We start from the raw sequence: 68,739 nt of genomic DNA on the forward strand, positions 1-68,739 counted from the left end.
AAGCTTGATATTGTTGAGTTGAGTTCGAAGGAGGTCTCTTCTTGCCAATTTTGCTTCCGATGTCCCTTCGTGAAGCTCCACTAGCTTTTCCCATAATTCCTTGGCGCTTGAGTAGCTTCCAACCCTTGTTATTTCTTGTTGGGGAAGAACATTATGTAGATGATGGATTGCCTTGGCATTTGCTAGATGCTCTTCTTTTTGCCTTTTGGTCCATCTTGTTATGTCGATTGTCTCATTGTGTTCATCCTTGGGCTCTTCAAAACCACTCCTCATGATTAGCATAATGTCAAAATCGGTATTAAAGAATACCTCCATTCTCCTCTTCCACCAAGAGAAGTCTCCTTCGAATTTGGGTGGATGAATGTTTGAGCCGGCCATTTGATGATGTTGTTCTTCTTGGCGATTAGTCCGAAGATTTCCTGTTGGAGGATCGGTGGCCGGCTTGAAGGGGGGGTTGGATAGCTAGGCCACCCCCAAATCGATTTCTTCTCTACAATACGTTAGTTTGCGCAAGCGGAAATATAGAAACTAAAACAATGAAACACAAACGAGAATACAAACGCTAACACGCTCGATGTAACGTGGTTCGGAGATTGCTTGCTCCTACTCCACGACGTGTCCTTGAGGTGGACGAGCCCTTGATCCTTTGGTGGATCAGTCCCCGGCAATCTCCGGCTAAAGCTTCTCCTTCTCGGTGGAGCAAACCTCTCACAAAGTTCTCTTCCTCTTTACAAGATGAAACTTAGGGCTAGAAGGAAGAGAGTTGGCTTGGAAGCTTTGGGCAAGATTCAGAAGGTTTACAATGAGTATCAGTAACCCCTTCAATGCCCCAAAGCTCCCCTTAAATAAGAGGAAAGAGTTGATCATCAATCAACTCAAACCCTGACACCAGTCGACTGGTCCATGCACCAGTCGACTGGTGCTAGCCGTTAGGCAACACCAACGGCTCTCTTTAGAGCCCGTTTTCTGCCAACGGTCATGTACCAGTCGACTGGTCTTAGGACCAGTCGACTGGTCCCCTTAGTCGAAAAGCACAGAATGCTTCTGTGCATTCATGAATTGGATCAGTCGACTGGTCCCATGACCAGTCGACTGGTCCCAGTACATTCACTCCTCTCATCCTTTCCGGAGTCGCCTTTGAAGTCCTCTTCCTCGGCCTTCGTCCCTCAGATGCACCCGAGCCCGCGGCTCCTCTCCGTGCCATCCTTCACGCTGCCTTGAAGTCCACTTCCTTCGGCTCCACTCCATTGCTCCTCGTCCGTGCGGTCCCTCGGATGTCTTCCACACCATCCTTCACCGACTCAACGATCCGAGCCCTTGGATGAGCTTCCCGAACTTGGTCACACCAAGTCCTTATGTGTTCCACCAAGTCCTGCATGACTCAAACATATATCAAATACATATGAAAGCCTAACTTAAACTCTTTGACACACACATCAAAACCTAGGTCGATTGCACCAACACTTTATACCTGCGAAGAAGAAACAGCGAAGAAACTAGCTGTTGCGTTGCAACGGCTAGAACCCTGATCGGTTTGTGGACCGATCAGGCCCTGCGCTGATCGGTCCCCAGACCGATCAGTCAGTGCACAGAAACATTCTGTGCGTACTCTGATCGGTCTGTGGACCGATCAGGCCACAGCTGGATCGGTCCACAGATCAATCCCAACTCTTGGCTTTGAAGCTCTTCCTTCCGCGACATCGTCTCCTGATCGGTCGCCACGACCGATCAGGGAAGCTCCTGATCGGTCCACAGACCGATCAGGCGTCTTTCTCGCGGCTACTGATCACCTTCTGATCGGTCTGCAGACCGATCAGATACCGATCAGTAGCACACTGATCGGTTACTGATCGGTCACCAGACCGATCAGATAACTAGTGACTTGGTTTTTGCCCAAACCAAGTCCCAAGCCTTCCAAACCAACATTCGGTCAACCTCGACCTGTTGGTACTTCATTCCTAGCATCTGGTCACTCCCTTGACCTGCTAGAATTCCCCGCCAAGTGTCCGGTCAATCCCTTTGACCTACTTGGACTTTCCTCAACACCAGATGTCCGATCATCCCTGATCCATCTGGATTTTCCCTTGCCTGGCTTCACTCACCCGGACTTTCACCTGGCTTCACTCACCAGGACTTTCCAACTGCCTAACATCCCACCAGGACTCTCCCGCCTGCTTCACTCACTGGACTTTCCAACCGCCTAACATCCCGTTAGGACTTTCCGCCTGGCTTCACTCACCGGGACTTTCACACCGCCTAACATCCCAGTTAGGACTTTCCCACTGCCTGGCTTCACTCACGGGACTTTCCACCTGCCTAACATCCCAGTTAGGACTTTCCCTCGTGTCAAGCTCCCTGCTTGGACTTCTCCGTGCCAAGTCTCCATACTTGGACTTTTCCAGTGCCAAGTCTCCATACTTGGACTTTTCCCATGCCAAGTCTCCACACTTGGACTTTTCGCGTGCCAAGCTCCCTGCTTGGACTTTTCCAGTGCCAAGTTCCCTGCTTGGACTTTTTCCGTTGCCAAGTCTCTATACTTGGACTCTTTCCCGAATCAGGTCAACCAGGTCAACCTAGACCTACGGTTGCACCAATAATCTCCCAAACATCTATTCTTGTCCCATATCAAGAATACAACTCTTCCACGAGTGTCAAACATCAAAATACAACTCAACTAGGTCAACCTTGACCTAAGGTTGCACCAACAATCTCCCCCTTTTTGATGTTTGACAAAACCATAATCAAGTTAATGTTCTTCCTTGAACATTATCTAGAACATTCTCCCATTCTCCAACACTCTCCCCCTTTTTGACACACATCAAAAAGAGAGAATCAAGGTCAAGAGTTTCCTCCTAATGAAAGTCCCATACCTTTCATTGAAACTCTTAATTTCCCCCTTGATACTAAACTCAACAATCAACTTAGTGACAATCCTATGTCACTAATCCTCAAAAGTCTTAAGGAGTAAAAACTCCCCCTAAGAGTCAACTCCCCTTGGCAATTAGGTAAAAACTCCCCCTAAAGATCAACTCCCCCTAAAGATCAACTCCCCCTTGACCATTGCACCAACAATGTCTTGGAGAGTTTCAAACCTTTAGAAACCCGAAACTCAACTCCCAAAAACTGAAATTTCAGACACCTGCTGAAAATCAGAAACTGGCACGCACTGATCGGTCCTAAGACTGATCAAAAACCCCCTGGATCGGTCCCCAGACCGATCCATGCTTCATTGATCGCACTGGATCGTCACTGATCGGTCACCAGACCGATCAGGCCTTCACCAGATCGCACCAAGCTCTCTGGATCTTACTGGATCGGTCTGCAGACCGATCAGGACTTCCCTGGATCGGTCCCCAGACCGATCCAGACTCTGACAGGAGATTTCTGAAATTTCCTTCCCGAAATTCAGAAACTCCTAGAAAATTCCAGAAAATTCGAAAAATTGTGAAATTTTGAGGATACATTCCTCATAACATATACTATCATGGAAAAATAGTTTTCTATGAAAATAACTTCCATTTTTCAATCTTGATACAAAGTTCAAAAACTTTGAAATAGTTCAAGTTTAACTCAACTTTGTATCACAATGTTCAATGATGAATGCAATCACTAAGATGGCTTCATCAAGGTTTTCCAAATCAATTTCAAAATGATTTTAAACCTTTTAATTTAGGACCATAATCTTAGGGCTAAATGTACATGACTTGTACACAAGCTTTCCCTATGATCCTCCATTTCTTGAATTAGGCTCATCTAGGTACAAGAACTATGCACCTTGATCCTAATTCATGATCCTAATATCTCACACACATCTAAAGTGTATCAAACACATCCATGGCAATTTTGATGTGAGATATGGGTTTAGGTATCTTAGACTAAGGTCTCATGCATTTTCTAAACACAAATTTGATCTCAATATCAAAATATGTTTTTCATCCTTAAATCAATTCAATTGATTATTAATGCAAGAGATGATGACATGGCATAAAATGGTATCATAAATGAAAACATGTGCCAATGTCATGATGTCATGGCATAAAGTTTGAAACTTAAATAAACATGACATAAAAACTAGCCTAAGCATTATCATGACATTTCAAATGATAATAAAACTAAACATGATGTCATGACATGTGAGGGCAAACAATCATGGCAAGATTTAGCATAAATAAATATACCTAGATTACCTATCTAAGTATCCTTAACCACTTGGCTAACTTCAAATTTAATCCTAGATTGCCCCAAAATGCCAAAATCCTAATTTTGACACTTCTTGAACTCTAGATTAATTCATGCCACTTAAAGATCAAATTTATCCTCAAAACTTGGCATGTTTCATTTTTCCTCGAGAGTTCTCTAGATTTTCCCAAATTGTGCCAATTGAGATTAAAAATAAAATTTCCAATCTTTAGGCACATTTAACTCTTCAAAGGAGTAAATGATAATTCCATTTCATTTTCAAAAGTTCTCAAAACCTTGAAAATGCTCCTTGAGTGTCAATTTCCTCAAAGTTGGGTTAACTACCCTTCTAATCGGAGTTGACACTCTCTAACCCATTTATGGGGTAGAGAAGATGCTCCTAGGAACCCAATACTTATTAGAGCTCATTGGGTTCACTAAATATTCACTAGGGATAACTTCCCTAGCAACCCTCCTAATGACCCTCTTAGGCTTTAAAGCCTTGGTCATTTGGGTCTCATCAAGGTCAACTATAGGGGTGACTCCCCTTGTGAGCTTGGTAATGGTCTTCCTAGCCCTAGGTTTTGTTCCATAATCGAATGAAACATTATGATAAGTGGGCTTGACCAATTGGGACTTAGGTTTGTGACCCAAACCTTTCTTGTCCTTGGACTTGGGTTTTTGACCCTTAGACCCTAGAGTCAAATCCTTAAGAGCCTTTTCTAGAGAGTCAAGTCTTGACCTCAAGACTTGATTTTCTTTCTCTAATACCTCAAGTTTTGATTTATCATTTTTCTTTGAGGTATTCCTAGGCATGTGTCTAGATGATTTGGGATTTCTATCTAGATTTTCCTTAGCCTTAGATGAGTTAATTCTAGGGTTAGCATTTCTAGAATTGTTCTTATCTAGGCTAACATGCTTGGCTCCTAAGCACATGTATCGATTTCTAGTGTTAACATGCTTATCATTATTGACAATGGCAATAAGACTACTAGCATGCATCCTACTAGAATTGCAAGAATGAGCTTTAAATGTTACCTTAGGGTTTGCCTTAGCTCCCCCTTTACATGTGTTTGGCCTCTTGTCCTTGTGAGGTTGCCTCCCCCTTGGACATTGACTCCTATAGTGTCCCCGTTGCTTGCATTGGAAGCACACCACGTACTTCTTGCTCTTGCATGTCGGGACTCCGGCTTCCTTGACCTTTGGTGCCGGTGGAGTCTTTCTAACCCTCTTTGGACACTTACTCTTGTAATGCCCAAACTTCCTACACTCAAAACACATTATGTGTAATTTGCTTGAAATCACAGTGTTTGAGTTACCTAGGGTTGTGGATGTAGATGAGCTTTCTTCTTCATCCCTTCCGGAGGTAGATGCCTCTTCTTGCTCCGATCTTGAACAAGAGCTCTCCTCCTCTTCTTCCTTGGATGTTGAGTAGCCCTCAACTCCCAATTCGCTTCCTCCATGATGTGAGCTACTTGGCTCACTAGGCTCCTCTTCATGGAATTTTGCCAAATTGTTCCACAATTCCTTGGCGTTGTTGTACCTATCTATCTTGCACAAAACATTATTAGGTAAAGCAAATTCAATAATTTTTGTTACCTCGTCATTGATTTCGGATTGTCGGATTTGCTCTTTCGTCCACTCCTTCTTCTTGATAGGTTTTCCTTCCTCATCCATCGGAGGGGAAAACCCTTCTTGTACACAAAACCAATTTAACATATTAGTCCTAATAAAATACATCATCCTTACCTTCCAATATGTGAAGTTGTCGTGAGACTCGTAGAAGGGTTGAATCGTGACATCTTCTCCATAGAGATCCATCTCTAGCCCGTGCTCCCCCGGGTGTTGATCCGTCGAAGAGCGGCCTCGCTCTGATACCACTTGTTGGGATCCTTCGTACGGAGGCTAGAGAGGGGGGTGTGAATAGCCGACCCCAAATCGTCGCGTTTCTACAAAGTAGGGTTAGCGCAGCGGAAAATAACACGTAGAAACGAAGGAAAAGAAGACAAACCTCAAACAAACCGATGTAACGAGGTTCGGAGATAAACTCCTACTCCTCGGCGTGTCCGTAAGGTGGACGAAGCCTATCAATCCGTCGGTGGATGAGTCCCCGGAGAACCGGCTAATAAATGCTCCTTGTGGGTGGAGAAACCTCGCCACAATACTTGTAACAACAAGAAAGGAGTACAAGGAAAACAAGAAGCAAATACAAATAGCAATATGAATGCAACACTCGCTTGCCTTCTCTGTCGATCGGAGGCGATGAAGCAGCAACTTCACAACCCAAACGTAGCAGCTGATCGACGACTGGAAGCTCATGCGAAGCTTGCGAAGAAGAGCTCAACAAAGCTCAAGCACAGCAACACTTAGAATGAAGAAGAGAAGAGAAAGAAGCGAGAGTACGAAGATGCCCTCGTCTCCTTTATACCGAAGAAGAAACAACGAAGAAACTAGCGTTGCGCTGCGCAGTTAGAACCCGATCGGCCTGCTGGACCGATCAGTTCGCGCGATCGGTCCCTGACCCGGACACGATCGTCGGTCACGTAAACATCATGCGTACTACGATCGATGCGTGGACCGATCAAAGACAATGAATCGGTCCACGACCGATCCCAACTCTTGGCTTTGAAGCTCTTCCTTCCGCGATCGCCGTCTCTCGATCGGTCGCCCGGCCGTCGGGAGCTCTGATCGGTCCACGACCGATCGGGCGTCTCGCGGCATCGTCACCTTCCGATCGGTCCGCGGACTCGATCGAATACCGATCGAGCACACTATCGGATTCGATCGGTCACGGCCGATCGAGATAATCCAGTGACTTGGTTTTGCCCAAACCAAGTCCCAAGCCTTCCAAACCAACATTTGGTCAACCTCGACCTGTTGGTACTTCATTCTAGCATCTGGTCACTCCTTGACTGCTAGAATTCCCCGCCAAGTGTCCGATCAATCCCTTTGACCTACTTGGACTTTCCTCAACACGGATGTCCGATCATCCCGATCCATCTGGATTTTCCTGCTCGCTTCACTCACGGACTTTCACGGCTTCACTCACCAGATTTCCACCTGCCTAACATCCCGTTAGGACTTTCCCTGCCCGGCTTCACTCACGGGACTTTCCAACCGCCTAACATCCCAGTTAGGACTTTCCCACTGCTCGGCTTCACTCACGGGACTTTCACCGCCTAGCATCCTAGTTAGGACTTTCCCACCGCCTGGCTTCACTCACGGGACTTTCCACGCCTAACATCCAGTTAGGACTTTCCTTCGTGTCAAGCTCCCTGCTCTTTTCTCTGCCAAGTCTCCATACTTGGACTTTTCCAGTGCCAAGTCTCCATACTTGGACTTTTCCCGTGCCAAGTCTCCACACTTGGACTTTTCGCGTGCCAAGCTCCCTGCTTGGACTTTTCCAGTGCCAAGTTCCCTGCTTGGACTTTTTCCGTTGCCAAGTCTCTATACTTGGACTCTTTCCCGAATCAGGTCAACCAGGTCAACCTAGACCTACGGTTGCACCAATAATCTCCCAAACATCTATTCTTGTCCCATATCAAGAATACAACTCTTCCACGAGTGTCAAACATCAAAATACAACTCAACTAGGTCAACCTTGACCTAAGGTTGCACCAACAGGTTCTAGGGTTCGGATAACTTGAGTGTTCGGCTTCTTCTTGCGCCCACAGATCCTCCTCGACGATGGTGATCGCACACGGTTGAGGACCCGCCGGAAAGTCCCTTCGCCGGCGCCGAAGACAAAGCTAGGGCTTCGTTTTCGCCCAAGCACAGAACGGCGCCGCTCTGTCGCGTGAGAAACAGAGAAGAAGAGGAGAAAGTTAGGTCACGGGAGAAAATAAAACTCCCTTTATAACTAGGATATTCGATTACTAACTATACCTTATATATAATTCGTTCTTTCCTTAATTAACAACAATCGCTGGCACAGTTGGTTCGCTGCGTTTTGCTTAAGGCGCAGCTCACGGGTTCGAGTCTCGGCTGCAATCATTTTTCTTTCTATTTATTCCCTAATCATTAACTACTGCTTAACTAGAATATCTCTCATTCTTTAATAAGAAATGCCCGCTGGAACAATTGGTTGGCTGTGTTTAACCGAAACCTCTGGTCGCGGTTTCAAAACCTCAATCGAGCGTTTAATTTTCTTTTTATTTTAACTGTTCTTAAATACTGCTTAAATGTATTTCATCCCATATATGTTTACATAAAGGGCGCAGATCAGTTGGCTAGCTGGATTCGGTTAAGGTTCAGTTCAAGTCCGAGGTCCACAGTTCGAATCTCACCTTCAACGTTTTTTTTTTAAAACTTCTTTCTTTTTGTAACCCTACTAAACGACCTCCAAAAATTACGTAAAAATACTCTAAAAATTTCTAAAAATCTCTAGAATATTTTAAAAGTATTTCCAAATATTTTTATGAACTTTTAGAACTTGAAATAGGGAAAATTGGGTCGTTGCAAGAGGATTGGTCGCTCAACGCTTTTAGCTTCTTGACTTCCTCCTCCAAAAATGCGAGTCTTTGGCACATGACCAGACTCTCTACCCAATACTACGAATAACCAAGAAAGTATAAGCGTCAACCAGGGATAAATTGAGAAAATACAATAAGACACAACACTTATCCCAGTGGACATCTGGGTGCAGATATCCGCAAGCACCCCCGGAGGCATCATCGTTGCATGAGCTCGAGCGTCATCCCATATCTAGGCGAGCGACCCCTGGATAATTATTTGGTGCTCGAGGGCTCAAGATTCAACGCTAGCCGACTCATGCCATTCTTCAGTCGGTAGATGGAGAACCACCGTTATATGGTGCTGGCCGCTCGGGGCTGACTAGGCCGAGGTCGCTCGCCCGAACGGCCGAGACGAGGATGCCGGACGGATGCCGAATTTTTTAACCTTCAATGGTGGTGGCATGAAGGCCACTGGTGGCGCAGAGAGTCCCTTGTGGCAGGCCGGATGATGATGACGTCCGATCAGACGACGTGGGGGCGATAGTCTCTTGAACAAAAGCGGGGATTAAAGTTTCAACCTGTTCGGTGGACCGCACCGCACCACCGAGGATGCGGAGCGTGATGAGGGCTCCACCCGGCACCTCTTATGCCTAATCAGCGTCTCTTCTGAGGAGGCCAAGCCCGACACCCCCTCGACCTGAACAACCGGAAGTCGTTCGGAGGGAGGGTGTGATCCACCAGCAGCTTCACTACTTGGCGTCCGGCTGGCTGCCCCTCTGCTCACCAAGACTGGAGCCGCTTCGCTCTCGTCTTGTGGGTCTTCTTGAGAGCCGATCGGCTGCAGACCGCGACTCTCTAACTCCTCTATAATCGTTGTGTTGATCGTGACATCCGCAAGCTTAGCCTTGCCAGCCAGACACGCACGTAGCATGACTTCAGCTGCAAAAGAGGAAGAAAAATCAGTTAAAATCAAAGGAAGGAGTGAAGGAGTTGCATACCTAGGCTGGACGGAAGCCGGGTGTGGATTGGACTCAGGCCAAAAATGTAGAGGACACCCTCCAACAGCAATTTGTGAATGTCATACTTCTGACCGGCCAACACTAAAGCTGCGTTGAGGTAGTCCGATCAACTCTTGTACTGTTTCAAGGGAGGTTGACTCGCCACTTCGAGCTGCTAGTGGGTCAGGAAGTCTGGACGCTCGGGAAGGCGTACAAAAAAGAAGTATTCCCTCCAATGCTTGTTGGAGGTCGACATTTTGTCAAAGAAAACTAAGACCACTCGGGCTTGGAAAAGAAAAGTCCCCGGCTTGGACAATTTCAGGTAATAAAAATAGTGAAAAATCCGGGAAGTGAGAGGAATGTCATGCAGGCAGAATAGAACAACTACCCTGCACAACAGTCGAAAGGAGTTCGACACTAATTGATGAAGGAAGATGCGAAAGTATTTACAAATGATGGGAAAGAAGGGATGAATAGGAAACCACAGACTAGCGGTAAACTGATCCCTAAAAAATGTAAGACAGTCGGGCGACAGAGAGTTTGGCCGATCAGAAGGAGAAGGAAGAACAATTTTGTATCCAGAAGGAAAATCAAAGGCGGCGGTCAGACTCTCAACATCACCAGCGTCAAACTTGGACTTAGTAGAGGTATACCAAAGCCCAGGGACGCCGACAGGCAATTGTGTGGAACTCGCCATCGCAAAAAACACAAAGGCAATGAAAGGATGCGAGCAGAAGGAAGACTACTGGAAGAATATCGCCGGAATACAGAAAGAAATGTCGAAAAACTTGAAGACGGGTGTGATTAGAAGGAAGCGTACTAGAAGGTCCCCGGAGGAGCAGGAAATGAGGAATGTCGTTGGAGCACAGACGGAGTTATCGCCGAAGAGCTCGAAGACGGAGATGCGAAGGAGGAGGAGGCGACGCACACGGGTTTATAAGTCTCGGGGTCGGACAACCTGAGCTGTCCGATCTAGGTCGCGGAAACCCAGGTAGAAATCGGGTCGTTGAATTTGAAACGGCAAACGTCATATCGCCACCGGATATCCGCCTATCACGGTAAGCGTGCAGCGGCAGCAGGCAAGACATGTGGCGCCTCGCCACAGGCCAACATTTAATGAGGGCAATTAAAAGGCATTGGGGCGCGCTCAGCCATAATGTGCAGAGATTTGTACGATTTCCTAGAAAGATGGGTGACATAAGCCCGAATTGCGTTCGCCCAAGATAGTGCAAGAAAAGGTTTCCAAGTATAAATGTTTGTTGTGCCGATCGACTTAAGGGAGCAGACGTATGTCCGAACGACAATCTTCAACAAGCCAACTGGCAAAGAGCGGTCACATAGCCGACCATTGCACCACGTTGGTCAGATCAGAAACCATGGAGTGTCAAAGCCAATCAGGGGGAAAGCTACACAGATAATTTTTTCCAGTCAATCGGACTTGCAACCTCCTTCGACTAGACTTGAGGGGGAGGCATGTGATGCGGTGATAAGGAGGAGCCCCACCCCGCGGAGGATAGTTGTCATGATAGAAGTCAAAGTCAAGGCGGATAATGCTCAAATATCACCAGTCGGTCGGGTGATCATGCCCGACCGGGGGCAGAAGGTTCCGGGACGATCCCGGGTGGAGAAGGTTCCGATTCGATTCCACCTTTGACATAGGGAGGTGTCAAATGACTGACGCTCAATGGAGTATTAGGCACCAGATAGAGGAGGAGATGATGCGCAAAAGACGGGTCGATCGGCTACCCCGATCGGCCAGGAAGCATGACTCGATATTGGTAGAGCAGAACTTGGGCCGAGCGGACCTGACACAAGAACAAGCGAGTTTCGGTCAAACGGACGAGACACAAGAATAGTGGAGTTACGACCGAGCGGACGAGACACAGGAGTAGTGAAGCTCCGGCCGAGCGGCCAACCCGCTCGGCCTAACAGCATACTCCCGCTGTTATCCATCGACATCCTTTTGGGAGTTAGTGTCGCTGACACCAAGCATGGACAACCAGAAGATCGTACGACGGAAGCTTCCACTGTCACTTCAGAGATATGCTCGGCCTGTTAAGGTACTGTGTCAGGGACACTTTACTGACAAGTCTTTTCAGGAAAAACTTTGGGAAGCGTGCTCGCCTTGGGGAGTGTGCACACGTACTACAGGAGCTCTATATAAAAGGGGGGTCTAAGCATCGGCGGAGGTATACAATAGACATTGTTCTTGCTACTGTTCATTCTTGTTGTTGCTCCGCCTAGATCATTGTCGGTGACTGACTTGAGCGTCGGAGGGCCAATGCTAGGGATCCCTTCCCTGGCTCGGCATTGACGTAATCTATGTTGTAGGTCGGAGCGGAGTCTACAGGCGATCAGCGGGTGCACCATATCCCCAGCTTTCCATCTCATCAACTTTTGGATATGATCATTTGTGATAAGGGGAGTATTGAAAGTTATCATGAATATAAATGAGAGTCAATTGGATATTGAGTTGGGTTAAAGTTAAGAAGGGTCAACGAGGCCATCCTCTTTTCGATTGAGCCAATCTATCAAAATTGACCGGTCAGTCTCCCAAGATCGACCTGCCAGGGTTGGCCCACTAGTCATCCTGGCCAAGCCAACCCATTAGTGCAAACTCCTTAGTCTTCCAAGGTTGATATGCCAAAGCCAAGTAGCCAACCAACCAATCTTCTAAGGTCGTCTCGCCAGGGCTAACCCGCCAGTCTTCCCAGCCAAACTGACCCACTAGAGCCGACCGGTCAGTTTTCCAAGGCCAATCTGCCAAAGCTGACAAACTAATCTTCCAAGGCCAATCGGCCAAAGCCGAAAGACCAGTCTTCGAAGGCTAACCTGCCAGTCAGTCCAGTCAAACCGACCCCCCGGTTAGTCCAACCAATCCGACTTGCCACCCACCGGGTGGTTCTATACTGACTTTAGGAGGTGAGCTCCTCAACCGGATATCTAGTTTATGTCTGATCGGCTCTGTCATTCCGACGCTCCGACTCATCTCCACTCCAACCTGATGCCTCTCCCAGGCTCAAATACCCAGACATTATAGCATGTTGGCCTCTTGTGGTTTGTTAGAACACATGAGTGTCCAAACACGTAAAGTAGTATGCATGACATAACGTGATCTCTTCAAGATCTCCACAATATAAGATACGAGTGGCATGACCCCCTGATACCTTTGACATTATACATTCTTTAATGTGAATATGACATTTTGTTAGAAGTACATCATCCCCTTTGACAGACATGAATGTGACACATCACTCCTTCGTACTATAAAGAATCTCACCCCTACAAACCTAGGATATTGAATATTCATTGCTACATATACTCATATTTTATTTATAACCACCCGTTCGGCACTAGCATTAACAGCTCAATTGGCGGAACCGATCGGCATATTTCAATCGGCAACGACTTCACATGCAAAATATCCAAACAATAGCAGAAGTTGATCAATTGCATAGTGATAAAAAATTCCAAAGTACATTCACAATAGCCATCAAACTCCAAGGTACCAAATCCGATCGGCTAAAGCAATTTGGCAACATTAATTGATTCAGCAGCCAAATGAAAAACTTCTCCAATTGGAAAATGTCGATCAGCAACCACACAAATCTTTCATTGGCAATTAGAAGCTTCTCATCCAATTATGGGACCATGCAACTAATTTCAAATGGCAGCCCTCGACTTCACTCGGAACATGTCGTTCGGCAGCCCTCTTGATAATTCTTTAGTTGGAAAGAATTCAATCGGCTTCACTCATCATTCCACTTTATCAATGAAAATTTCAATCAAATTCTAGATTGACAAAAGCCGTGGGCAAGTTCCAAGGCAATTCGAATGAGAAAGTCCAATTTGCTTCATTCGGCAATTCAAAATTTCCATTCAGTTGCAAATGACTCAGTCTCATTGGCTTCCAGTGAAACAATTCCCAATTAGTTTCGGGTGGCAAAATTCATTTGGCAATCTCAATTAAGCGGATCGGCAAGATCCAACCGCATGTAAATGGATAAATTCTGATTGATATACAAAAATTCCAAAAAAAGTTCACAAGGCCAAAGTCCAACCATGGCTCGGCCCCACCGATGGAAAAATTAATGATTGCTTGTACGGTGTAACTATGAATGGTCACCCGCTCGACACAAATTATCGTCACATATTTAGCTATTTTTACTCTGACTCTACAATCCGGAGCAATTCAATCTAGCGATAGATTTAATTTAGTTAGTTGGACTCACACCTCCTTTAATTAAATTTGAAAAAGAAACTTGTGATACGAGAACTATTGAAAGCTACCACAAATGCAAATTAAAGTTAATCGGATGTTGAGTTAGGTTAAAGTCAAAGAGGGTCAATGGGACCATCTCTTTTTGACGAAGTTGAATCTACCAGAGCCGACCGACCAGTCTTCCAAAATTGATCCGTCCAAGCCAATCCACCAGTCTTTCTAGCCAAGCCAACCCACCAGAGCTGGCCAGTCAATCTTCTAAGGTTGATCCGCCAAAGTCGACCGGTCAATCTTTCAAGGTTGACTTGCTAGAGTCGATCGATCAATCTTTCAAGGCCGACCCACCAGTCTTCCATACCGGACCGACCTGCCAAAGACAACCCGTTAGTCTTCCAAGGCCGACCCGATAGAGCCAATTGGCTAGTCTTCCAAGGCCAACTCGCTAGAGCTGACCGACCAGTCTTCTAAGGTTGACCTACTAGTTAGTTCAGTAGAGCTAACCCCCTAGTCAGTCAAGTCAAGCCAAGCCAACCTACCACCCACTGGGGATGATCAGCTTCTCGATCGGGTATCCAGCTCATGTCCGATCGGACGCTCCAGCTCATCTCCACTCCAACCCGACGCCTCTCCTAGGCTCAAATACCTAGACGTTCTAGCATGCGGGCCTCCCGTTGGTTGTCAGAACACATGGGTGTCCAAATACATGGAGTAGTATGTATGACATAGCGTGATTGCCTCAATATCTCCACAGTACAAGACGTGACTGACATGACCCTTTGATACCTTTAACATGACACATTCTTTAATATGAGCATGACATCTTGTCAAAAGTACACCATCACCTCTGATAGCCATGTGACGTATCCCTCCTTCATACTATAAAGAGCTCCACTCTCATGGACTAAGGTATGTTGGATACTCATTATTATATGCACTCAAATTTCATTTACTCAGCTACTATTCATCTTTCCCACATTTTTATATCTCCGGAGATTTGACTTGAGTATCGAAGTGAAAGGCCAGGGCAACTCGGTCTCCCTCTAATGTTCCGTCTACCTTTTCCTACCTTCTAGCAGTCTTGCATACACCATTGACGGAAGACTTTCTAGCACCCTTGGTCTCCTTTTCTTAATTTTTCTTGAAGGTCTAGCGATTTAGCCTGTCTAGAAGATAGCTCACCTTCTTCTCCCTCCAAGTCATGATTATATTACGTGATCTATATTATAGCTAGCCCACCGACATGTTGTAAAATAATAAAGCAATATCAAGCAGTATTATTTTTGCACAAAAAGTCCCCTTTTATTCACTCTGAGAAGGTATGAAGCAGTGTCGCGTCCCTTTCTCACGCGCGGAACCAAACTCTGGTTTGGTTTTGGTTTAGACCGAAACCAAACTGGTTTGGTTCAGACTGAACCAAACCAGCAAAAACAGACCGGGCCGCCCGTGAGCGCAGGGCCCACGGGCTGGGAATTTGCACCCCCCTTTGCGCACGTGACGCCCGGTTTATGGATTTCCGGCTCGAACCCCCAAATCCACTCGATTTGGACTTGGCCCGCGCATGCGTGTAGGTCCTCTTATCATTGCTAAGCAAGGATAGAAGGATTTCCTATATAAGCCCTTCCAAGCTTCTCCACTTAGCAATGTGAAACTAAAAACACTACAAAAAAAATACTTTGAATTTAAAACAAAATTCAACACGACATTCCAGTTTCACCAATTTTAGACGGATCAGTTTGCAATTTGATTAGCAAGAGAAGAAAGAAGCATATGCGAAGCGATGGTTCCGTTGTTATTCTAAATTTTGATAGTTTGAACAAGAGTTAAATTATAAACGTTGAGTGTTGTTTTGATATGTTTGAGTAGGAATTTGGAGTTTGGAGAATTCATGCTCAATGAGCTAGGTTGATTCGACATGGCCAGGGTACGTTGACCCACTCGATGACTTGAAAGTTGTAAAATAAAAAAATGGATAGTATAATTAAGATATCTAAGGGATTGCAAAATGAGAAATACTGAGATGACATTGAAGTAATCTAGAGTGATGATTTGGCATCACCAAGTTGACAACTCGATTACTTGAGGTTTATAAACGTTTGGAGAAGGTTGAATGAGACTAATGGAGGGATTGCAAGACATAAAGCATCAAGGTGGTGAGGATTATCCTATGGGTATAATTAAGTTGGTACTGGAATGATATAATTGTTTCATCAATATAGTGAAGATGATAGTCAACGGAGTAGAATAAGTACGTAGGTGAAGAGGAGTTCGGATCCTCTGTCCCCAAATTTTTCTATCTCCGTATTTTCTTATTGATCGGACGGATCAGATTACATCTCAAGGATACCTTACACAACACGAGGATACTATACATATCTTAAGAATGTCATGATATTTTGAAATGCAATCTGGTCCGTTCGATCAATAGAGGATACAGGGATAGAAAAATTTGAAGATAGAAGATTTGAACTGGGTGAAGAATGATAAATGAATGAGTAGGGGTTGAATAACCTGACAAGTTAAAATGCTTAATTTTTGAAAAAAAATCTATCGATAAATCATTGATAATGAAGTAGGAGAGAGGACTACTGAACCATATAAAATACTCATCGTTAGCCATTGTAAATGTTTTTCTGGTGTATATTTTATTCCCGATGAGTAACGCAATTTTAATTAGATGATATTAGATCCAACGGTTCACAACCGGTTCGCTGCATGAACCGGCATATAAAACCGGTCGGCTTCGATAATACCGATCAACTTGTAATAATAAAATAAAATTATAAATTAGTTTTTCCTCTTTCTCTTATGGCTCAGCGTCGTACGTCGTCCTTCTCCTTCGATCCCTTCCCCCTTCGCCTTCGAATCTATCCTCCAATCCCTCTCCCCGCCGCCTACTACTCGGACTTCTCCGCAAAAATCCCAACTTGGTCTCCGCCCTGCTGTCGATCCATTTGCGCCGCCCTTCCGCCACGTGATTCGCAGATCAATGCGGCGCCTTGGTCCGCAGGGAGCAGTCTCCCGCCTCCTCGGTTCCCGTTTATCATGAAAGATTGGATTCGGGAGGCAGCGTGAGGGACTTAAGAAGAGACTTGGTCGACGGAATGGCAGCGGCCGCGGTAGCGGCAGTGGTGACGGTGAAGCGGAAGTTGCTGGTAGCGTGCATGACGTGCCCAGTCTGCCACAAGTTAATCCGGGATGCCACCACCATCTCTGAGTGCCTGCATACGTGTGAGTGTGCCTCCTCATCCTCCCCTTCTGGTGCTCTAATCTGAGGGCCTCCGTTTCTTCCGGCCCCTCCAATTTGACGTCTTTCGCCGATTCATGGTGTTTCTCTGTAGTTGTGCATGTTGTTTTATAGTTTATTCCTAGAGTGGAGTTCTTCGATCTTGGTTTACGCGATTCCTCGGTTTCTTCTCGTGTGAGAATCAGATCTTTGATTTTTTTTTTTTTTTTCCCTTCTTCTTCTTCTTCTTCTTTCTATGGAAGATTCAGAAATTTGGGGAGTCTCTAGGTTTGGAAACTTACCTTTTGTCGTTTTGAGTTTTTCCCACTTTGGTATGAGGCATTATGATGGGATGGCACATGACGCCAAGTATATATTTTTGCCTACATATAGACAAAGAAGTAAGTTAATACGTAAAGCGGGCATTGAAAGTTAAAATCTTCATTTCTTTTTCTTGATACATGAAGTGGTTCCTGCTATCAAAAATAGAAGATTTTTGCAAGTCTTCTCCACGTTAATGAACTGAGATAGTTGGATAGAGAATGCCCGCAGGAGGTGAAATCAGTGCTAGTCCACAAAAGTTCTTGATAAAGGTGGCATCTAAGTTACTACTTTGATTGTGCACTCGCAAACAAAAGGAGAGATTGTCTGTGATGCCTTTCTGAGGCGTGAAAATATACTCATGTCATTGTTGGCACTTTCCAGAAAATAGGAAACAAGAAATTCTTGGCACTTGGATTAATTTTACAACTAAAACTTCAGTCTAGTTTTTCTTGAGATCAAATTCTGTATTCATGTTTGATTGTTTCGTAGTCATTTTTGGCAATTTCTGTTAGGTAGTATAGACCGATCCATAATATAGACTCACTTATTTTTTGGAAAAATTATTTGGTGCTGCAGTTGAGATAAACTGGTGTAGTTTCTTTCAACTTCCTGAGCCTTCAAATAGACTATTATACCTAAAAGTTGACTTTTCTTGAGTAGATAGCATCTTTTGCTTTAGTTATTTTCACTTTGGACATAGCATCTCCCAACACACAGGTGTCTCTTATGTCATTCAGTATTTCTTATCCCAACACACATTTGAGAACTATTGCTGTCTTTGATGATAGATTTTGTCCTTCCATCTTGTGTCTGAGTTGTATTGTTTTTTTATTATTGATGTTTTGCTTTGTCATTTGGAAGAAATTTTCAATTTTTTTGTGGAAAAAAAAAATCTTTTTCATACTTTGATCTTCAAATAGTTTGCAGGAAGTGTATATATGAAAAACTCACAAGTGAAGAGGTAGATTGCTGTCCTATATGTAATATTGAACTGGGCTGTGTCCCTATTGAAAAGCTAAGGTAATTTGCTTTCCTTTGTTGTGCTGGTGCTGTTTGCATTATGTTGCTTATTATAGTTTCGCACTAGGTTTTGGTATACAAATTGTTTGAAGTAGCTATTATATTATCCAGGTTCTGGATTTCTGCAATATTATAGTGAAAACCTTATTGTTGACTGGATTATCAATATCTAAACTTCCAACTTAGTTTTTTTTTCACTTTTTGGATCTGCTGGAATAAAAAATAGTTTCACTGACTTATAAAATAGAGGCACAGCTTCTATCTTTGACTTCAAACGGTATGTGTTTATCACCTTTAACTGCTCTCATGTCATGTGTCAGTGCTTCTTCCCAATTCCATTATTTGGAGGAACTGATTGTTCCCCGAGATGGGGTTGACCTGTCTGTAGGATTGGCGGGATTTGTTCTGTGCATCATAGATTATGTGAAAGTGCAGCATATGCAACAGTAGGGGAGGTTTCTTGTGGTATGAAGGCCTCAAGCAGGTAGTAGTGTGTCAAACTTCTGTGGGTGAAAGGCTGTATTGTTCAAGGCTGGGTGGTAAGCCAGAGATCAAAATATGCAATGTGCATAGTAGAGTTCTGAAGCTGGAATGGTAACCTCATTAGTTTTGAATTTGTATGATAAGTTTAGGGAATGGCTTGGCTTTAAGTAGCAGCATCCTCAAATGATTTATGAGTTGCGGTAGTTTAGTGTATAGCCTGGGGTTGTTAGCCTTTTTTTAGTTTTTGTCAGTTGTTGTCTAGAGCAAGACTTTCAGTTTTAGTGACAGGATCCTCTCTTGTCATTCTATCTATTTTCTAAAAGAACACTGCATTTCAATCTTACTATATTAAGGATGTTATGAGTGTTACAACAATTGTGAAATGCCAATATGCTGGGCAATTGTGAAATGGATTTTTGGTTAAATCTGAAATTCCTTGTTTTATACTTTGAGTTTCTGATACAATATGTCTCTCTTCAAGCATATCCTAATTTTGGTACCATCTGCAGAGCTGACCACAATCTACAAGATTTGAGATCTAAGATATTTCCTTTCAAAAGGAGAAAGATTGAAGCTCTTGAAAATTTTCCTCTTGTAACATTTCCTGCTAAAAGAAAAGAGAGATCACTTTCATCATTAGTAGTCGACACTCCTCAAATAGCAGCACAGACAGCTTTGCATGGAAGGCGAACAAGAGCTGCTGCTAGAAAGGCTGCAACATTTTGTGGACAAAGTCCGGATATTCAAGAATCCATAAAGAGGATGGATGATAAAAATCTTGATGACCTTCCTGAAAACTCATCTGCTAATCCAAACAAGCTGAACCCTTGTAGAAAACAGGCAGCAATCCTTTTTCCTAATTTCTTCTTTCCTTGTTTTACTGTTTCTAAAGTTTTGTGTTCTTTTAAGATTTTAAATATAAGTTCACCCTGCATTAGTGTACATGTTTAACTTTGTCAATACTTTCTCAGACTTCTTCAAATATGGAGCCATTCAGCACTACTCCTATCAAACATTCATTGAATGGAGGGGACTCCTTTCGGAATAAGACTGAGCCCTGGAAACCTTTAGATTGTCTAGCTGAAGTGGCAAAGTCTTTTAAGTCCAGCCCACAGAATCCTGTTATCAATGCAGAACTCATCAGTGCACAGAATGGTGAAGCTAATATTAGTCAAACTAGGTCACACAAATTCAAAGTCAAGGACGAGAAAAATGACATCATCCAAATGCCTCTTGTAGCAGCAAAATCTAAAAGGTTGCAAGGGATCAATGGAAAACAGAAGGGTACTATGTCATCATCTCAAGCACCAATTGATGCAACATCTGGGCCATGTGACAGAAGAATTTGCCCAATATGGTTTCAGTTAATTGCTTCCTTAAACCAGTTATGGTCTTTTCTCTCGTGGAGATTGTATAATCACCATTCTTACTTCATTTCTGTTTTGATTTTTATTCATTTTAATGTATTTTTTTTCAGGGAAGGAGATTCACCTCTTCCCCAGATACCAAATAGTTATTTGAGGATTAAGTGAGTTTAATTATCATGATCCTACAATCTCATGCATAATTTGTCTATAGTTTTAACTTGCCACTGTTTTCCTTATCCTTTTCATTTAGAATTTTTTCAGTTTCCCGTAGTTTTTGTTAAAAACCATCAATTCCAGTCTCAATTGCACGTGAAAAGGTTGAGTTGAATTAGACCTTGGCGGATGAGTGGGTTTACATCAAGGTATCTGATCACAATAGTCAGGACTTACAAATGATGATAATGATAATAGTTCAGGTCAATCATGTGTAGTTGTATAACTACAATTATTTTGTTAAAGACCTTCCAGCAAGGAAATTTTAGTTGCTAAAAGAATCCAGAGCACATGCATAAGGATCAATGATAGTTAACGTTGCAAACTAAAGATAAACCTGGTTACATTAATTATGCTGATCTTTGTCATTCTGTTAATGCTGACTTAAGAAGGATGGCCTGCGAGAACGATCTTAGGGAAGGACCTCATGCTTGATGAACCTTATTTTTATCACTTGGTATTCATTTTTTTTATCTTCCATTTGATGACTTTTCTGGTTACCATATTTCAGAGATGGCAATGTACCTGTTTCTTGTATCCAGAAGTACCTTGTCAGGAAGCTTGACCTTCACAGTGAAACCGAGGTAATTTATTGAGTTTGCCTAACGTTGGTGTATTTTGCTTGAGTGCAACCCTTGAGATTGTATGATGATCTGAAATGTGTGTTACTTTACTTTTCCTATCCTTCATAAAACATTAATAGTTTGGTAAAATATCAGTTGCATTAATGCTACATAATGTGTACAAAGAAGAAACAGCTAGCAGATATCCTCTAAAGACCCTCCATTAATTTGCAGCCGAATGCCTGAATCAAAAGAATAGCTGCCCTCCCTTAATAAAATATCCTCCAAAGATTCTTCCATTAATCTACAGTCGAATGCCCAAATCAAAAGGATTTGTTTTTCTTAAGAGATGGCAATGTACCTGTTTCTTGTATCCAGAAGTACCTTGTCAGGAAGCTTGACCTTCACAGTGAGAGGTAATTTATAGAGTTTGCCTAAAGTTGGTGCATTTTGCTTGAGTGCAACCCTTGAGACTGTATGATGATCGGAAATGTGTGTTACTTTACTTTTCCTATCCTTCATAAAACATTAATAGTTTGGCAAAATATCAGTTGCATTAATGCTACATAATGTGTACAAGGAAGAAACAGCTAGCAGATATCCTCTAAAGACCCCTCCATTAATCTACAGCCAAATGCCTGAATCAAAAGAATAGCTGCCCTCCCTTAATAAAATATCCTCCAAAGATCCTTCCATTAATCTGCAGTCGAATGCTCTTTATCGGTAGTCTTCATCTAGCAGTGACACCGTTTTGTTAGATGTAGCTTTGGAGAAGAAATTAGCTGAAATATAACTGAACATAATGTCAGTGCCTTCTATTTTCTTCAGCACATTGAGTGACTATATAAAAATCAGTGTGCATGAGTTAAACAATTAATTAGTCATTAAGATTAAAATCAGTACAAGGACGCCTTAGCATATGTAAGCTGGAACTACATAACTCAGTCTTCTTTGTATAGCTTTATAAGTGTTGATCCCCGCCTAATCTTCTTATGGTTCTTCTCTGACACTTAAAGAACTTGAGTTGCGCGGTCAACTGTCCATTTATGTGCAATATCTGGTACAGGTATGACCTACAGAATATTCAAAAATGTAGTATTTGGCATTTCTAGAAAAGACCTAGGCTGCCTTGGGTAAGGCTAAGATCATATCGTTAAGTTTTTCTTATGTCTGTGTTTGAGTTTATCAAACGTTAATACAGGCTTAAAGTTATTTGATCAAGTCAAATACTTGTCCTAGGAGCCTTGTTTGCTTACTATGAGCTGGTTATAGGACAGAAGATCACAGATATACTTGCTAGCAAATTGATATGTCAGTGACCAACTACTTGCGACTATATCCAGAAAACTTGATGTATAAGTAGCTATTACAGAGTTATGAAGCATCCCGGTATATCCAACTGTAAGACTCTTCTTCCTCGCATAATAGACAGTAGATGGACAACAGACTGAGTTTCTCTCTGCAAGCTGCAAGTGTATATGTTCATTCCAAATCTTCTCCATACTATTATTCTGCTCATTAGTTTGTTAAAACAAACCTAATCAGCAGCAGATGTAGACCCAATTTAAAAAGATATATACACACAGAAAATTTCCTAGTAAATACATGCACTTCCCTCGCGATTCTTTGCCAAGCTGTACTTGTATGCTTTAAGGAAGACTATTAAGCCACATCAATGACATTCAAAAGGTTCGATGATACCAATTGCATTCTTTGTTAGTGTCTTGACACTTTATCTATTTAGGCATCCTTCATGGTCATTTCTGAAAAATTTAGTGCATAGCAAATGGAATGTTGGTTTAAAACAGTCAAAAAGCGATGAGATATGACATGGCTAAGGTTCTTGCACTGTCATTGTCGCATAATTGCCTTCAGCTCAACTACTGTTGATGGTGAATGCAGGTGGGTATCATGTTTCGCGGCCAGGCAGTGAGCCCGACTACATCTTTACACAAGTTGCTGGTTCAATGGCTAAGAGTGGGCTCATCACAAAGATTGCCAACCTCCGCCGGAACCTCAGGCAAGGAGTTTGTCATGGTGCTAGCCTACAGTCGATCCAAGGTGGACATTCCAGCTTAACGAACGATTGACAATTTCTTTTGAACTCTTAGCTGATCCTCTACCATTTGTTCATTGAATCGTTGTACGCGATCTTGTTTATTGCTTTGTGGCTCTCGTACTCAATCTGTGATATAATAGTGATTCAGAGGCAAACCAAAGTAAACTAAATATTTTGTATTCTTTATCATACAATTTTATTTTCTTCACATCTCAAAAGAGTTAAACAAATAATAAAGGATTCAATGATACATTATGTTCTAACTTATGTAGTAGTCAATAAGAGTGGCATATGATCATATCATGAATGATTATCAAATGATTACACATGTAAATTATTTCAAAGAATAAAGATATAAATTTATCATGCAAATGTGTAAATACAATCAATATTTGTCACTTTGGACAGCACAAATTGTTTAATGAACATGTATTTCTAGGGTACTGATATATATTGGAAATTATGGATCCCCAAGTTTCTATATATATATACAAATAAGACAAATAATAAAGTGAGGATAAAAGAATTAATTAGATTAATAAAAAAAAAGGGCAGAGACAATCATCAGACAAACAATAAATAGATTTGGAATATTGAATCATTAAAAAGATTTCGATGAGATATGGAATCATTTGATATGTTTGTATCTATCCATAAGATTATATCTCAATTTACTAGAGATTTGTTTAACCTAATCTAGTAATATAACTCATTTAATTCTGTCTTTTTCAGGCAAATAATTGTACTAACAACTTAAGAAAATAAATTCATTATCATTCCTAATTCAAGGGCCAGATAACAAATATGTCCGAAATATATGGATGAAAATACAAAATCCAATTTTGTTTAAATCGATCCCTTTGAAATTCAAAAGACAACAATTTAGACCTCTCTTGCTTCGACCTCTCTGCTCTGCTGCTGGTGTTTCCTGCGCACTTCCCAATCACATGGGCGCCATGGGAAGGTCAGCATCACATTAACTCTAGGGTTCTTCCCGTTCGCCAAGGTCGGCCCTTTGATCCTGTCTGTTATCCTCTCATTCTGTAGCAGCGCAAGAATTGATGCGCGTTTTGAGGATTTCTCAACATTTGTTGAGCTCAATAGGAATACCCGTCTAACATAGCTCAAGTTATCTGTTTTGTGATGCTTTGAATCAATCTTGGTGGCCAAAATATGATTTTGTCGTTTCCTCATTTTGCATGCTGAAGTAGGTTTAGAATGCTTTTTTTTAGAACAAGTTTGGGTTCTTTATTTTGTTTCTTTGTTTATATCTCAATTTATCTATTTTAACCCTTTATCAATTCTTATGTATCATCTTCAGTTGGGACTTTTGATCCTCCAGAGCTGTCCAAAATGGAATTTTAGGTTAATCTAGAGCTGTGGCTTTGAGATGGAGGAGGTGGAGAGGGCTAATAGAGCTGCAACCTTGAGCTGTCACAGAGTTCTTAGCCTCCTTTCCCAGCCTCAACATAAAGCCCAATCTTCAAACTTGTTGAGTGAGACGCGGGATGCTGTTACAAGATTCAAGAAAGTGGTTTCTTTGCTTACCAAAAGTTCTGGCCATGGAAGAGTTAGGGTTGCCAACAAAGCCATATCTCCCTCCTATCACAATAAACTCCTCTCAGACAATCAATTGTTGTCGAAGATGGAGCACAGTCCCAATCCATACCAACAACTTCCAAGAACTAGTTTAGAGGGAAAAGTTCACTTTTTGGATTCAAGTGCTAAGAACCCTTTCCAACTATCCCAGAGGAGCCTCTTTGACAATCAACATGTGCCACTGACCTCGTCGTCAAGTCATTATCAGCTTCTTCAGCACTCATCGAGGAATGATCCCAGGTATCAGCTTCACCAGCAGATGAAGCTCCAGGCTGGCATGTTTTGGAGGAGTAATAGTGCCATCAACATTAAATTTGAGAGTTCTAGTCACACACCTTCAGCATCAACCACAAGGTCTTTGTTGTCTCTAAGCATGGATGGTAGTGTGGCTAGCTCGGATGGAAAGCCATTCCATCTGATTTGTGGACCAGCTTCGTCTGACCCAGTAAATCTGCACCTGCCTCCCAAGCGGAGGTGTGTATGTAGAGCTCAAGATGGAAATGAAAAATATGCCACATGCAGCCAGTCACATTGCTCAAAGAGAAGGTGAGGTCGTGGATGTTATTTTCTATCAGAGATGGAGCTGTGATTCTAGGGATTGAATTCAACTGTTGCTAACTATACTATTATCTTTAGGAAGCTAAGAGTTAAGAGAACCATTAAGGTGCCCGCTGTCAGTAATAAGCTAGCCGATATCCCGCCCGATGACTACTTGTGGAGAAAGTATGGACAAAAGCCAATCAAGGGATCTCCTCATCCTAGGCATGTTATCTCATACCAATCTCCTTTTTCACAGGTTAAATCATGCACTTAGGTTTATCTAGATTAGTTGCTTATCGCTATTTCAGTTTGTGAGTCAGTAACCTTTCGCTAAAACTCAACTGTTTTGCCCCTTCGACTAGTTCACAGAATTGGCAATTTTGCTTACTTATCCTAAGGTTCCTTTCCAACTGAATCTATTCCTCTTTTTTTTTTTTCAATCCATGTGATAACTGATAAGAAAAATACTTTGATTGTGCTTATTTGCATTTAAACACTTTTGGCTGAAGTATTTCCGGCCCATAAACCTTTTTTCTCCTCTTTGCATCAGTAGTTTTGATTCTCTTAATAGCACATTTACCTAATTGGAAGTACACTTTAACCAATCCAAAAATCCATAAACACGTTAAGGAATAAGTCTCATGCTTCAAGAATTTTACACTACTCGGCGGCTTCTCAGCTTACATTTTAGTTATGATGAGGACTGCTAATTTTTGTTAGTGAAGGTTTGCTTAAGTTTACTGAAAAAACAATGCAGGGGATATTACAAATGCAGCAGCATGAGGGGTTGCCCTGCAAGGAAACATGTTGAAAGGTGCTTGGAAGACCCTTCGATGATGATTGTCACTTACGAAGGCGGGCACAATCACACCCGGTTGCTCACCCAGTCTGACCAGACGAAGATTTTTGTCATTAACTCCTGCTGAGCAACTTGTTTATCACCTTCCTTCGGTCCTTGCACCACCTCGACGATCAAAGATAAGGCTGTGGCAATACTTATGTTGTCCGGTGATCTATGTCTCCGTGGTGCACATCATGGAACACCACCTGCCTCTCCTCGGTTTCGGACAGAAGCAAGTTAAGCCTAAATTGCTTCCGCTTAGATAAACAAACTACAGGAGGTTAGTTTTGCTATGGCTTTTGCAAATCTTCCGCGAAAGCTGCTTTCTACCTCCATAGCAAATAGACCTTCTAGATTGAGGTGATCAATATAATGATAAAACCAAGAGTGATTTGTTGTGATTTTGCCTAGTGCAATATCATCAGTAGTTTTTGTACACAAAAAAGAAAAGCAAAATGAAAGCACAGTGATCAAGGATGGTTTGCTAAGTATCTCCAAGACTAGCTCAATCCAAATTTCACTTAGTTGAGATATTGCTATTATGGTTTAGCAAATGTGGTGCCATTGGATGACACATGACTTTTAGCAATTTTCCATATATTTGTAATCTAAATTATATCTTCATTTGCTCTATTAAAGATTAATAAAAAAAGGTGCCATGTAGTAAAATCTTGGCCCATTCATCCTACTAATATCCTTTTTAGACATCGACATAAAGACTCACCTAACCTAATAACATCTCATCCAATTAATTAACCCTAATTAAAGTATTATCCTAGGTTTGAACATTATGATAATATTTGTTTCAAAGAAGACTTGTAAAGTTTTTGTAAATTATAGGAAGAAGTTTTGTTTATTATATATATTTCTCTTTTTTTTTGGGGGGGATGAAGTTGAAAGAGACTTATGGTATTACTTGTTTTTCGAAAGAGCTACCAAGTTCACATCTAATGGAGGGGCATTCCTAAAGACATGGGTCATTTTTTAGGTCGATATCATTTTTAATATCATATTAACAACATAAATAATAGAATGAATAAGAATATATTTTTTCACCAAATTAGACAAAGTTCATATGAAATTAATAAGTATACCTTTCACCTAAACATTAACATTTTAAAAAATCAGTCAATATATATATATATATATATATATATATATATATATATATATATATATATATATATAATTTTGATATGCTATGGATCCTGGAATTAATTCAGGTGTACGGTAAAATAGTTCAAACGCTTGGAATTAATCCAGGAGCCTTGACTCCTTTTTTAATTTTTTTTTTATTTTGAGATATATTATATACATTTAGGGTTCAAAATTTTAGGATTTAGGAGTAGGATTATAACGGTTTTGAGTTAATAAGACTTTTCCTCTAGGATTTAGACTTCCTTCTTAGATTATAGTATTTCAGATTAAAAATTATAGATGCTCACGGGATATATTATATGTATTTAGGGTTAAAATTTTAAAATTTAGAAGTTAGATTATAATGAGTTTAAGTTAATAAGATTTTTTTATAGGTTTAGATTTTCTTTTTGGGTTATACTATTAAGATAAATAATTTTAATTATGCACGGAATATAATATATATGTATTTATAGGTTTTGAATTTATGATTTACAGAATTTTTTATTTTTAAAAATTTAAAAATAAAAGAACGATGGATTCTCAAAACTTAAAAAAATAAAATAAATATTTTCCTTTAAAATGAAGAAATTTAAGATATTTGGTGTAACCCCTAAACTACGCAAAACTCGCAAGAGAGAAATTAAGTACGCTACTAAAATCCTGATATATTATCGTAGCGGTAATATAACAGAGTCCTGCTGCTATAGTAGCCGAACTGGCGATCAGTTTTCCCGTTTCTGTCCCGTTATTTGTCCAAGAGTCAGCCGTGGCATATCGGTCGTTACGTGTCGTCGGTCACTAAAAAAAAGGACAAATTTGAATGGAACTTACTCACTTTGAAAAAATTCAACCGTTTTACTGGCACCGTGATAGGCAAAGTATCGAAAGTAAACAATTAAAAGTCGGGTACAATTTCGAGTATAAATAATAAGTGGAGAAAGTATATTTAAAAGTAGTTCGCGCGTCGGGTTACCTGCCGGAATGACGTCAGGGTCCCGCCACGACCCCCAGATGGAGGTAGTCTTACCGCTCTCGAAACGACACGAGGGACCAGATTTACCTGCGAAGAACTCGAATGCATAACGCGGGAAGGTTCCACCGACCGCCGTTAACTTACGTCGCTAAACGGCGATGCGGTGCTATAAATGGCGTAACAGGGAGCATCTCCACTCGGTAACGCCGTGGAGAGGAGTACAGCCAAGCTCGCAACTCGCAAGCGGATAGGAAAGCGAAGGGGCCGGCGGACGGCAGCGGTGGGATAAGGAGAAAGTGAAGGATAGTTGAGGCGGAGGAAGGTGAAATCGCAAGCCATTGGTTGGTTTTTTTCCCCCTCTGTCTCGTTAGGTTTGGCACCTTGGTTTTCTTTGGAATCAAATGTTGGAGCGAGCGAAAAGTAATTTGTGAGTGTTCTTAATCGGATGAGGGATTAACATTTAGAATCTTCTTTCTTTGCTTGGAATTTTGCTGGATTTCTTTGCACCAGGAACAGTTTTGAATGTAGTCTTTTCTCCTCGACAAATTGTTTTGACGCAATCTTTTCTTCCTCGACATTGTGAATATTTTAGATCTGTGCAGTAATTTCTTTTTTCTTTTCTTCCTACTTCTGTGGGTTTAGTAGCACTTTTACTGCTTCGATGGGGGATCTCTATGGAGTTTGGGTAGATAATAATTGAGAGTTGCAGATGCTGGTTCAATTAATTCTAGGGTATGGAAAAGCATACTGTTCTTCTTTATGAGTCGGTGTTTATGCTTGTCACTTTCTCTCCGATTCGAAATATTCACAATGTGACGGTAATTTTTATGCTAATGGTTAAAATCTTTCAAATTACGGTTGTGCCGAAAAAAATAGTGGCTTCCTGTTTCGACTTAGCATGCTGTTCCAATTTCTTTCCGCTCTGATTAAAATAAAAAAAAAAAACTGGAGATGCAGGGGTATTGATTCCCATGCCTCTAGCTCTACCATCTGAGCTACACCCCTTAATGAAATGTAGTTATGACGATTGAAAGCTAATCAGTACATTATCCCATGTTACTTGCTGGTCTTCTAAGAATTTGAAGCTATTCTTAATATTGCATCTATTACTTGCTGGTACTGTTAGTCTAACATCTTCTGCAGTTGCTATATTCTTTCTCATCTTCTCATAGGGCTATCTGAAGGGTATAATCCTCATGAATGGTCCAGCGCAGGACTGGTTTAGAATTCTTTTTCTGGTTAAAAAAAAACTAAATATACTAATTACTAAATTTCGGTTTATTCTTCTTTTATACAACTAAGTCAGATTCTCTTTGTAGCACCTCATGATGTTTTATGAGTCATTACCTTTTAACTTCATACCTTTTGCCTTAGTCAAATCTCTAAATACTAAATGATAAAACACGAAAAATTAGGACGTGTATGGTGGTTACCACCTTGAAAGTTTGGATGAATGGTGTGCTACCTGTCTAAAATCCTGAAGAAATTCCCAAAATTGGTTAAGGTAACTTAATGTTGAATTTTCCATTACTCAGTTAACTAATTTTTATTTTTTCACTTCTACATGTACTATGTAGTTGTACAACTTATTTATAAAAGATTTTCCAAAAAATACAACAGAAATTTAGAAAAGTGGAGTATCAAACCCCATATCTCTAGCTTGCTAAGAGCGTGCTCTACCATCTGAACTACATTCCCTCTCTTTTTCATTGGGGGAAAAATGATAATCTCAGTTAGCCTCATTGACTATTCCTGGGGTGATCAGCCCGGTCCTACGGAAGTTTCCCACCGGCCATCAGGGTAAATCGGGAAACGCACGCGGCAATCAGCCCAGAAGCCTAGCATCCTTTGATTACGCCCCCCATTTGGAGGAAAAATTCCTGCAAATACGCCGTAGCTGGGGTTCAAACACTTAACTCTCATTTTTATTTTTCATTTCTATATGTACTATTCGTTCCTTCGGTTTGTTTTTTTCAAGAACATAAATTCTCACGATTTGTATCCAAAGCCTATTAGAAATTCATTTTTATTTATTAAAAACAAAAATGGATTATATAGCCAACATAATTTTTTTGAACTGGATCCAGTCTTCCAATTGAATAAGGGAAATTTGGTGTTGTAAAGGGAAATTGAAGTCAAACAAGCTGGAAGATTTTCCCAAAAATATAATAAAAATTTGGAGAAGTGGGGTATCGATCCCCATACCTCTCGCATGCTAAGCGAGCGCTCTACCATCTGAGCTACATCCCCATTCTTTTTCATTGGAAAAGTTTGAATACATGGTGTGCTACCTGTCTAAAATCCTGAAAAATTCCCTCAAATTGCTAAGATAACTTAATGTTGAATTTTCCATTATTAGTTAGTTAACTCTCATTTTTATTTTTCATTTCTATATGTACTATGTGTTCCTTTATCTGTAGTTTTTTTTTTTTCACTTTGTACAGTTTATTTATGAAATATTTTCCAAAAAATTTAATGAAAATGTGGAGAAGTGGGGTATCGATCCCCATACCTCTCGCATGCTAAGCGAGCGCTCTACCATTTGAGCTACATCCCCATTCTTTTTCATTGGAAAAGTTTGAATACATGGTGTGCTACCTGTCTAAAATCCTGAAAAATTCCCTCAAATTGCTAAGATAACTTAATGTTGAATTTTCCATTATTAGTTAACTCTCATGTTTATTTTTCATTTCTATATGTATTATGTGTTCTTTTATCTGAAAGATTTTCCAAAAAATTTAATGAAAATATGGAGAAGTGGGGTATCGATCCCCATACCTCTCGCATGCTAAGCGAGCGCTCTACCATCTGAGCTACATCCCCTCTTTTTTTCTATTTTTTTTAATTATATTTCTATGCGTGTTGAATTAACAGTTTTTAGTGAAACCTTTGATAATTATTAATAAAAGATATTTTTTCACAAAAAAAAAAAAGTAGTCGAGTGCATGAAACTCTCGCTAGTACAGGTCCCGGGGAAGGGTTGAATTATATTGAGTCTATTGTTGCAATCTTACCTTGCATTTTGCAAGAAGTTATTTCCGCGATTCAAACCTGTGACTTCAAGGTTATATTTTTCCACCAAAAGAAGTCAAAAATTGAAGATGTGGAATATTTATCCCCATCGCTCACATGCTATGTTAAGTAAGTGCTCTACCATCTAAGCTATATTCCCTTAATATCTTCCTTCTTAAGGAAATCCTAATATAATTTGCCGGCCATCTCATTTTACATAGCACTTGTTGTGTTAACATCTTGTATAATGGACTTCTTTTTTCTTGTGTAATAAACAGTGAAATAGTGCAGTTTCTCGGTATTTTTTTTTGTTTAATGAATCAAATTAACAAAATTAATCACTCAGTTGTTTTAGTTATTCTTGCTACTGTAAGACAATTGGATTTTCTTTGTGACACCAACTTATGTTTCTTGAGCCATTTGCTCTTATATTTTCTCCTTTTGTTTTGTCTATATGATGCGATTAGCCTTGCACAAGCATGTTGTTGGTAACTTTAGGCAGCCCAGCCCCTCTTGCAATGGAAAAACTGAAATATTTGACAGAATTTTGTGAATCAAACTTTCAGTTCTACATTTTATAATTTCTTAATTGCTAAGATTCCTGAGGAAATTGCCATAGCTATTGAGATTACTAGATGTTTAAGATTCTAGTACGTAGGTATTCTTCTAATTTTTATGTTTCTTTTCCCAACCGTCAATATGATAAAATTTTGGCCAATCTTTCTGTGCACATTGTTATATTTTCATTATGTTGGTTCTTATTGCAGGTTAATGGGTGGGGAAATCATTAAAGTGGCTTTTGATGGTAAGTCAGACCATGCAGTAAGGATGCTAGATGATGAGAATTCTCATAGGCAACAAGAACTGCCTCTTCTCAGTGATCTGTGTGTGGATGACGATACAGCAGAAAATAAGCATATTATTCACAAGTCATTAAATCAAAAAAAGTCAGCTGCACTGAAACCAGCTAATTCTGGAAATTCACAGTCTAACCGCACTGTTCCTCAGCCTTTCACTCTTGCAACTGAAAAGCGTGCTTCTGGTGGACATCACTCTATCATTTCTGTAACTGTGAATGCAGGCAAACACGCAACTGTAGAATATCTCCAGTCCAGAAATATCACAAACAAGCCTCAGGTGACCTATCCATTGGTATAAAAACTGCTTAATCGTCCATGATGTTATTTCTTATTGTGTCCCTGAATGACATCTGAATTTTTTAAGGATGACTTTTATTTTACTTCAAACTATCAACTTGTGATAAAAATTAGAGCATTCCTATGCTCGCTCTCTATTAAGCAGTTCATATATCATATTACTAGGTTTTGTACTTAGCTTGTCCTGAATGTATTGATGTGATCTGCATTGTGATCCTGTATATTCTCAAGTGATTTTGCGAAAAAAGAAGGAACTTTTCACCATTCTCGATGCATGCATCCTATCAACAGATCAAGAAGATCACAAGTTTTGAATCCAAATTTATATGGCTTATTCTATTCTTGAAAGCATCTCAAATTCTTCTGGAAATGTAATTGGGAAATCTAAAGAATGATCAATTGTGAATCTAATCCTATTGGTATTGCAGAGAAACTCACTTCTCTCATCCAGGAAGCCTTTGCAACTTCATAATGCAACGCAAGCAGATGAAGAAGAGTCTCACTCTTTTGCTTTGTATCCTTATATAATTATATCTTCTACTCTATTTATACTGTCTATTTATTAATTGCTCCTGAACTTATATCATAGAGCTACACCATCTGTAAGAACTTTGAGAGGCAAAACAACTGTAGCAACTGCCCCTAGTTTCAGATGCAGTGAGCGTGCAGACAAGAGAAAGGAGGTACCATCTCTATGTACTAAGTCTAATTTTAGTGTTCTCATTTTAATCAGTTTAATTTTAATCATTTTTCCACTGATTTCTTCAGTTCTACTCCAAGTTGGAACAGAAACACCTAGCTTTGGAGGCAGAAAAAAATCAGTCTGAAGCTAGGATCCGGGTATGCTTTCTTCTGTTAATACTCTCTATTGGTGTATATAAGTTGTCAATGTGTACGCTGGTGTGCACAATAGAATATTTTTTACTATTTTTAGCATAAATCCTTCTGAGATGGTGTCAATATTTCATTTCTCCATATTTACCTTGCATTTGTATTACTAGTACATGTGCTGAATGGTAGCTGAATCCTAGTACAAGTGCTTAACATTGGTCTCTGAAAACTAACATGAATTGCACTAATTAACTAATACGAATTTGTTAAAACATAATATATTTGATGGGTTGTGCTCATCGTCTGCTTTATGTCTACACTAATGAGGTCACGTATATTTTGGATTTCCCTACTATTAACTTTACAGATACAACAGAGAAATGGAAGAGGCTTGGCAGGTGACCAATTTCAAAAGTTTACAGTATCAGTAATATATGATTTTAGGTTTCTTGAATAATTATTTTAGTATTTAGCAGATGATCAATACATGTTTGGCCTAAACATAATACAATTTAATTCAAACAATCTTAAATTAAAGAAAGGATGACAGAGAGGTTGTTTTCAAACAAACATTAGCGGATTATACTTCCCAGCAATACTTATGGTGAACAATTTATGTTTCTTCAGTTTCATTGCAAATGCATGGGCATTGATCATGGTTAAGTTCTTAACTGTCTGATTCATCAGGAAGAGCAAGAGGCAGCTCTGAAAAAGTTGAGGAAGAGGTTATCATTCAAAGCACACCCAATTCCTAGCTTCTACCATGAGGGTCCTCCTCCGAAGGCTGAGCTAAAGAAGGTAATGCCTTAGACCTTTGCATCGAGTCTCCTTGTAATTCAACATTTAAGTAAATTAAATATACAAAAAGTAAGTAGATTGTCATTTTACTAGAGGATGGAATTCCACTGTCTGTTGCAAATTTAATTACTGAAAATCATCTCCATGTGTCATAGGATTAGGATGGTTAACTATTTCATGTCTTGCCGAGTTTAATTACTGAAAGCGTCATACTTATTGGTGCATGCCTTGCACAGTCCCGTATCAAATGTCCAAAAACAAGTCGTCCTCTTGCATAATGAAGCAGATCCTAACTTCCTAATTTTTCCCCATTTCTGTTGATTGGTTTGTGACTTCACTCCATTTCTAGGTAGTAGTTTCATCTCCTACTATTCTGTAATAGCTATTTTTCAAGTTAGTGCATTTTCCTTGTACAAAGGTACCTCCTACTCGAGCGAAATCCCCAAATCTCACTCGAAGAAAGAGCTACAACGATGCCACCCCAGCCGAAGGACTCAACTGTGCTAGAACTTGCGGACAATCTCATCATTACTGTTCCATTGTTGACACTGAGGATATGAATAAGAATGTGAAAGGCAGAGAAAACATCAAATGCAGGCTCACTGTTATTGATCAGACAACAGCTGCAGTTATGTTACGGACATGAAATGCATTTTGGATTTTAATTTACCTCACAAAAATTTCAACTTGTATCTAGATGGTGTGATGTTTGCGGAGCCTTTGAGACCAAATGGTGTGATGCTTAATGCTGTAAATTGTGTTATTTATATACATGCATGTAAAAAGATGAGAGTTGCTTACTATTTATTATTTATTTTCCAAGGAAGAGGTGTGTATATGTATCTGTGCTAAACTAAAGAGCAGGCAACTTGACTGCTTGTTATTTGTTTGATTTGATGTTATTTTTGTGAAAACATTTCTCTGACTCGAATATTATTTTCAATTAGTGAAAATACTAATATATAATCATCTGAAAGAATAGATGTAAGGTTTACTAGCTCAAATGCTCAACTTTATTAACTGGTCCTTGAAACAGATAAAGCAAACAAACAAAAGAGAAATAGACGCTATATCTTAAAGAGAGATCCTGAAATAAATAACCCGGACAGCATTATGAAGGTCCTTACTATATCCTTGAGGATGAGACAGATAGCATATCCTAAAATACAGAAGAAGAAGAAGAAGAAAAACTCAAATACCTCCTCTTGATTACCTATCAATCTATCATAATCTATCACAATTTATTATACAGGCGCTGCGCAGGTTGTTCGGAAGTGACCCGTTTGATTGCACCGACTACAATGCACGATCCGCTTAGCTCGTCCTTGATCTTCCGAGCGAGCTCTCTTCTTTCTTGGCCTTGCAGGAGGCCTAAGCGACTTCGGTGGATTAACTACTAAGACAATCTGATTATTGGCATTTTGGTTTGAGTCGGGCATTTCCCTCCAAAGGCTCTTGTCTGGAATTGGATGTATAGTCTGTGAATATGCCTTCCGATATGTCGCCACAGTGAAGCAGCTTTCTGTGTAGCGATGAACATTCTGTCGGCATGAGAGAAGTGCAGCCACTCCATGAGCACAGGGCAAGCCATAGAGCTGCCAACCCCGGCAAAGGCAACAGCGGTTGCGAATGTCCACAATTATGCTTCCTTCGCGAGGAGACACCACTTCGAATTCCGCTTCATTTGCTCTTCCAACTTGATAGCCCCTTGCATGTTCTATTGCATCAGAGACACGGCGTTCAGCAGATGGCACGAGGATTGTCGTCCACTGCATGCTTACTTCACGTCGCTCGTTAAACCAAGTCATCAACTGCCGCCTGATGTACTCCATCATCTGGATTATTGGGAGTGAAGAAGCTTCGAGTATCCAACCATTAATCGATTCAATGATATTTGCTGTGAGGTGTCCAAATCGAGTTCCCTCAAAGAAGGCGGTTGCCCAAAGACGCGGTGGAATCCTTCCGATCCAGAAGGCAGCTTCAGGTGATATTTGCTCAATTTCTCTTACTTTAGCATCAAATTCATAGTCTGTGAGAGCATGAGCAGCTCCCCAGAAGATATCAACAAGTGCAGAGTTGCTGAACTCTTTGCGGAAACTCTCAGTGAGATGCTGCATGCAGAACCCATGGAAGGCAGTTGGGAAGTTGAAGTCGACGCCATCAATAATTCCTTTCTGCCTATCTGACAAAATTGTGAGCCTCGGCATGTTCTCCGTATTGGCCTCAAGTAAAGCATGCAGTTCAGATAAAAACCATATCCAATTCTCGTCAGTTGCATCATCAACAACCCCAAAAGCTAGAGGAAATAAAGCACCATCTCCATCAAATCCGGTGGCCAAGAGTAAGGTTCCCAGATATTTGCTCTTCAGAACAGTCTTATCTAGCCCAATCAAAGGTCGGCATGCATTTACGAAACCATATATTGAGGCATAGAATGAGATAAATAGTCGTTGAAAACAATCATCTTCTGGATTTTTGTATACATTAGCAATGCTTCCTGGATTGGTCCTCTTAATTTGCTCGCAATAGTGTGGCAAGAGACGATATCCTTCCTCGAAGGACCCACGAACTGCAGCCATAATCCTCTCCTTTCCTCTCCATGCTTGCTTGTAGGACAAAGTTATTCCATGCATGCGGTGGATCTCTTCTAGTATCTCCTTAGGCTTGTACTGCGGGTTCTCCCGAAGCTGTTCCTCAACAGAACTTGCCACCCACTCAACTGATGCCTGTTGATGCCCAAGATGGTAAATTCCGTTGCATGTATGAGTCTCATTGATGGTCCTGATAGTGAAGTTTGGCACACCAGGGAGCTTTGCTGCATGGATGCGCCAAGGGCAACCGTCGGCGGCACACTTTGCTGTGAAGCGTGTCTTATCAGATTTTACAGTTTGGATTTCAAAATGGCAAGCAATGGCTGCATCCCGTATAGCTCGTCGACAGCTCTTGACATCTGCAAATTCCTGTCCCACAGTGATCTGGTGGTCTGGACTCACAACCAGTGCTCGGGCCTGCAATACCTGAGGAACTACCAGCTGACCCTGCAACATCTCTTGCGTCAATCCGAGGGCAAGCTCCTGCTCATGGTCCACTGAGAGCTGGTCCAAGCTATGATCAACACTGAGATCATGGGTATCAGCGAGAGTCAATTCATGGTTGTCTGATATACCCAATTCATGACTCTGTGCAAGGCCATCTTGATCGGCATCATGATTCTGTCCTAAAGCCAAGTCCTCGCCATCATCGTGGCCATGGTCATGGTGGTGCTGGTGGTGATGGTGCCCCAAAACTAGTTGACTCTCATGTGAATGCCCAAGTACGAGATCATGATTGTGGGATTGGCCTAGACCGAGATTGTGGTCATGAGGGTGCCCAAGAACCAGACCATGCCTCTGTCCAAGTCCTAAACCCTGACCTTCGCCAATAACTAGCTCGTGATTCTGGCCAAGAGCCAAACCAGGATTTCCAAGAACCAAATCATGGTCAGCCATCGATACGTAGCCTGAAAAGGAAAACTTTATTAGAACAGCTGAAAACTAGCCCATCAATCAGTGCCAAATTTTAATCCTTGATAGACACATGTGAAAGGCAACCATAATTAAATCAGCGTCACTAGAAAACTCAATCATGAAAGAAAAATGACAACTTGGTGATATTCTGAAGCTCAAAATTCTGAATTTTCATCTCCATAACCAAAGACACAGGCAGTAGCATTTGTATGAATTCGATCAAAATCCCAACGGTTTACTTCAAAACGCAAACTTGAACGTAGGAACACAGCATCCGGAAACAGAAAAGCAGCAAGAATACCTCGTTCACACGAAACGCGGACTCGAACACCACCAGACTCGAAGGAACGCCGGCAAGATTCGATTTTTAATGAGGGAAAGCGCAAAGCACCGCAAAAGGACGCAGAACCAGCAGGGCCACCCGAGGCGGAGTCGAGATGAACGATAGCAAGATCTAGGGCCTGATTTGGGTGGGAAGAAAGGAGGAGGAGGAGCCTCCTTCAGGAGGCGGGAAGGAGGGAGGAAGAAAAGAGATTTGAAGGCAGGGCGAGGGGATTTAGAAGGCGAAGAAGGGAAGAAAAGGGAGGGTTTGGGAACGGAAGAGGGCAAAAGGGCAGAGGCGAACGGCAGGAGATGGCCGCCGATGCGATAAGGAAAGGGGGCATTTAGGTCAACATCTGGCAACACCGCTTCATATTTTGCGGCAATATTACGGGGCTGCCCTTGCGTGACCTCTAACGGGTCGGATATCTTCTGTGGATCCGATAACTTGAATTGGAGTATACACAAATGCGAAGTATTCTTTCTCCGACAAAAATATCTTTTATTTAGTATAAAAATAAAATTTAAACACTACCAATTTTACTTGCTAAATAGTCAGTGACAAAGCTCAAAAATAAATTGTACAAACGTATCATTATTTTCTTATTAATTCTTAATTTAAATATCTAAAATATTATATATATATATAGATAGATAGATTTCTACCATTGATAAATCATATACAATCTCTAGTTTAATAGTAGTTATCATTCTTAATTACTAGAAGATTTGAATTTTCTCTGTATGGTAGTGCTCATCATTACTTAATATATTAATATATTAAATATTAATTTCTGGTTATATTCAACAAATCAGAGTGGCGCAGCGGAAGCGTGGTGGGCCCATAACCCACAGGTCCCAGGATCGAAACCTGGCTCTGATAAATTTTGATATTTTTTTTTACAAATTTCATTTGGTCTGATTTGTCGGGCTTAAACAAATCCGGCCCATATTTGACTCATTAAGGGGCCCATCACCCACTGCTTATTCAAACCGTTTGACACTCATTTCAGAAATTGTAATTTAATCGAGTTATGGTCGATATTTCTCAACGGTCGTTGGAAATTAGTTTAAAATATTTTTAATATAAAAAAAACCATTTTATGCTTGCAGTTGATCACTAACTATTATGTAATTTTTATTTATAAAATGGCATAAATAAAATACCTGTTAAATTGTTGTATTAATACATAAATTGACAATGGTAGCAATTAATACATAAATAATGCACTAACTAATGCACTCAACCAATATCCAAATTATATATTCACTTCCAAAATTATTAAATGACACATTATTTTTTAAAAAATCTTTTTTTTTATTTCAATGGGCCCTTAAAATAGGTAGTGAAGGTGATTGGAAAATTATGACCGAGCTAGCTACTTGAATGATTTGATCCAAACGCAACTAAGTTAGTCATGATTTTCCCGATGACGCTTGAGCATGAAATTAGAGTTAGGTCTTGACCTTCCTGGGAGGCATCGCAAGTGGTAAGACATGAGTCGCACAAATCTAATTATTTAAGATTAATTTTCAACAGGGACATTTATCCGACGTAATTAATTTCTAGAAAGTTCGATTATGAGTGCCGGGCTACTTATTTCTTTTACGGATTTTTTAAAAAAATCATCTCTAAATAATTGATAGACAAAGAAAAGAATGAAAAAGACTACTATGAAAAAGTTAAGCGATTAGGTAATTTTAAAATTCGGTGGGATTTGTGTATTTGAAAAGTTTCAATTCATTATTTTTTAAAAAAATCAAAAATATATTTAAAAAATTAAAAATCATTATCAATTGCCACAAACTCATACTTTATTTATTTATTTATTTCTTTAATTATTTATTTTACTAAGAAATGATGGGGAAGCACCCAATTGACCAAGGGAAGAAAGACGTCCAAAAAAACCAATAACACGTCTCAGCAATTGAAATCTCAAATCGCCAACTTTGACTCAATTTCACTACGTCTCTCAACTGCGGAAAATGACGTTATTTATTTCAAAAACCAATAATCATTATTTATTTATTTATTTTTAAATAGACAATTCGAATCGAAAGCTTCAATATATTATTATTATTATTATTATTATTATTCGGATCGATTAGATTAGTTTGCAGCCCTGGTCGAAAGAATGGCGGTCTACGCGGTGTGGAGGAGGAAGAAGAAGAAGAAAATAGAAAGGAGGAATATATAAATGCAATTAAATCGAGGATCGCCATGGCGTGACCCTCTTCCCTTCTCCATCGCTTCTTCACCTTCCGCTTTCCTCTTCGGTGCCGTTTTGTTACCGGAAGAAATAGCGGGGATGGTTTTCCGTCGGCGGCCGATGCGGATTCCGCAGTTGATCCTCCTTCTCCTCGTTGCCTCCGCTGCCGTGGTGTTTGCCGCGCAACATCCGGCCGAAGCGTTCAAGGCAGGCCTGAGGCTGGAGAGAACGCTGCCGACGAAGGGCGTCCACCTGGATCATCTACGAGCCCGCGACCGCTCCCGCCATGGTCGGTCCTTGCTCGGCACGTCCGGCGTCGTGGATTTCCCCGTCGAGGGCTCCGCCAATCCCTTCACCGTTGGGTGTGTGCGCTTTCTGTTTGCGAAAAAGTTTCCTTCCTTTTTTTGCTTCTTTTGTCCTCTTGTTTTTTTTTTTTTTTGTGGAAAGAGGAATCTTTGTGTTCAATTCCTATGATTTTGGAATTTATTCAGATTGTTCGTTGTTAGGATGCCAGATTCCTGTTCTTTCTTATGAAACCGTCATTAGTAATTACTAATCAATGTCTTTCCCTGCTGTATTCATTGCTCTTGGTTTACGGATTTAAATTTTGTTTTGCTTGTTTACGTTGATGCTTAAGCTGTCTTAATCTGGCTATGTAACTTCAGGCTTTATTACACTCGCGTGAGACTGGGGAACCCAGCTAAAGACTATTATGTTCAGATCGATACAGGGAGCGATGCCTTGTGGGTGGTATGCAGTCCTTGCGATGGTTGCCCAAGTTCTAGTGAGTTGAATGTATGATCTCTTCCATCTTAATTGGGATTTCTCTCGGTCTATTACATGAAGCTGCCTCTTGTTTTGACAAACTTGTTTGTATCATTATGATTTCTGTATGTGTTTGTCATTACTTGAGTGTTTGTTTTTTTTAAAAAAAAAAATTAAACCTGTTGGTGTCATATTTTTTGGAGCTTTGGTTGCATAAGTTGTTGTTTTCTCGTATGCAGATCCAACTGAACTTTTATGAACCGGACAAGTCATCCACATCTACAGTCCTTACTTGTTCTGACGATCGTTGTAACTCTGCTCTCCAAATTGGAGAGGCCATGTGTCCTTCTGCCTCTTCAAGTGATGCCTGCAGTTACTCCTTCAAGTACGGTGATGGGAGTGGAACTGCTGGTTATTATGTATATGATACTATCTACTTTGATACAATTACAGGAAATCAACAGCCATTGAATTCTTCAGCTCAAATTGTTTTCGGGTATATATTCTTACAAGAACTATACTGACATACTGGTGTTTTCATGTTATTTAAATTTTTAACCAATTGATATCTCCAGGTCAGGGCAGAATTTGTACCTTATATGTAGTTGTTTATGTGTGTTAATAACTTTTGATGCGAAGGACAAATGATCTTGAATTGGCACTTTTCTGTTCAGCTTGAGTACCATCAATGATAAACTATTATATGCCATGTGACATTGCAAGTTTTTTGTTTTTTGAATCTTCCTGAGCAACAAATAATGAAATGCCATAAACACGTAGACCCCATAACTCTACTGTTGTTTTTCCTGACAAGTATTTCATAAACAAAAACTCAATGGCAATATATGGTATCATGTATTAGAATCGGTAATTGGCTTCTTTTAGTTAAAGAGTGTGTTTCAATGTATGCTGTAAAGTAGATGATAACTTTTAGTTTCTTTGATCAATAATAAATACCTTTCTGCTTGTTGAATCCTTTTTGTTTTCTCCACAATTCACTCTTTGATACTGAAGATTACAAGAAGCAAACTGTTACACTTACAATTTGAAATTAACTTTTACACAGATGTAGCAGCTCACAATCAGGGGATTTGACAAAGTCAGACAAGGCAGTTGGTGGGATTTTTGGGTTTGGACAGAACGGATTATCTGTCATTTCACAACTGTCTGCTACAGGTGTTGTACCTTCAGTTTTTTCTCACTGCTTGAGGGGTTCAGAAAGTGGTGGAGGTATATTGGTTCTTGGGGAGATTGTGGAACCGGGTATTGTCTACACCCCGCTTGTGCCCTCCCAGTAAGTGCTTATTGATACAAGATTTTTTATCTTGGTAACCAGAGAAGTCACTCTGGTTTTTTCTCTATGTTGTAAGATTTTAGAATTGTGGAATTTTTTGTGCATTCCTTGGCATTACTAAAACATTCACTCTCTCTTAAATAGGTGTCTTTTTTTCTAACTAATGAAACTTTCTTTCTAATTCTTGCTTATCGTCATTCATTTGTTTATTTTTAATTATTAATTTGAACAGACTGCATTCTCTTGTAGAAATTCAAGTTCAATTTTCTATTGAAAGTCATTGTTGCTTTGAGTAGTCTTAAGGTCTGGAAACTTTGCTTTTAGTAATCCTTGGTCGAAGAAACTTTGCACTGAAATTTCGAAGTGAAAAAAAAACTCTGAACAAAACTGAAGGTAGAAGAACAAAAATTTTACACTAGTTCTTTTAGGTACACTATGAAAATTTGCTAATTCTTTCGTTTTGGTACGGATTGTTCTGCTTTTGCCTATGATGTTTTACTTGAATATTTTCCCCTGGGTCTGTTTTTTTATTTAATTTAGTTTTTAGATTTTACATATACTGATTGCCTTCGTTTGCACATTAGGCCTCATTACAATGTAAACTTAGAGAGCATTGCTGTCAACGGCCATACGTTATCCATTGACTCATCAGTGTTCACCACAACAAACACCCAAGGAACCATTGTCGACTCTGGTACCACATTGGCTTACCTTGCTGAACAAGCTTATGAGCCTTTTGTTAATGCGGTAAGTTAGCTTGTTGCCTCTAATGCCTAAATATCTCTATGTAATTGGGAAAATATTGAGAATTTTTCTGCTGATTACCATCGTTTTGTGAATCAATATTTGAACTACTATTCTGATTCCATGCATACTTGCAGATAGTGGCTTCTGTTTCATCATCGGTGCGTTCAGTCCCTGCTCCTGGTGGAAATGAGTGTTTTGTGACTTCCAGCAGGTTATTCTGACACACCACATAGTGATTCTTCATTTTTGGAGCAATTTAACTTGTATAACAAAATGGTGCAATGCTTTTGAATTTACTAACACTGTTAATACATCTCTTAATTGCAGTCTTGATGAATCATTCCCTTCTGTCACACTGAACTTCAAGGGCGGTGCTTCCCTGTCACTAAATCCTGAGGACTATCTATTACAGCAGGGTGCTATTGTAAGTTACTACTTGTGTTATTACTGAATTGTCAACCGTTTACAAGAGTGCTTGATTCTATTGAGGTTTACAAGTTTATTGGTATGACATTCTGAGAATGCACAACATTATCATAATATCTGATAGGTAATATCAATTGTCCATGTTCAGGATAATACAATCATATGGTGTATAGGCTTTCAAAACAACCAAGGTTCAGGAATAACCATTCTAGGAGGTTCGTAGACTAAACCTTCATTCACTTTGTGTGTTCGATTATCTTGCACAACTTGCATGATATCCATGAGCAGCATTTACTAGTATCAATGAATTTGTTACTGAATGATTATAAAATGCTAATCTAACAAAAAATGCCTTAGTTTCATCATATGCTTCATAAGGCTGTTATTTTCACGTTTTTGGATCTAATTAAGATGTGCATGTGGATCCTTCTCTGCAGACCTTGTCCTGAAGGATAAGATAGTTGTTTATGATTTAGCTAATCAGCGCATCGGCTGGAGGAGTTACGATTGTAAGTCTCTAATCACTTACAAATCCCCTTGTTCCTTTCATCGCCAATCTCTTTTTGCATGACTGCTCAAACCTTGTCCTAAATATGCATCTCCTCTCCAGGTTCTCAGTCTGTCAATGTTAGCACATCGCCTAGCAGGAACCAGTTCCTAAACACTGGACAATTCAGCATTAATGGAGCATCGCACATCATTTACCACAAACTGCTATGGACTGCCACGGGATTTTTGTTCTTGTTTCTGTTCTTTATGTGAGCAGCTCACCAAGACAGCAGACCACACACAGATGACAGATAGAATTACCTTCATTCTCTTTAAACGCTATTTGATCTGTATACAGATGGTATAGATTGATTCTTTTACTGATGTTCTTAGATGGATATTGCTGCCATTTCTGTGTAAATTTGATTGTAAAGTGTATCTGTCACGAGTTTATACACGTTCAGATGTTTCTGATGAGTTCTTAATAAAAACAACCAATTCAAACAAACAAACGAACGAACAGTCCAAACAAGTAAACAACCAATCCAAACAACCAATTCAATAAAATCATATATGCAATTAATCAATCTTTAATTCAACAACCATTCCAAACAAATTAATACGGTGATAAGGAAGGGTCCACCTGTCACAAGTCAGTTGACATGATGTCGATCAAAGTCAATACGGTCAACGTTGGGGTTTATGGAAAGAATCTCAGCCAAAGGTGACTGTCTGTTTATCTCGATCGACAAAGGAGTAGGCAGAGCGGATCACCCGGCCGGTCAGATTAGCGGATCACTCGGCGGGCCGCCTGAATGGACATCATGAGCCGGTCGGACGAATGAACAAACCCGTAACTGGTTGTTTCGGTCGGTAGGGAAGTGAGCCGCTCGGACCGTCCTTCCGGCACAAGGAATGACATTACACAGGAGGGGACGAGAAAATAAAAGAAAGTACTCCGTCTATCATTAAATATGAAGAAACCAAGATAAAGTAGAACACTCCATCTATCAGTAATACACGGAAGTCAAGATAAAGAAGTCTTTCTCTGATAATTAATATCATTAAATAAGGACAGATGAACGATCATTAAGAAATGTATAAAAGGATATGTAGGGATGAGGAAGGACAAGATTTATCTATTTATCAAATTCTCATTCTCTCTTTCTAATTTTAATTTGAACGTTGGAGTGCCAATGTCAAAGACCCTTCCCTAATTTAATTTAATTTTATAAGATTAAAATCTTCATTCTATCAGTAGTCTCTTCATCCCGGATTTTTCAATTTTCTTGGTTCGGACATAAACAATAACTTTTAAATTTGTTCAATAAAATTTTTAGTCGAAAATATTTTTCTCTTTTAGACAATTCGTAAGTGCAAGCAAACAGACGATCTTTTTTTACCTCGTCCCAACATTAATGACCATTCTAATAAAACGCACTATTCACAATGACTATGACTATTTATATAAATAACTCTATAAATGGCAAAAAAAAATGATGCTGGTTGACTTACAAAAACATTTAAAAAAAATAAAACATTTAATAAAAAACCAATTTTGTAGTTTACCTTACCCAAATCGGATACGATGAAATGAATGCTCGTAAATTCGCGTTCGCTCGCCGAGTGGGGCGACTCACCCTGCCTCGTGTCTAGCTCGCCGCGACTCTTGGCGACTCAGTTCGCGCCACTTGGCCGTGGACGGCTTCCTTTCCAAATGAAGAATAATAATAATTAATATTATTAAATAATAAGCCTTCTTAAGTTACACGCTCGTAGTTGGCGTCTTCCCTCCTTACCCTCGAGGTCACCTGCTATTTATGACGCCAGGGAGGGAAGGATTCCAAAGGCCGCGAGGACGCCATGGACTCACCTCGCACGCTTCTCTTCCATGGCGGCGGCAGAGGAGCGAAGTTGGCGGCGGTGACGGTGGCTGTTTTCCTTCCTCTGGTTTTGGTGTCCATGGTGATCCTTGCTGTGGACTCGAAGTCCTCTTCAACTTGGGCTTCCTCTTCTTATGTTTCCCTTCCTCCTCCTCTTCTTCCTCCTCCTTCTCCTCCTCCTCCTGATGGTGGCGGCGGCGGCGGCGGCGGTAGTGATGGTGGTGGTGGCGGCGACGGCGGCGACGGCGGCGACGGTAGTAGTGGAGGAGGGGAGTTGAAGCTTGGCGCCCCGAGCCCGGCGCCGGAGCCTGTGAGTTCTTCTTCTGTTTATTCCGATGTTGTTTTGGTAATTATTTTTTTTCCTTTTCCTCCATTAATTAATTAATAAATTAATTATTTTAATAAAGGAAAGTTTATGATTTTGTTGAGGGAAAGAAAGAGAGATTTTAATACACACATTCTTCTGTATTGTAACGTCTTCTGATTCATTAGCTGTATTTCTTTTATATCTTTCCTTTTTCTTTATAATTGTCATTCACTTAATTTATTTATTTTCTTAACAAATGGGAGACAAAAAAAATATATATATATATAAGAAAGATTTGGAGTCGTGATAGAATCTGAAACTCCATTCTTTACTTAAATTTCACTCTCTCGTGTAAATGGAAATGCTTCCATGGACACAAATAATTTAATAAAAATACTTTTTATATAATTTCTTTTAATCTTCAATGTTTTACTTCATATTGTTTTTCTTTCTCTAAATTTATCATTTAGGATTTATTATTATTATTATTTATTTTTGTTAGGCAATATCACCAATTGGGTACAATATTGAGATGGACACTAGGACTTTACAAGGAAAAACAAGAAGAGATGTCAAATTAGACAAGCTTGAACATGACTTAGCCAGAGCTCGAGCTTCTATCAAAAAAGCATCATTGAATAAAGAAGTGGAAGAGCTCGACAAAGACTATGTTCCACAAGGCCCATCGTATCTGAATGCTTATGCTTTTCACAGGTGACCAAGGTTAATTAGTTAGTTTAATTTTTCTTTTTGTAGATTCCATTTCGATAAATAATACTAATAGTAATAATAATAAATAATTTTCTCTTGTAGGAGTTATTTGGAAATGGAGAAATTGTTCAAAGTCTATGTGTACGAAGAAGGAGAACCGCCCTTGTTCCATGATGGACCTTGTCGAAGTATATATTCTTCGGAAGGAAGATTCATCAATAGCATGGACTTGGATAGTCATTTTCGAATCAGGGATCCTAGTTTAGCCCATGTTTTCTTTCTCCCCTTCAGTGTTGTGAGGATGGTGAAGTTGATCTACAAGCCGAATTCACACGATATGTCGCCATTAATTAGAACCATTTCCGACTATATCAATGTCGTTTCCGATAAGTATCCGTATTGGAACAGGAGTCTCGGTGCCGATCATTTCATGCTCTCGTGTCACGATTGGGTAATACGAGGAACCTAAAGCCTAATTGGCCTCCTCCTTTATCTGTATAGTTTGATTCTAGATTTGATCATTGATGAATTATGTGAGTTGTGCTTGTATGCATTGCAGGGGCCTTATACTTCCCAAGCTATTCCTCTCCTCTACAATTCTTCCATTCGCGCCTTGTGCAATGCAAACACATCGGAAGGCTTCAATCCTGCAAAAGATGTATCGCTCCCTGAAATAAACCTGAAGACCGATGACATTTCGAGCATGATGGGAGGGCCACCAGCTTCCCGGCGTCCCATCCTCGCATTCTTTGCCGGTGGCGATCACGGTCCTGTGAGACCTTTGCTTCTCAAAGCATGGAAGGGCAAAGACCAAGATGTCCAAGTCCATGAGTACCTCCCAAAGGGGGTGTCCTACTACGACATGATGAGGAAGAGCAAGTTTTGCCTTTGCCCGAGCGGATATGAGGTTGCAAGCCCGCGCATTACGGAGGCAATCTACCTAGGTTGCGTTCCGGTGACGATCAACGATCACTATGTGTTGCCATTCAGCGATGTGCTCAATTGGAAGGCCTTCTCGGTGCAGGTGGCAGTGGAGGACATCCCGAACATAAAGACGATTCTATCCGGCATCTCTTCCAGGCAATACATAATGATGAAGAGGCGAGGGGAATTGGTGCAAAGGCATTTTGTGGTGAACAGCCCGCCGAAAAGGTTCGACGCATTCCATATGATCCTTCACTCGATATGGCTGAGACGGCTAAACATCCGCATTGATCAACAAGATTAGTTCACGTTAGACTAAAATTTTGGTCCATTGTTCGATTCTTTGCAATGCTCCTGTATACTACAGGGAAATTCTGGGTATATTTCTAACCGTAGAGGTTATTCTTGATGACTGCTAATATACAGCTACAATCTTAGCTTCTGTGAATGCAGTTAGTTTCCTTTTGGTCATGAGATAGATCGAATAGATAGGATTATAGGAAAAAAATGGTGAATATGATCAAAACAAAATAATAATACTGTGAAAGGATTCGAAGAACATGTAATGCTGCGAAGAATTAGACATGCATCAGTTTGCATCGATCGATTTCTTAATCGATCGCAGGACAGACCACATGGCAGTGGATGCAAAAAACAGGAGAAAACCAGTCAAGATGGCGTACTTCAATCCGAGATTCACCAGCAGATTAACCAGCAATCCAGCAAGAACCACGCCGACAAGATTGGCAGAGAACGCCGACCAGAACGGCATGTCGAGGATCGCCGCGACCATGGCTCCCGTCCAAGCTCCGGTGCCCGGAAATGGCACCGCAACGAACAGCATCAGACCCAGCCATTGGAACTCCTCCACCGGCGCTGCCTTCTCCTTGGCTCTCTCGAACAGAAGGTTAACAAGCCGGGTTGCTGCATCGCTCTTCTGGGAGACGAAAGATGCGAACTTTTTCAAGTAGAGGATGAGGAATGGCACGGGGACCATGTTTCTGCGGAAGAACAGATCGTATCAGGAGTCAGATTTCGGTGAATTTGGGAAAATTTGCGAATCGGGGCAAAGTGAAGTGACACGAACCCTAGAACGGCTAGAACTGTGATAGCGAGGGGATGGATCTGCATCCAGTATCCGACCGGGATGGCGCCGCGGAGCTCTAGAACTGGGAGAGTCGCGAGAACGAAGACGACGAGTTCATCGGCCCAACCTAGTCGTCTCAGCGCAGTCGCCACCTGTAACCCGAAACCGGATGCTCTTATGGAGTCGGCGGCGGTGGCGGCGGCGGCCAGAGAAGCGCCGCAACAAGCAAAGGCGAGAGCTTTCCAGACCACCGCGATCAGGAGAAGCCTTCGAAGCCCGGACCGCTTCGATTCTTCTGCAGCAGCTTCACACGAGCATGTCGTCGAAGAACCATTGCAGACAACAGATCGAAAGGAGGAGACGAGAGAGTGGTTGAAAGAAGCAAGCTTTGGTCCGAAAGGTAGGATTTTTGATGGGTGGGAGGGTTTTGTGGGGGAATGAAGGAAGATCGAAGGGCTCCTTGAGGTTGAAGAAGATGAACAGAGATTGAATCTTCTTCTGGTTGCAAAGAAGGTGGATGTCGCAGCTGAGAGCGCAATTGTAGCAGAAGCCATCGTTGAATTTCTGGAAGAGAAAAGGGTGGAAAACGAAGGACTTTGGTATCGCAGTTAACGATCTGATTGCGAGAAAAACGAAGCTTCTTGTCGACATTTCTAATTAAATAGGCAAAAATCAAAAGAGCTTATTATTCTTTTTTATTTTACCTATCAAACATTATTATAATAGTTTTGATTAAAGTATTATAACGTGAAATAGTTTTAAAAAAGGTTGCATGAAACTTGTAAACTATGCTATACAAGAATTCTCATCCGGAAAACAAACAGAGGCAACGCAGAGAAGCTTGACAATAAATGTGCTGAGCTTCATGTAAATCAATAACCTTAACCAGAATATTACGAGATGTAGCAGCAGTGTGCAATAATGGTTCTTATAGCACACAATTAACATAAAACTTTTGGGCTATGCTGCACAAGAAATTCTAGTCAGGAAAACAAACATAGCAATAAATATTATCAATTCGATTTATTATAGCCTTCTAAACAAGCTTAACCAATGATAAGTTTGCTCAACAAAATTGTTGTTGTGGGTTACAATCCCTGAAGGCAAAATAAATAGCTACCACAAATGCATGCGTTCGACATAAGAGTTAAGCAGCCACCTGTTAAGGAATTCCCCCTGCCCAATAAAGCAACCTGAGTTGCGATCTTCAGTGAAGAATGGAAAGTTGAAAGCATTCAGCAACTCCTGTACAGAATGCTTGACCAACGACGAACCAGTTACCCTGCTACGACGACCCCAGCCGGTGATGATCTCAACACGTTGCGGGCATACGCCTGAAGCAAGCATCTGTCGGCGGAACCAGGCAAGTGTCCGGGACAATGCAGTAATGGCAGTGCCCTCGGACATGACATGGAGATTGATGTTCCAATTAGACCTCTGAGTTTCCCTGACCAAATCAGGGTACACATTTCTCTCTGCAGCTACCTCCCAAATCAGTCCAGCCTCCTCCTTGAGGCCTGATTTACGAAGGAAATCAACAATGGCATCCACAAGCCCCCTCTTGCTCTCCCTGTCTTCACTATGCACCAAGTTGAAGAAACCACTCGCATGTGCCTTGACATTCTCTCCGTTTGGTTCTGGATCTGGTAAAGACAGCAAAAAAGAATGAGCTGGATGGCCTGTGATGGCCATGAGCTCGCAACAAGGGCCCATCTCGTGTGTTGCAGTACAACAGCTGAGGAGAAGGGTGTATGTCTGAAGAGAAGGAACCAATCCCAGTCCTAGCATGTTTACCAAAAAATCATAGGCATCGGTGAAACTGTGTACCTTAAGAAATGCACTTATCAATGAGTTGCACGTAGGCACATTAGGTTGCAGACCAGCATCAAGCATTGCTTGATACCATGCCCGAGCCTTTTCAACATTTCCAGCTTTACCCCACAAATCCACCAAAAGCCCATATACAGGTTCATCAGGCACCCAATCCCTTGTCATTTCCTTAAAAACGGCTTCTGCTTCCTCAAGATAACCATCATGACCTAGGGCCTCCATCACAATGCTATATGTAATCATATCAGGACGAAAACCAGCAACCTGCATTTCTTTATAAAGCTTCACCACCTTGGGATAGTTTTTGCGTTTGGCGTGAAGATGGATCATAATGTTGTAAGTAACAAGGCTAGGTTCACAACCTCGTCCATTCATCTCATGAAACATATTAAATGCATCAGAAAGATGGTCACTTTTTGCAAAACAATTTACCATTGTAGTGCATGTATAAGTGTCCAGTGAGATGCCTTCTTCTTGCATCTTCTGATATAAATCTAGCGCAACTTCCAAGTGGCCAGCTTTTGCATATATGTCAATGAGTGTACAATAGGTTACTTGATCTGGCCGGTGACCAAATTTCTGCATCTCCAGGAACACTTTGACAACTTCATCCAAATAATTAGCACGGCCATAAACATGTATGAGACGGTTGTAAGTTACCTTAGTCGGTTGACAACCATCCGCAGCCATCTCTTCTATGACTCTTCTCATTGCAGCAAATTGCCTAGCATGTCCAAGGATGCCAATCATGGTAGTGTAAGTGTGCCCATCATGCCTAAACCCAGGTTGTGATCTTAACCATTTGAAAAATTCAAGAGCCATAAAGTGATCATTGAGTGATTTCAACACTTGATTGGCTTGGTATGGATTGATCTTGTGTTGCAGATTGTTCAAAGCCTCTTTAGCTGTTGATCCCCATTTCAACTGCTGCAAAGTCTGGCGATATAGATCAATCACATATCCTGATTTTGCCTTACGATTAGCAGATGGATAACTTCCAACATGTGCCTTTGCATATCTGACTGGATTCTGGAACCTATTGGTGGATCCAGCAGTTTCCATAGATGAACCTGTCATTTTCTTTTCGGAGGTCCCTCCTGGCTTTAATTCAGAGGAGAGGTCATTAGAATGAAATTTCACCTTTTGCCGACTAGACTGTCTTTGGCATTTTGCATCAGACGAAACACCATTAGTACCAACAGATGATCCAATCAGACCCATACCATTTTGCTTAACACTCGCATTAGCAGATGATGCAGGTTTGTCTACAGTGTTAATGGAACAACTGGAATAGAAGTTGAGGGCATCTATCCTCTTGGAACAATCAGATGTATCAGCTAACTTGTAGTTAGAAGGCACAGTCTCATATGACGATTTAGTCTTAGCAACATTGAATTCATGTAGTTTGCCATTAGAAACTATAGCTTTGTGTGATGTGTTAATACCAGCAACACTAATATCATGTAACTTGCCATTTGAGGTTATAATCTCGTGCGATGCCTTAATATCAAGAACACTGTTTTGTAGATTTGATTTTGTTTCTCGGGTCTTGTCAGATAAAATGCCAACAGTTCTAATACCTGTCTTCACAAAGTGTCCAGTTGTAATCTTAGATGTGTCAACCACGTCAATCTTTGCAGAAGCATTCAAACTGTCTGGACCTGCTTTTGGAGGACTTGAGTCAGATCTCAGGGAGGACGAAGAGGAGATAACATGTTTAGCTGAGACTATATAGCTGGACTTCTGCTGGCTAATAGGGCCTACTGCATTTTGGGAGTAGGGCGGACCAGATTTTGTTGGAGCAACACCTACTGCAGTGGCTTTGATGGCTCTATCTTGTTCTATTTTGGGAACACAAGCCTCATCATCTGAGCAAGTGCCTTTAGCACTCTCTGCACAACCATTTCTCGTACCATTAAGATATAATTGCCGAGCATAGTGAGGCAGAGAGCCCAATTGCTTTGCCCTCAACATGATCTGCAATCAACCATGACAAATTATAGGAAAAGGGACCTTGGACATAAAACAAAGAAGGAAACTCTCAATTAATAAGCAATCAACTCTATACTTATTTCCAACCATAGAAAAGTTACAACATTATTCAGTGGATTGTGGGGGAAAAAAATCTCAAAGATTAATAACAGAATAAAAGAGCTATTTCTACTCCATATATTTCCTGGATGGTGTTCACTTGTCCTACATGAACACACAATTATCAAAATACCTCAAAATGTGCAAATTCAATATTTGGGCTGTCAAGCAGAGTTCTTCAACATTACCATGTGATTGTAGTCCCAATTATATGCAGTCCACATGAATCCTAGCCCTCTATACAAGTTTGTTGGGTAGTGTTAAAAATTAACACTAAATATACCCACAAATAGGAAGAGCAGTCTGGAAATTTTGGCATAAACAGCACTCCTTATAAATGTGATTAGGGGCATGACCAGAGTAAAATCAGTAATTGCAGAGAAGACAAGGCATATTTAGTATCACAGCCAATGATTTCAATACTTTAAAATTTTATTAAGGAACCACATTTGGTTCAATATCATGATAAAGTAATCAGACGTCTAGGGTTTTGTTGAAACATGAATTAACAGATTCTAGAGTGGTTAAAAATAGAATGGAAAGCTTTAGTTACTAAAAATTGAAATCTTAGCATACTTACTGCCCCTGTTATTTTTACTCTGGAGTTGGAAGTTCATTTGATGTGGCCATTGCCTTCATGCTTGAAATTCTTTAAGCTCGCCTAAAAGGAACAAATAGTTGAATTGTCAAAGCTGACTTTTTTAAATCTTGTCTTGCTTTGTAACCTTATGATCTGTTAGCTGAATATTAGTTATGAACAGAATCTATTTTAGCAGGAGTTGTAATCATAATGGAATAGCTGATAACAAAACAGGTAGAATCCCCAGTAGAATGCAAAGTCATAAATTTGCACCTGTTAACATCATCTAAACGAATTGAACATCAGCGGATACTCAAAGCACTGTGCCTAAGTATGCATCTATATGAGAAAAGAAAAAAATTGCTCATTGTTCATAGAGAATGACTCAATGCATATTAAGTACAACTAAGGAAACAAAAACTTCAATAACAAAAGTAAGACGAATAGATTAGCTTCCTTTGAGTTGGTTCTACCTAGTTCTCCGTCCGTGTCATAGAGGGTGAACACTCAAAATTCACTCCTTAAATATTCATATTTCCTATTTATTCATCAAACGAAAAAGATTTAAAAAATATTTATCGTTTTTTCATATTCATCAAATTCTAATTAGTTTCCTAATATTCATGTAAAAGAACCTATAGTTGACTTATCCCTTGCTCATAATCAATCTATTCAATTTCTTCGTCAAGGAAACAAGCCCTAGAAGCATACAGAGTAGAACGAGTAACAAACTTAAATCCAAGCTAAAATTTAAAAAATCATATGAGCCTAGACAGCCATCTAGAAGACCAACCTCTCCTGCACCAAGGACACTTACAACAACCAAAATCCAGCAAAGGTTTCCCCATTAGAACGTCAACTTTTCAACTCTCCACTTCAACCAAAACTCATTAAAAAAAACGCCAGGAGTTCACTTTCCTTGGGGATACACAGCAGATTCCGGAGAGAATTGGCATCTCGAACAGGAATAAAAAGAAACAAGAGGGGAAAAAAAATTTCTCCTACTTACAGAAACTTTTTCGACAGAAGAAACAAACTCTCCTTTACCTTACCGCAGCTTCAAAGTCCGAGAGAAAGGAACAGCGGCGGCGCCGTCCCTAACTCTCCAAGCACCGAAAGCTTCTCCTCCAAATACGCCGGAACGGAGCCAGGGGAGAGGAATCGAGAAAGGCTGCGCAAAACCCTACTTTTTTCAAAAGATTTCAACACATGCGGCGTTTTATGGACTGCCTACGACTACCATTCTTCTTCCCCTCTTGTCGCCTTTCCATTCTCACCGCCCAGCGCATCTGCTTCCTTCGATCCCTCCTCTCCGCCACACCCCGAATTAAGTCACGGCTGATGTGGTCGGAGAACAGCTCTGCAGTTCGTTACCTAGGTCGTGCTTTAATTGGAATCGGATTGAAAACGTTGCTGTTTACGCCTGCCTGTTATCGCCCTTCAACGGCTTAATCGCACGACGTCCACTCACCTCCTTTGACTAATTGCCTTAAAAGTATGGGCCCCAGAATCAACTGTGAGATGTGCAATCAATGGTACGTTTTGAGTGGGGAAGCCCAACCTGCCTTGCGCGCCAAGTCAGGGAAATTTCATCGACAGGTGTTTACTGGGAGGAGAAAAATACTTTAAGTGCCATTGGCATTCTACATAAAACTTCCGAATGGGTTCCACAGTATCAGCGAATATGAAGCAGGTATAAATTCGGTAAGAGACGAAATAAAGAAAAAAACATTTAAGCGGTATATTACGATGCCAACATGGACGCCTTCCAGTATCCATTGAATACAGCGGGCCCGCAATAAGGTATCGTCAACCAATCATAGGCATCATTGACAAGGATATTCCCACCAGTAACCGCGGGGTTAGCTGTTGAGAGTACGTATGGGCTTCCCGTGAGCCACGGGCAATGATTTGCTGTGTGTGGTAACGAAGAACGGGGAATAGATTTGGTACGGTTTGAGCATGAGATGGTGACACGTCACTAGCCATTTATGTGGGCGATAGGTGGCCTTGTATTTTGAATATCAAAAGAATGATTTTTTTTCTTAAAATAATCAAGATGCCCACATGGATCCTATGAAAATTTTCTATTGCATATAAGACTTAAATAAAAAAAAATTCGAACAATTTTTAATAAATGATGATTGAAAATATGAACATATAAAAGTAGAGATAAAGAGATCCTATTATAGATAGATCATTAATTTTATATTAAAAGTTTTTTTTTTATTTTGTTATTATTTTAAATTAAAGCATATATATATATATATATAGAGAGAGATTCTTTTACACGTAGGTACTTAAGGGTGGATACAAATCTAAGACATGAATTGTACTGAATTAAGATTGACTTAGGTACGAGCACGACCTGCGTACGTTGAATGCCGGACAGATTGAGACAAGATTTGCCCAAGTGAATGAACCAACATTTTGTCACTTGAATTTCTTTTTGCTACCTACTCAAGAGTGTAACGGAAGCATTCATATAAAATTAAAGACAATTCTGTAATGTCTCGACATTAATGGTGATATTAAACTCATTAATAGTGATTTCGTAACGTCTCAACATTAATGGAGTTATTAAACTCATTAATAATGATTCTGTAACGTCTCAACATTAATGAAAATATTAAACCCATTAATGGTGATATTAAACCCAGCATTAAATGACTATAATTTGGTCATTCATTGCAGGTAATGTGAGAGCTCCTATATAAGGAGGCTGAATCTTGAGCAAAAAGAGAAGCGGAAGATAAGCAAAAGAGAAAGCGAGAGGAAGAGCAGGAAGCGAACCTCTGCACACCCGCGTTCTCTCACAAAACTCTCTCAGTTGTGCATAAGTTCGGCTGAACTGCTCGTGATAACACTCGGGTGCATTCTCAGTTCTCCACGAACAACCAGTACCTGGTTGCGTGCGTGGTTTTGCCATTGTATCTTGGGAAATAGACGACCTGATAGAATCTCGAAGCACAGCCGGAGGTGGAACGAACATGTTTCAAGGAAACTGTGGTGAACGTAGGCCTCGGTATCTTAGTCAACGAATTTTCTTCCCGATTCGGTGATCAACTACAATTCTACTACCCATCACATCAACTCCGTAACTCAGACCACTGGAAGTTTGGCAGAACCAAACCTACTGGCAGCCTGAGATTATCCACTCAGGTCATTTCAACAGATAAGTTAGAATTGATTTTGTGTAATTTTAATTATGTAATTTTCCCAATATCTTTGGCAACAGATTGTCCAACAATCTTGAAACAAATTCGAGTTCTGTGGAGATGGCCACAAAACAAAGTGTTGAGTTGCAACAGACTCAACACCTTAAAGCTCCCTCCACCCTGATTGGAACTGTGGCAATCAACCATGGGGAAAGGTCAGAGAAGTTCATTTGAGTGAACTTCAAGAGGTGGCAGCAGAAGATGCTCTTCTACTTAACCACGCTCAATCTGGTTTAATTCTTAACCGAGGACCCTGCCAAGCGTGCTGAGGATGTTGATGCATAGACTCTCAGTGCAGTGGAGGCATGGACTTATTCTATGTTCCTTTACCGAAACTGGGAGTCCCTGGACAAGAAGTATAAGATGAAGGATGCAGGGGCCATGGAATTCATAGTGGGTCAATTCCTAGATAACAAGATGGTTGACTCCAAGATGGTGATCAACCAAGTCCAAGAGCTTCAAGTGATCTTGCACAAGATCCACTCAAAAGGGATGGTTCTAAGTGAAACCTTCCAGGTGACTGCTATTATTGAGAAGTTGCCTCCAGGCTAGAAGGACTTCAAGAACTACTTGAAGCACAAGCAGAAGGAGATAAATGTCGAAGAACTCATTGTTAGATTTCGTATCGAAAAAGACAACAAGAGTTTAGAGAGAAAGCTATTCTCTCAAGCTACTATGGAAGAAACGTGGTCGAGCACGGTCAAAACTCAAAGCGTAAGAACCCAAAGACTTCCAAGATGGGACCCAAAAGAGGTGTTAAAAAATTTTCTGGAAGTGCTTCAACTGTGGTCGAGCTGGTCACAAATCTTCGGAATGTAGAAAGCCGAAGAATAAGCAAGAGGCTAACCTGAACGAGGGATCTGAAATGGCTGACCTCTGTGATGTAGTCTCCGAACTGAACCTGGTTGGTTCAAATCCATGACAATGGTGGATCGATACTAGAGTCACCAGACATGCCCACTGTAATAAAGAGCTGCTCCACAACTTTGAAGAAGTCAATGGAGGCAAGCTGTTCATGGGAAACTCAGCAACCTCAGAGTTTATGGGCCAAGGAAAAGTGATGCTGAAGATAACCTCGGATAAGGACCTTAGAACAATGTGTTGTATGTTCTAGAGATTCTGAAGAATCTAGTGTCTGGATCACTGTTAAGTAAGCATGACTTTTGCATTGTTTTTGAGTCAGATAGAGTTGTGTTGTCAAAGAATGAAATACTTGTAGAAAGGGGCTATGTATCTGATGGATTATTCAAACTTAATGCAATGACCATTATACCTAAGATAAATAAAAATAAAAGTTCTTTCACTTATATTCTTGAGTCTTTATGTTTGTAGCATGATAGATTAGGACATGTTAACTACGATGTGTTACATAGATTAATAAATATGCAAAGCATACTTATATTCCACCTTGACCCAAAACACAAGTGTAGATTTGTGTTGAAGAAAAAAATACCCAAAACACAAGTGTAGATTTGTGTTGAAGCAAAAATGACAAGGTTATCATTTCAACATGTTGAGAGAAACATCGAACCACTTGGGCTAATTCATACCGATGTGTGTGACCTCAAAGGTACACCAATACATGATGGGAATAAATTCTTCATCACTTTTGTAGATGATAACACGAAATATTATTATGTGTATCTTCTCAAAAGTAAGGATAAAGCTTTAGAGAAATTTACTCTATATAAGAATGAGATTAAAAACTAACTTAATAAGAAGATTAAGGTGGTTCGAAGTGACCAAGGTGGTGAATATGTATCACCGTTCGCTAGTTGTGTGCTAAACATGGGATCAGACACGAAATAACAACTCCTTATACTTCTCAGAAAAATAGAGTTGCTCAGTGAAAGAATTAAACTCTAAAGAAGATGATGAATGCTCTTCTATTGAGCTCTGGATTGCCAGAGTTCATGTGGGGGAAAACTGTGTTAACAACTAATTACCTTTTAAATAAGGTATCTTGGAAGAAGATAGATAAGAGCCCTTATGAGTTGTGGAATAGAATACAACCATCCTATAAATATTTATGAATGTGGGGGTGTCTTGTCAAAGTGTTGGTGCCTAATCCGAAAAGGATTAAGATAAGACCAAAAACTGTTGATTACATATTTATTGGATATGCATATAATAACAATGTGTATCTATTTTTTATGTATGAGTTACAAATACCAGATACACATAAAAACTTGATAATAGAATCGAGAAATACCTCGTTCTTTAAGCATGTATTTTCGTATAAGACTTGAAAGGATACTAGCTCCTCAAAACGATCATATAAAACACAAGACGAAGAAGAAGATGATGAACTAGTCGAGATTAAGCTTAGATGGAGTAAAAGAGCTCGGGTGGAAAAATCCTACAGATCAGATTTTGTCACTTTTATATTGAAAAGTGAGCCCCAAAGTTACTCTGAAGCCTTAAGCTCTTTTGACGGACCTCACTGAAGAGAGGCAATTACATCTGAAATAGAATCTATCTTGCAAAATCACATTTAGGAACTTGTGGATCTTCCTCCCAGAAGTAAACCATTAGCTTGCAAGTGGATATTAAAAAAGAAATTGAAGTCAAATGACACAATTGATAAGTATAAGGCTAGATTGGTGATCAAAAATACCAACAATGAAAAGGCCTTGATTACTTTGATATGTATTCTCCGGTGTCGAGAATAACTTCCATTAAAGTATTGTTGGCTATAGTTGTTCTATGGAATCAGGAAATATATTAGATGAATGGAAAAACAACTTTTCTAAATGGGGATTTAGAAGAGGAAATCTACATAGAACAACCTGAAGGGTTTTCTGTGCCAGGATAGGAAAATAAGGTTTATAGATTGGTGAAGTGATTATATTACTTGAAATAAGCACCAAAATAGTGTCATGAGAAATTTGATAATGCCATGAAGGAACGTACATTCAAGATTAATAAGTATGATAAATGTGTCTATATGAAAACCACAGAGAATGACTACGCTATCTTGTGCCTATATATAGATGACATACTTATCATTGTGAGTAATAATAAGATAATTAAATCCACTAAAGATATGTTAAACTTAAGATTTGACATGGAAGATATGAGCCTAGATGATGTGATTGTAGGAATCAAAATTCTTAAAATGATAGAAGGACTTATTCTTAGTTAGTCTGATTACGTGGATACAATTCTTAAGAAATTCACCAAGGGTGATACTGCGTTAGCACGAACACCGATAGATATAAGTCAATATTTATCAAAAAATTAAGGTGAAAGTATCTTGCAGATAGAGTACTCTTGAGTGATTGGAAGTTCGATGTACCTGATAGTTCTACATGACTAAACTTGGCCTACGCAGTAAGTAAACTAAGTAGATACACGAGTAATTCAAGTGTTGAGTACTGGAAAGGGATAACAAGAGTATTGAGGTGCTTGAGGTATACTCATGAATATGAACTGCACTATATGATATATCCTACCGTGATCAAAGGATACAACGATGCGAATTAGATATCTGACATAAAAGACTCTAAGACTACGAGTGAATATGTATTCACTCTGGAAGGTACAACCATTTCCTGGAAATCTTTTAAGAAAACAGTAATAACCAGATCCACGATTGAATCTAAGTTTATAACTTTTGACAAATATGGTGAAGAGGTTGAATGACTATAAAAATTCTTAGAAGATATTCCAAGATGACCGAAACTTGTGCCGACAATTTATATACATTGCGATAGTCAATCATCAATTGATTGGGCACAGAGCCATCTGTATAATGGTAAGTCTAGACATATATGTCATACACATAAAACCATTAGACAACTACTCTCAACGGAAGTTATCACTATTGACTATGTAAAGTTAAAGGATAACCTAGCGGATTCGCTAACCAAAGGGTTAAATCAAGAATTAGTTACAAGCTCATCACGAGGAATGAGTTTGATGTCATTGTCAGCGGTCAGTGCAGATGACATCCAACCTATATTGATTGGAGATCCCAAGAACTAAGTTTAAATGGATAACTAATTTACACTGACTAGACATACTATGAGGGATAACTTAATAAAACAGTGACTGGACTAGGCTAAGTCGATGGATTTTTAATGATCAAGAAGAGTAGATGGTTACTCTCGAGGGATCACCTATATGAGAAAGAAGTGGAGCCACTTTGAAGAGAATTGGAGGCATAATTCTTAGAGATTCTCATAGAACCAGGCGTGTTCATGGTCAAGAACGAATACACTTATAAGAACTAAGTTGTATCAAAGAAAGTCTTGGGTGAGATTTGTCAATGCTTATAGAGATGGCAGAACAGTTCAAGGATATCATGTCTACTGTCAACCAGAAAAAAAATAAATCTTTACAAGGGAAGGTTCAAAGGGTAAAACCTACCTATCTTATACTTGACTCAACTATTGAATGCTGTCACATATTATGTATTTTATTCATATGGGGGATTGTTGGTAATATGAATGAAATAAAGAGGTGGAGAGGAAGAGACTCTACTGTGCATGAGTTGTTAGTCTCACATTAGAAGTCTCTTGGCTTTATTGTTGGTTTAAATTATGACACCTGTATTGATGTTGTAAACATATGCATGGGGAGAGACTCTCCTCACGAGTGAGTGCGCAAGGGTGGGTGTAAATCTAGGGCCCGGATTATACTGAACCAAGGTTAACTAGTGTGCGAGCATGACCTGCGCATGTTGAATGTCGGACAGGTCAAGACAAGATTTACCTAAGTGAATGAACCCACATTTTGCCACCTGAATTTCTTTTTGCTACCCGCTCAAGAGTGTAACGGAAGCATTAATATAAAATTAATGATAATTCTATAATGTCTTGACATTAATGGTAACATTTAACTCATTAATGGTGACTTCATAATGTCTCAGCGTTAATGACACCATTAAACCTATTAATAATGATTCCGTAACATCTCAGCATTAATGAAGACATTAAATCCATTAATGGTGACATAAACCCAACATTAAATGACAATAATTTGGTTATACATTGTAGGCAAGGTGAGAGCTCCTATATAAGGAGGTTGGATCTTGAGCAAAGAGAGAAGCGGAAGATAAGCAGAAGAGAAAGCGAGAGGAAGAGCAGGAAGTGAACCTCTATCCACTTGTGTTCTCCAACAAAACTCTCTTAGCCATGTATATGTTCGACTGAACTACTCGTGATAGCACTCGAGTGTATTCTCAGTTCGCCATGAACAATTAGTGCTTGGTTGCATGTATGATTTTGCCATTCTATCCTGGGAAATAAATGACCCGAGAGAACCTCGAAGCACATCTAGAGGTGGGATGAATCTATTTCAAGGAAATTGCGTTGAACACAGGTCTCGATATCTTAGTCAACGAATTTTCTTCCCAATTCAATGATCGACTCCCAATTCTACTACGCACCGTATCAACTCCGTAACTTGGACCACCGGAAGCTTGACAGAACCAACCCCGCTAGTAGCCTTAGATTATCCACTTAGGTTAGCTCAATAGACAAGTTAGAATTAATTTTGTATAATTTTAAATCTATAATTTCTCCAATATCTCTGACAACAGATTGTGTAACAATGTTTTGAGCTCTAATATAGTTGAGCAGACGACACAAAAAAAAGAAAAACAGCGTGCAAAGTCCACACACATTATTCAGTAATAGAAAGCAATCCAGTAGGATTAATCGATTTAGTAATAGTGAGTCCTAATGAAGGGCAAATGATCTTTTACACCTTCTAACTTCTGTTTTGTTTTCCAATCTGAATTTGTCCATTCTTAGAGTATAGTGATGCCTGTACTGTGTTGGTTGAGAGTTGAATACATAATATTTATTAAGGTATAAATGTAAAATAGAAAAAATATCTCAAATACTAGGAGACAAATAAATAAAAAAAATTAAGGAAATATTTTTTAATAAAAGAAATATTCTCTAATACACTCCCTCAAAACAGTGTCCTAAAGATGACACTAATTTTACTATAAATAACTAATCACTAAAGTGAAGAAAGAGACTTGGTGAGTGCACTGATTAACAGTAGAAATATGAATAACTCGTAATTCGGAGAACTGTAACAAATCACGAACAAGTGATAATCAATGGCTAAATGCTTCATCCAAGAATAAAAAGCAAGGTTAGTAGAAAGATAGGTAACACCCAAATTATCGATGAAGAGTATGACAGATATGATAACCGGAAGAACCAGTTCTGTTAGAAGTGATTTAATCCATTGAAACTCTGATGTCACAGAGGCAATGATATGATATTTGGTCTCAGTCGAAGAGCGTGAAATCGTGCGCTACTTGGTAGATTTCCATGAAACTATATTATCACATAAAAAAATAATAAACACACAAGTAGAACATTGATCATCTGGATCTCTAGCCCAATCTGTATTGGAGAAGCCATGAATGGTGAGACCCACTTGTTAGAACTTAGTTGCATCAAAGGACAGAGACTCATCATGCGGAGTAAGATGCGAGCAATAGCAATGGGAGTGGGAACTAGTTAGAGTAAAGTATGTTGTGTTTGGAGAGAAGATCAACGACATACACATACTTTGCTGGGACAAAAGAAGACAACTTGAGGTTGGGTGAACCTTAACCCCACAAAAGAAGGAAAGAGCCCCAAGATTTGACGTACTATAGCGTCAATAAAAGAAGCATCACTACCTGTAATAATTAGATCATCAACATATATAAGAAAATATATAACAATACTATTCTGATGATAAACAAATGAGAAGGTGTCAGTCCGAGAGGCGATAAAGCCAAGAGAGGCTAAGAAGGTGCAAAACTCTAAATACCAGGCGTGTGGAGAATGCTTCAAACCATATAGCGTCTTTTGCAGACAACACATATGATCCAGAAATTCAGCACCACCCATACCCGAAGGTTGCACCATATAAACCTCCTTTGTAAGACGACCATTGAGAAACACATTATTGACATCAAGTCGGCAAACACACCACCCCCAATTCACAACTAGACTAAGGACAATGTGAATGGTTACCAGGTTAATAACATGGCTAAATGTATCATGAAAGTTAACACCAGGATGCTGTTACGCTTCCGCAAGTGCACGAATATGTCGTCAGTAATAAAAGATTATCGATCCCACGAGGACTGGTTAAAAGTACTAGCGATTGTTCACGTAGAATTAGCTAAACTATCGATGGTTGTAAGTTAACTATTTCCTAAGAGGAAAGGGAATGGGAAAGTAGATGTGAGAACTAACAAAACAAAAGAGAGAAATGTTAACTTGGCTTGGGAAGAGTTCTAGGAGTTCGGTTTCGTTGTGGTGGAACCTAATGTATCATGTTCTATCTTTTCCTCATTGTCAATCAACATGCATTCACCGGAAGTTAAAGCTGCTATCCTTAAGCACTAAACAGAGAAGATCCCTGTGAAATCCTGTTACGGTTAACCCCTGTCACTAGGGCGCCTCGGTAGATCACAAGAATATAAATCCAATCAGTATCATTAAGAATAGAGATAGGGGTTTGGTTCGGTCTCTTACTTCCTTGTGGAGAAGTTGTCTCTCCTTTCAAGGGAGTATCCTAGATGTCCGTGAACGGGTTACCCCTGTCACTATGGCCCCTTGGGTATATGATCTAAGATCCTCTCTTTACGAAATTAGCAATTCTTACACAATTGACCAATATGACGAGATAATCTCAGTGAGTCTCATGCATATCAAATAGAAACAAAGCAAGTAAAATCATCCAATAAGTAAAGGCATAAACATGAGTCTTACATCAAACCCTATCCACAACTACTCCCTGATCCTAGAACAAGAGATCTACCCCATAGACACCGAAGAAAAATCCAAAGATATAATACAAGTAAGCATACAATCCTCAAATGAGAAGAGAGAAAGAGAAAAGATACTTATTTAATAACATCGAGTGATCTTCGGGTCTAATCCTTTGCTTCTGGAGTTGATGCGATGATGACGGTGATCTCGGAAGTCTGGGATAGCGTGGAACGACACCAAGGTAAATCCTTTATGATGGCTCACCTCCTCCCCCCGAGAAGAAGAGCTAAAAGCCTTTATATAGGCTAGGGCACGGGCGCCGCATGACCGTGTGGACATCCTAAAAGCTCTTCATGTTTTTGAGTAAAGTGGCACGATCGTGCCATGTCTGCATGATCGTGTCTTGCTTTAGCTCGGGCTGCACTGCACGACCGTGTGAGGTTCACACAGTCGTGTGGTTCTTGGCTGCTGGTAGTGAGGCACGACCGTGTAAGGTTGCATGACCGTGCTCTGCTCTCTCTCGGTGAATGTCCACACGGTCATGCAAGGTTGCACCACCGTGCTCTACTCTCTATCTGAAATCGCCACACGGCCGTGCAGGGGTGCACGGTCGCCCTCTGCTTTGCTCAGGTGCATCGATAATCGTTGTTTTCGCTCCAAAAGTTGTCCCTGTCAACACAAAACCAAACAAAGAGCAGATCTCCGACAAAAGAGTAATAAATACTGAATAAACGATAAGAGAGATGATCGTGCAAAGAATATACACAAATAAAGCAAGTGAATGTGCATTAAAGCATGCATAAACGATCATAATATCTACGCACATCACACCCCCAGACTTGAAACTTTGCTTGTCCTCAAGCAAAATATTGCAATATGTGTTCATGAGTTCCTATAGTGTATCATAATCCCTAGTGTACTCGCCTAACTCTATCAACTAGTTTCATTGATAAGCATGATTGTGGAGTAACTTAAGTATGGCCTAAGCATAATTTCTTTATGCTCAGTGCAATAAGTAACTCAGACTCTTCAAGTTTTAATTTTCTGTCCTAATTAAGTCGTCATACAATTGAATTCCTAATGTTCTTGGTGATAGGCACTTACCTGCCACACACTTGGTTTATTTTCCTTAAATCAAATAAGGTCTCAAAGGATACTACTTGGAATCAAGATAAATATAACATTTATTTCCCTAGTAACCTAACTTGGTTTCAAAGGGGTAAATTGTTAGTTTCCACTCACGACAATTATTTTTTTATTCCTTATTCAACTCTTTTTCTTATTATTATTATTATTATTATTATTATTATTATTATTATTATTATTATTATTATTATTTGGTGCTATAGAGGTATAACACTAATCACAAATGCCAGATGCATATATTGGGATTTAGATTTTTTCAAATGAGCTTCCATGATCCGAGGTCATCCAGTAACTAAAATGTAACTAAGGAATCCCCATGGGAATAAAAGTACTAAGCAGATTGGATGAATCATAACTATTTCAAAATATTTCTACTATTCAAGCTTAAGTACTTTTGTGAAGTGAAAGTAAGATCCTTAAGGTTAGGCCAAGACTTATACTAAACTCCGTACAATCCTGAACTTATTTCATGCTACTAAAGATAGAGAAAGGAGGTACACTAAACATACTAACATTATTTCTACAACACATAAACTAAGAAAATACACGTGCTAGTCATTTTATTATTGGACAAGTCAGCAGAGGAAGTAGAGGGTTTGATGTTTTCAAATATACCTCAAAACTATAAGTGGGAAAAGAAAGTGCAAATGAGATGCAAGTAGAAATATAAAACTAAAAGAAATAAAAATGAAATACAAGTAGATACAACAAACTAAATAAATTTGTAGAAAGAAAGAAAGAAAAGAAAATGACTCAACATAACTCAGGTTGTGCAAACAACACCCTCCTCCTAAAACAATAAGGGCAGAGGAAGAAACCTTCCCTAATATTATCAAGGCCTTAAAAAGAAATATCCAGAATTAATAGACACATTTTCTATCATTGCCCATAAATAATACAAGTTTGAAAGTCTTACAATTTCTTCTTTACCGCCCCTTCCAAATATCGTGTTCCTCATCATCATATGGACATATTGAAAAATTGGATTAATGATACTAGTACCATTAGAAACATGTGGATTAAAGCAAGACTATCCACCAATTTGCTCCCATAAATTTGAATTTTCAAAAGCAAGTAGGATTATGTAAGCTCCATCCTTAGGCAAATCATAACATACATTAAAATCCTCAAGACTCCATTCATAGTCATCATTAAATAAACAAATTTTAATTTTCCTCCTCCTTGAATATTATCAACAGTGATGGAGCTTAAAATTTCCAAAACGATACGAGAATAAGTTGGGTACTTCATGGTCATTACGTTAGTCCAACCTATTCTATCAAGCAACCAATCAATATCATTCCTAAACCCCAGCACTTCCAAGGTTTCTTGGTCCATAAACCTAGTGCTCAAAATAGCACGTTTGGATAAAGAGTGATAACGATGCAATTGTTCATCACTAGAGAAAGTAATGCCGAAGTTGTTAGATATACCTTTGAAGCATGCATTCCCCTTGTTTGAGACAACCAACAACTCTTTTCCTTTCCTTTGACGAGAGCTCTCTTCAATGATATTCGACATCACAGATGACGGGAGAGGTAGATTTGAATGAGATGAATGTGGGAGATGTTGGTGCAGGAAGCATCCGACGATCGAACCTAAGTTTTGATAATGACAAAGGGATTCAAAGTTAAGATTCTCTGTTATCTAACATGTTGAATGAGTGTTTCAGGAAAGTCCTAACTGCGGTTAGGCAGGTGAAAACCCTAGGGGGTGGTAATCCTAGGTCCTAGGGGTGGTAACCCTAGGTGGAGAAAAGTCATAGCTGCGGTTAGGCAAAGGGAAAAACCCTAGGGGGTGGTAACCCTAGGTCATAGGGGGTGGTAACCCTATGCGGAAAGTCTTGGCAGGTCGATAACTTTAGGCAAAAGTCCTAGGGGGTGGTAACCCTAGGTGGAAAGTCCTGGTGTCGCGAACCAGGTGAAAGACTGGACTGGCCGGGAAGCGGATGTCCAGCAGAAAGTCCGGAAGCGTCGAGTGCTGAGCAAAAGTCCAGTCGATCTGGAGGATCGCACTGGCAGCAGGTAAATCTCCTGAGTGGAGTAGGTGAGGACGCGTTCCCCGTAGAGGGAATAGTAGGCGTCGGGTCGACCTAGGGTTTCCGGTAGGAAATCCGAAGTCAGACCCGGACAGTCCGGAGACTGTCTTAAACATTCTTTATTATCCATACTGTTATTTTGTGCTAACTTTGTGTTGCAGGATGTTGTTTGAGACTAACATATCTTGCAGGTACAAAAGAACGAAGATTTGCCTCGAATGAACAGTGTCCGAGGCGCCTCCATGGGACTTGGAGGCGCCTCGGGTTCAAAATCCTGAGCTGGCGCGAAGAGCAGGCTTAAGGCGCCTTGGATGGGTTGAAGGTGCCTTAGACAGCTTGGAGGCGCCTTGAAAGGGTTTTAAGGCGCCTTCAGGTCGCGGCAGTCAAAGGATTATCCCAGCGAGCAGATCGGGATAAAATTCTCGTTTAAGGCGCCTTGGAGCTTGTTTAAGGCGCCTTGAACACTATTTATAAAGGGGGTTCGACCAGCAGCTCAGAACAACAAGATTCAAGTCTTCCCTCTGCATTTAGCTGCTAACGAACTCGTCCCGAAGTGCTGCAACTCGACACCGACAACTCGAAGCTTCAATTTAGTATTTTCCATTGTCGGTATAAGACTACTTACTGCATTACTTGTAAATCATCTTTTGTATACTTTCGAACTTATAGTTGTTACCCCCCGGAAGCGATCAAGGATCGCGGGCCTTCGAGTAGGAGTCGCCTTAGGCTCCGAATGAAGTAAAATTGATCTGTGTCTTTGTGTTGTTTGTTTTTATTCCGCTGCGTCTTTACTCGAGTGTTTTACGAATCGAACGAAATAGCCGCGAGCGCTATTCACCCCCCCTCTAGCGCATCTCGATCCAACAATTGGTATCAGAGCGGGGTCGCTTTGAACTGGTGCAACCACCATTCAAGCATTTTTCGTGGCTTTGAGCGGGGTCGCTTTGAGCGGAGTCGCCTTACGCCTTTCGTTTTTTCCCTCCAAAATTATTTTCGAAAAATTCATTTTCATCCTTTCACGGTTTATTAGTATTGATAAAATATTGAATTTGGCAAAATTTGAAATAATATTTTTTAAATATTTTTTAATAATATTTTATTATTTTTTCTCGAAACTGGTGAACTTCTATTTCTATCCTTCCATACCGCACTGCTAATCCAGGATCAAGTCTTGGTACATTTTTTTTTGCTATTTTTGTGTGTAAGGTTTTTTTAAAATTGGCATTCCAAGAAGGATTCTGCACCGTCCGACCGCCGCTCTTTTCTGGCAAGGACTTTGGATACTGGAAGAACCGGATGGAATACCACCTCAAGACGCAAGTCGAGATGTGGATCATCATCCAGACCGGACTCGAACTTCCACGTGATGACACCGGAGAACTTATCTCATGCATCAACTGGGATTCAAGCACAATGAAAAAAGTTGAAGCCGATGCC

General features: G+C 40.2%; 8 protein-coding genes and 3 non-coding genes across 18 annotated transcripts; 6 read left to right on the forward strand and 5 right to left on the reverse strand.

Moving 5' to 3' along the window:
* The first annotated feature begins 16,655 nt into the window (after positions 1–16,655).
* On the forward strand, positions 16,656–23,313 carry LOC122001242 (E3 ubiquitin protein ligase DRIP2-like). Its single transcript, XM_042555888.1, has 7 exons — positions 16,656–17,081; positions 18,321–18,420; positions 19,413–19,743; positions 19,875–20,287; positions 20,381–20,431; positions 20,995–21,067; positions 22,949–23,313. The coding sequence occupies exons 1-7, from the start codon at positions 16,955–16,957 to the stop codon at positions 23,123–23,125; spliced, it is 1,272 nt and encodes a 423-aa protein (XP_042411822.1). The 5' UTR covers positions 16,656–16,954; the 3' UTR covers positions 23,126–23,313.
* A 631-nt stretch (positions 23,314–23,944) lies between these two features.
* Positions 23,945–26,659, forward strand: LOC122001243 (probable WRKY transcription factor 21). 3 transcript variants are annotated; one of them, XM_042555889.1, is made up of 4 exons: positions 23,945–24,069; positions 24,427–25,250; positions 25,341–25,466; positions 26,002–26,658. In XM_042555889.1, exons 2-4 carry the CDS (start codon positions 24,496–24,498, stop codon positions 26,168–26,170), a joined length of 1,050 nt encoding a protein of 349 aa, XP_042411823.1. In that variant the 5' UTR covers positions 23,945–24,069; positions 24,427–24,495; the 3' UTR covers positions 26,171–26,658. The 3 variants fall into 3 exon arrangements, with proteins under 3 accessions (XP_042411823.1, XP_042411826.1, XP_042411824.1); XM_042555892.1 differs by having other exon boundaries at positions 25,341–25,500; positions 26,002–26,128; XM_042555890.1 differs by having other exon boundaries at positions 23,993–24,111; positions 26,002–26,659.
* A 1,712-nt stretch (positions 26,660–28,371) lies between these two features.
* On the forward strand, positions 28,372–34,868 carry LOC122001244 (protein WVD2-like 3). 4 transcript variants are annotated; one of them, XM_042555896.1, is made up of 7 exons: positions 28,372–28,520; positions 31,978–32,362; positions 32,796–32,881; positions 32,957–33,050; positions 33,136–33,207; positions 33,886–33,996; positions 34,415–34,867. In XM_042555896.1, exons 2-7 carry the CDS (start codon positions 31,982–31,984, stop codon positions 34,640–34,642), a joined length of 972 nt encoding a protein of 323 aa, XP_042411830.1. In that variant the 5' UTR covers positions 28,372–28,520; positions 31,978–31,981; the 3' UTR covers positions 34,643–34,867. The 4 variants fall into 4 exon arrangements, with proteins under 4 accessions (XP_042411830.1, XP_042411827.1, XP_042411828.1 ...); XM_042555893.1 differs by having other exon boundaries at positions 28,375–28,625; positions 34,415–34,868; XM_042555894.1 differs by having other exon boundaries at positions 28,375–28,625; positions 31,978–32,347.
* Positions 30,376–30,448, reverse strand: TRNAA-AGC. Its single transcript has one exon. It is a non-coding gene; the product is annotated as a tRNA-Ala (tRNA).
* TRNAA-AGC lies at positions 30,949–31,021 on the reverse strand. The gene has a single exon. It is a non-coding gene; the product is annotated as a tRNA-Ala (tRNA).
* Positions 34,869–34,986: 118 nt separating the features above from the next.
* LOC122001245 lies at positions 34,987–38,246 on the reverse strand. Its single transcript, XM_042555897.1, has 2 exons — positions 37,804–38,246; positions 34,987–37,495 (listed from the first exon to the last, which is right to left on the reverse strand). The coding sequence occupies exon 2, from the start codon at positions 37,482–37,484 to the stop codon at positions 35,241–35,243; it is 2,244 nt and encodes a 747-aa protein (XP_042411831.1). The 5' UTR covers positions 37,485–37,495; positions 37,804–38,246; the 3' UTR covers positions 34,987–35,240.
* A 388-nt stretch (positions 38,247–38,634) lies between these two features.
* Positions 38,635–38,706, forward strand: TRNAM-CAU. The gene has a single exon. It is a non-coding gene; the product is annotated as a tRNA-Met (tRNA).
* Positions 38,707–39,927: 1,221 nt separating this feature from the next.
* On the forward strand, positions 39,928–44,223 carry LOC122001246 (aspartic proteinase 36-like). The gene is made up of 10 exons (XM_042555898.1): positions 39,928–40,395; positions 40,699–40,828; positions 41,038–41,294; positions 41,865–42,092; positions 42,677–42,839; positions 42,974–43,050; positions 43,167–43,263; positions 43,414–43,480; positions 43,703–43,774; positions 43,876–44,223. Exons 1-10 carry the CDS (start codon positions 40,022–40,024, stop codon positions 44,025–44,027), a joined length of 1,617 nt encoding a protein of 538 aa, XP_042411832.1. The 5' UTR covers positions 39,928–40,021; the 3' UTR covers positions 44,028–44,223.
* A 1,361-nt stretch (positions 44,224–45,584) lies between these two features.
* On the forward strand, positions 45,585–48,090 carry LOC122001247 (probable glycosyltransferase At5g03795). The gene is made up of 4 exons (XM_042555899.1): positions 45,585–45,947; positions 46,447–46,658; positions 46,758–47,106; positions 47,215–48,090. Exons 1-4 carry the CDS (start codon positions 45,618–45,620, stop codon positions 47,881–47,883), a joined length of 1,560 nt encoding a protein of 519 aa, XP_042411833.1. The 5' UTR covers positions 45,585–45,617; the 3' UTR covers positions 47,884–48,090.
* A 6-nt stretch (positions 48,091–48,096) lies between these two features.
* Positions 48,097–49,313, reverse strand: LOC122001249. Its single transcript, XM_042555900.1, has 2 exons — positions 48,667–49,313; positions 48,097–48,580 (listed from the first exon to the last, which is right to left on the reverse strand). The coding sequence occupies exons 1-2, from the start codon at positions 49,218–49,220 to the stop codon at positions 48,169–48,171; spliced, it is 966 nt and encodes a 321-aa protein (XP_042411834.1). The 5' UTR covers positions 49,221–49,313; the 3' UTR covers positions 48,097–48,168.
* A 351-nt stretch (positions 49,314–49,664) lies between these two features.
* On the reverse strand, positions 49,665–54,596 carry LOC122001250 (pentatricopeptide repeat-containing protein At1g74750-like). Of its 3 annotated transcripts, XM_042555902.1 has the most exons (4): positions 54,215–54,571; positions 53,441–53,506; positions 53,168–53,248; positions 49,665–52,473 (listed from the first exon to the last, which is right to left on the reverse strand). In XM_042555902.1, the coding sequence occupies exon 4, from the start codon at positions 52,468–52,470 to the stop codon at positions 49,783–49,785; it is 2,688 nt and encodes an 895-aa protein (XP_042411836.1). In that variant the 5' UTR covers positions 52,471–52,473; positions 53,168–53,248; positions 53,441–53,506; positions 54,215–54,571; the 3' UTR covers positions 49,665–49,782. The 3 variants fall into 3 exon arrangements, with proteins under 3 accessions (XP_042411836.1, XP_042411835.1, XP_042411837.1); XM_042555901.1 differs by lacking the exon at positions 53,441–53,506 and having other exon boundaries at positions 54,215–54,596; XM_042555903.1 differs by lacking the exon at positions 53,441–53,506 and having other exon boundaries at positions 54,220–54,571.
* Positions 54,597–68,739: the final 14,143 nt, after the last annotated feature.

This window comes from Zingiber officinale, chromosome 7A (assembly GCF_018446385.1).
Source record: "Zingiber officinale cultivar Zhangliang chromosome 7A, Zo_v1.1, whole genome shotgun sequence".
Lineage (NCBI taxonomy): Eukaryota > Viridiplantae > Streptophyta > Magnoliopsida > Zingiberales > Zingiberaceae > Zingiber > Zingiber officinale.

Bases quoted from the DNA above. Each gene is read 5' to 3' on its own strand.
- LOC122001242 (XM_042555888.1), top strand. From the start codon at position 16,955: ATGGCAGCGGCCGCGGTAGCGGCAGTGGTGACGGTGAAGCGGAAGTTG. The intron at 20,432-20,994 runs GTGAGTTTAATT...ACCATATTTCAG, and splicing joins AATAGTTATTTGAGGATTAA to AGATGGCAATGTACCTGTTT. The intron at 21,068-22,948 runs GTAATTTATTGA...TGGTGAATGCAG, and splicing joins ACCTTCACAGTGAAACCGAG to GTGGGTATCATGTTTCGCGG.
- LOC122001243 (XM_042555889.1), top strand. From the start codon at position 24,496: ATGGAGGAGGTGGAGAGGGCTAATAGAGCTGCAACCTTGAGCTGTCAC. The intron at 25,251-25,340 runs GTGAGGTCGTGG...TATTATCTTTAG, and splicing joins TCACATTGCTCAAAGAGAAG to GAAGCTAAGAGTTAAGAGAA. The intron at 25,467-26,001 runs GCATGTTATCTC...AAAACAATGCAG, and splicing joins AAGGGATCTCCTCATCCTAG to GGGATATTACAAATGCAGCA.
- LOC122001244 (XM_042555893.1), top strand. From the start codon at position 28,600: ATGTTGGAGCGAGCGAAAAGTAATTT. The intron at 28,626-31,977 runs GTGAGTGTTCTT...TTCTTATTGCAG, and splicing joins GAGCGAGCGAAAAGTAATTT to GTTAATGGGTGGGGAAATCA. The intron at 33,208-33,885 runs GTATGCTTTCTT...CTGATTCATCAG, and splicing joins AGTCTGAAGCTAGGATCCGG to GAAGAGCAAGAGGCAGCTCT.
- LOC122001245 (XM_042555897.1), bottom strand. From the start codon at position 37,484: ATGGCTGACCATGATTTGGTTCTTGGAAATCCTGGTTTGGCTCTTGGC.
- LOC122001246 (XM_042555898.1), top strand. From the start codon at position 40,022: ATGCAATTAAATCGAGGATCGCCATGGCGTGACCCTCTTCCCTTCTCC. The intron at 42,093-42,676 runs GTAAGTGCTTAT...TTTGCACATTAG, and splicing joins ACCCCGCTTGTGCCCTCCCA to GCCTCATTACAATGTAAACT. The intron at 43,775-43,875 runs GTAAGTCTCTAA...TCTCCTCTCCAG, and splicing joins CGGCTGGAGGAGTTACGATT to GTTCTCAGTCTGTCAATGTT.
- LOC122001247 (XM_042555899.1), top strand. From the start codon at position 45,618: ATGGACTCACCTCGCACGCTTCTCTTCCATGGCGGCGGCAGAGGAGCG. The intron at 45,948-46,446 runs GTGAGTTCTTCT...TATTTTTGTTAG, and splicing joins CGAGCCCGGCGCCGGAGCCT to GCAATATCACCAATTGGGTA. The intron at 47,107-47,214 runs GTAATACGAGGA...TATGCATTGCAG, and splicing joins TGCTCTCGTGTCACGATTGG to GGGCCTTATACTTCCCAAGC.
- LOC122001249 (XM_042555900.1), bottom strand. From the start codon at position 49,220: ATGGCTTCTGCTACAATTGCGCTCTCAGCTGCGACATCCACCTTCTTT. The intron at 48,581-48,666 runs GTTCGTGTCACT...GTTCTTCCGCAG, and splicing joins ACAGTTCTAGCCGTTCTAGG to AAACATGGTCCCCGTGCCAT.
- LOC122001250 (XM_042555901.1), bottom strand. From the start codon at position 52,470: ATGTTGAGGGCAAAGCAATTGGGCTCTCTGCCTCACTATGCTCGGCAA.